This window comes from Rhamphochromis sp. 'chilingali' (genome assembly GCF_963969265.1).
Source record: "Rhamphochromis sp. 'chilingali' genome assembly, chromosome: 2".
NCBI lineage: Eukaryota > Metazoa > Chordata > Actinopteri > Cichliformes > Cichlidae > Rhamphochromis > Rhamphochromis sp. 'chilingali'.
The window spans coordinates 10709084-10780623 of NC_137930.1; the positions used below are offsets into that span (position 1 = coordinate 10709084).

The 71540-nt window shown below is 38.9% G+C and overlaps 4 protein-coding genes across 13 annotated transcripts in view; 3 read left to right on the forward strand and 1 right to left on the reverse strand.

Moving 5' to 3' along the window:
* Positions 1 to 1524: 1524 nt before the first annotated feature.
* Positions 1525 to 36039, forward strand: LOC308390836 (zinc finger MIZ domain-containing protein 2-like). Of its 10 annotated transcripts, XM_080873155.1 has the most exons (22): positions 1660 to 1976; positions 2193 to 2376; positions 8588 to 8663; positions 9585 to 9712; positions 10505 to 10622; positions 11600 to 11802; positions 14294 to 14462; positions 15942 to 16160; positions 16732 to 16944; positions 21793 to 21876; positions 23146 to 23323; positions 23833 to 23974; positions 24321 to 24399; positions 24887 to 25018; positions 25153 to 25258; positions 26396 to 26553; positions 26644 to 26711; positions 26803 to 26871; positions 28185 to 28426; positions 30779 to 30900; positions 32867 to 33076; positions 33379 to 36039. In XM_080873155.1, the coding sequence occupies exons 4-22, from the start codon at positions 9678 to 9680 to the stop codon at positions 33484 to 33486; spliced, it is 2655 nt and encodes an 884-aa protein (XP_080729281.1). In that variant the 5' UTR covers positions 1660 to 1976; positions 2193 to 2376; positions 8588 to 8663; positions 9585 to 9677; the 3' UTR covers positions 33487 to 36039. The 10 variants fall into 10 exon arrangements, with proteins under 10 accessions (XP_080729279.1, XP_080729281.1, XP_080729278.1 ...); XM_080873152.1 differs by lacking the exon at positions 9585 to 9712; XM_080873154.1 differs by lacking the exon at positions 2193 to 2376 and having other exon boundaries at positions 9568 to 9712.
* Positions 36040 to 37963: 1924 nt separating this feature from the next.
* On the forward strand, positions 37964 to 40453 carry LOC308393001 (peptidyl-prolyl cis-trans isomerase-like). The gene is made up of 5 exons (XM_080876431.1): positions 37964 to 38133; positions 38917 to 38947; positions 39579 to 39667; positions 39760 to 39932; positions 40027 to 40453. The coding sequence occupies exons 1-5, from the start codon at positions 38065 to 38067 to the stop codon at positions 40160 to 40162; spliced, it is 498 nt and encodes a 165-aa protein (XP_080732557.1). The 5' UTR covers positions 37964 to 38064; the 3' UTR covers positions 40163 to 40453.
* Positions 40454 to 45411: 4958 nt separating this feature from the next.
* On the reverse strand, positions 45412 to 61600 carry LOC308387790 (dual specificity protein phosphatase 26-like). The gene is made up of 5 exons (XM_080868065.1): positions 60249 to 61600; positions 58683 to 58744; positions 57539 to 57722; positions 56927 to 57138; positions 45412 to 53877 (listed from the first exon to the last, which is right to left on the reverse strand). Exons 1-5 carry the CDS (start codon positions 60341 to 60343, stop codon positions 53672 to 53674), a joined length of 759 nt encoding a protein of 252 aa, XP_080724191.1. The 5' UTR covers positions 60344 to 61600; the 3' UTR covers positions 45412 to 53671.
* The window catches only part of ddx56 (DEAD (Asp-Glu-Ala-Asp) box helicase 56), a 15323-nt gene continuing 3439 nt past the window's right edge, over positions 59657 to 71540 (forward strand). Inside the window, exons 1-12 of the mRNA XM_080868053.1 lie at positions 59657 to 59797; positions 61622 to 61783; positions 62048 to 62202; positions 62978 to 63148; positions 63705 to 63795; positions 64608 to 64849; positions 65904 to 66044; positions 66930 to 67043; positions 67125 to 67219; positions 67865 to 67938; positions 69152 to 69241; positions 69327 to 69432. Coding sequence (XP_080724179.1) covers positions 59741 to 59797; positions 61622 to 61783; positions 62048 to 62202; positions 62978 to 63148; positions 63705 to 63795; positions 64608 to 64849; positions 65904 to 66044; positions 66930 to 67043; positions 67125 to 67219; positions 67865 to 67938; positions 69152 to 69241; positions 69327 to 69432 — 1498 coding nt within the window. The 5' untranslated portion in view covers positions 59657 to 59740. The remainder of the gene's footprint in view (positions 59798 to 61621; positions 61784 to 62047; positions 62203 to 62977; positions 63149 to 63704; positions 63796 to 64607; positions 64850 to 65903; positions 66045 to 66929; positions 67044 to 67124; positions 67220 to 67864; positions 67939 to 69151; positions 69242 to 69326; positions 69433 to 71540) is intronic.

Below are 71540 nucleotides of genomic sequence, written 5' to 3' on the forward strand. Positions count from 1 at the left end.
CAAACTTCACTTGTATCTATAATTAATCAGATAGTGACGGCAAAGTCTAATGTATAGTAAACTTTTTGGGTCCACCTTTATCCATTTTATTGATTTAGAGGCAGAACGGATCATCTTGATGACACTGGGTGGAACTTAATCTCTTGTATGTATAGCAAAAAATTTAATTTTGTGTAGTAACTTTTTTGTTCTTGTAGCAATCATGTGTGTTTTGTTGCCAGCTGTATCTACACAGTATGCATGGATATGTTTTGCCCACGTGAGAAAAATCATGTGTCTGTTAGGAAATAGGAGTTTCTGCAAGCTCGGCCAGTAAAGGGGAGGAGGACCTCGCTGCTTCAGCCATTCTGCGCCTGTGTGTTATTCTGGGTCAACCATTTCCCTGGAATGTTCTGCCTGCTGCCAAAGACAAGTCACTACAAAGGAATGCACACACAACAGCACAGAAACACAAGGATGACTTAAAAAGGCCTGAATATGAGGACATAGAGCATTTCTCCTGTGACTGCAACCACTGGCAACACATCCAGAATGCTTCCTCTATTTGGCACTTAGAGGCATAAATGTTCCAAATGATACCTACAGTTATGAAATAGGTGTATACAGTATGGATAACCATTTGTGTTAACGCTACAGAATGCTCCCATGAGGATAATTAATTTGATAAGAGGACTGGTTTTAGAGAAGCAGAAGTACGTGTTTTTACCAAAGGCAGAGTATAGCACTGCTTTACTCTCTGTCTCCTCATCCTCCCCATCAACAAGCTTTTTTCATTCCTCCCCGAGCACAGATTGTTGCAGCAAGGATGGCTCTTCTGCCTCACATTCAAAATGGGCTTAATCCTTCAGCCGTATACATTGTCAGATTTGTTTGTGTAGGCAAAGGAATGTGTGTAGGAAAAGGAGGTGTTCTTTGACATTGTGAAGTGACTGCAGTACACTGGAATTGTATGTGATTGTACTATGCGGCAGGTTGTGGGGGGAGGAAGCAGCAAGGCAGCTGCAGCATGAAAGGTGGAGGTGGTGGTGGGGGGGTAATATGGATAGTGTAGAGAAAAATGAAGAAATGGGAAATCCGGGGAACCTGTTTCCAGGGCAACAGAGGTCTGGAAAAATACAGGCAAGCTGGACTTTTTATTCTCCACACTGCACTAGCCCTCTGGCAAGACACTGCAGACACCTCTAATGACTCCAAAACACTCACTGGCCCTGCTGCTAAAATACTGCCAGGCATCAAGTGATATACGCACCTTTTCTTAGTGTGTGTGTGTGTGTGTGTGTGTGTGTGTGTGTGCATGCTGCCTAGGAGCCAATACTGTCAAACATGTGCATTGCAGGTGCATGTATGATGGGAATGAGTGAAAAGCACACATGTTGCATGGTGCATGAATCAAACATAAATGATCATTAGCAGGTGACGTCATGGTCGATGATGCCCCCCCCCCAACTCCCAACTCCCTCCCTCTCGCTCGCCACAACACACACAGGCAACATCGCTCCTTTTCTTGTGTAATGACCTGCTGCTCTGGTCTGCAGTCACTCAGCCGCCAGACTTGTAGGAGGAGGGACGTGAAAATGCCTTTCTCTGTGGGAGACAATGACTCTGTGATCTCATGAATATATTAGAGGGTCACTGAGCAATGAGCAAGGTATACAGAGCAGCCATTCTCTGCCTGCCAAAGCACACTGCAAAAACCTATTGTAATTGACTCAGCTGGAGTCATCGTGTGTATTGACACACACGAGAATAGCTGTGTTAATATATAAACACATTAGTTTACCTTTGTGTGTGTGCAATGATAATTGCAAAAATGCATTATAAATCGCCCAACTAGCCTCTGCTCGATAATACGGCCATCAAGCAGCTTTGTCTTAATGACACGACTGCGACACTAGTAGCTAAGCTAACGTTGTTTAGCTAACGTAACTACCTACAATCAAGCGGCTTCGTTGTCTGGCAGCTGGAGCAGATACGGGGTGAGTTCTGCGGGCACTTATTATCAGGAATACCGGTTCCAGGAAATTAGTAAGGCGCTTTTATTATCGCGTGAATAATTACTTAGTTAGTTAAACTAATTACTTAATTAGTTTAGGGTAGGAAAATAGAGTGTTACACAAACTTATCAACGCGAGCTAAGCATCCTCCATTTAGCTAACGGTGCCAACCGGCGGCGTGTTCACATCCCTCCACAGCTCTGTTTCCACTTCTCTGCTGGCATTCACAAGACAGCGATACACGGACTTGCTGCTAGGGTCACAACAGCACGTTGCAGCTAACCAATACGGGACTATTGCATTGTTTCCCCCCACCGTTTCCTTGCTTTTAAATCGCCATTCGGAATCAAAACAACCCGAGTTTGATCATCAGTCCAGCCAGGTCGGTGAAACAAAACATCTGCTATTCTCATCTTGTTTTTTTTTAAAGTGACGCTTACACACTCGCGCAGAGGTTGAACTCCTCCACACAATCTATGCTGCTGATTTTTCCTCCCGTTCTGCTGCACGTACATTACAGCCGCATGTTTTGTTTGTACTGCGATACTCTTGAGTTGAGTGCTAGTGTTGATTTGCATGTTGTACACGGCTCTGATTATCACCTTATATTCACCTTATCATGTCTAAATGTATGTCACCATTAATTTGCAGTCCATTTCGTTAACTGGGTGTTTCGGGACATTTATAGGCATAGGTGGTCGTTGTTGTTGCGTTGCGATTTATATTTCTGAGCTGAGGTAGCCAGTGCCCTGTTTTTTGTTTTGTTTTTCCTTGGCCATGACTTCCTGGATTGTGTGAGGGGTACAATAACATGTTGTTCTGGCATGAAGACAGACTGTTATTTTGGGTCAGCGTTGACATGAAAAGACAGATTCTTACCTTTGTTAACCCCGTTATACGTTCAGAAAAGGCTCAAATGAATATTTATGGTGAAGACTTTTAGCTGCTTTTTCCTGATTTATTTAGTTTTTAAGATGAAGTTGGGCATACATTCTAGTTGGTGACTTAGTGAATGTAATTCAACACTTTTTTTTTTACTTGTGTCTAGGATTGTATTTATGCCTAAGGTATGTGTGCTAACGGAAAAGGGGCTAGTGGAATAACTAGTCTAGTACAGTATAATATAGGATAGAAAAAACCAAACAAACAGAAAACATGAGTGAAGTTTGTTTAGGATTGAGTTGCACTTTGTACTCTGGACTATGACTGCAACTTATTGTTTTCATTAGGGGTGCACTGATTGTGAAATTTTTCTCTAGTATTAATGTTTAAAAACAGCTTTTGTTTTCCTTATTGTTCAGTGGAAATAATTTTTTTTCTTTTAGATTTTTTTTTCAAATTACTATAGACCACTCACACTGGTAAATGCCATATTATTTTCTGTTATTCTGATACCAGTCAACAGGCTTAAGGTTTAAGAAAAAAAAGCTTTGAGCTTTTCTCTACACTTCTGTCCAAAATGTTTTCAGGTTGTTGTCACATGTGATGTAGGTGATATTTGGGAAGCTGACACCAAAGATTCGACCTTTTTTTCCCCTTGGAAGTGACAACTGTTTGTTTTCAAAGTTGCTTGTTAGTTAAATTTATCAATTGTTTCATCAGTTGGTATATATGAGGGGAATAATGAGCTTTTAGCTTGTTTTGGAACTGCATTTGTTTTAATACTAAAGACACAAACAGACAAGAGGCATTATTTCTTGTTAAAGTTGGCCCACAACTTCATCTAGGATTGCTGCAGACAGGCAGACACACACACACAGCCCGCTTTACTAGCAGTTAAAGTAGTTAACAATAAACAACAGTAGGAGGAATTTGGAAAGGTCAGTAAAGTTTCCTTCTAAACAATATTGTCACATTAAACATTTTCATAAAGGTTAACCTGGCCAGTGTACACACTGATGTTAGCTGCTTAACTATTAGTAGTTACTAGATCGCCACAAGCGTAGTTTCAGGGGCTCAAAAGCTAGTGTACTCCAAGTTCTGGGCCTACACTCTGATAATTCTGAGGGTTGCAGCTGAAGGTTAACTTAAGCTAGTGAGTAGTGGCTATGGCTAATAATAAAAAGCTAATTTTAATTTTGGAGCTACCCAGCAAACATCAGTCGTGTCCGTCTGTAACATTATAATTTATGGTGTTAATTTGACAGGATAACACAACTATTTGTGTCTGAAAGTTATTTCAAGAGGAAAGCTTAGCAACTAGAGCGAAAACTGGTATCTTATCTTACCAGCTTTATTTGATCAGCAATGAAAATGTGAAGCTGAAGTTACTAGAAGCGCGCTTACCTCATACAGTCTAAATATAATCACTTTTATTTTTTGTTAGCATTAGCATGCTGTCTTCACAGATGCTTGCAAAGAACCAAAGTTGTGTTAGCAGCATAATGCGGTTGTTTTTGTCCTGGATGCCGTTTTCCACTTTACCATTTATCTCGTCCTTTTGTGCAATAAAAATAAATATCCATATGTCTCTTTATTTTCCTCCACTGACACACAAAGTAAAATCAGCTGATTGTAGTGAGAGTGCAAGAACTGATAAGTGGGGTCAATAGGCAAGGAACTGTAAACTGGTTTTCCACAACCACCGGTTCTCGATTCCCATTCCTACTCTTCACCACAGTGAGGATTGCAGCATATTAGTTTAACATTGGTATTTGGTTGCTGCTCTGTATTGGCAGATACTGTGAGCAGTGAATGTGAGTGCGAATGGTTGCCTGTCTCTGTGTTAGCCCTGCGACAGACTGGCGACCTGTCCAGGGTCTAGCCCGCTTCTCGCCTTATGACAGCTGGGGTAGGCTCCAGTGCCCCCCGCGACCCTGAAACGGATAAGCGAAAGTGGATGGATGGTAATCTAAAAGTGCTGGCTGAGTCTGCACTTGCTCAACTTAGCTGTTTTGTTAGAACAAGACACAGTCAGAGCTTCCATCCCATCTCCCTCTTGTCAGAACCTTTCTTGCTGATGTGCTAAAGAACAACTTTTTCATTTTCCATCTTTGAATCACACATGTTATCCAAGGTAGAGGAAACTTATCTGTGACAATGCTAAATCACTGAAGCTATGTCCACCAAACATGGAGAGCATAAGTTTTCTAGCGAAACTGAAATAAGCACAGTTTTCATTGACAATATTGGACTGCGGCCACAGAATGGCTGTAATGTAAAGGATGGCTGCACATACTAATTGACAGACAAGAAGCTTTATGATACCGCTCACTGAGATTTAAAAAACAAAAACAGAACATATATTTTTTTCTTATCAGTGTATAGGGGTGGCGCTTTTTGCATTTTTAAAATTTTGGCTTTGAAAGGTATCATAAGTCTCCAGTTCTTGATCTGAAGGTCAAAGTCCCAGAGACCGTGACCTCAAAGTTAAGATCAGAGGTCAAGTTGTCTAAAAGATCTAGACAGTTGGATTTTCAGATACTGTGAATTAGGAGTCAAATGTGTGTCAAATTGTTAAGTGGCTTTTTTTGGAATTTGCATCAGAGGTTTACTTTCTTTTCAGTTGTGTGTGTGGGAGAGAGAGAAGTGAAGTGTTAAATAGGGCTGCAGTTTCTAATTTTTTGTGATGGATTAATAGTGTTTTGTTGAATAGTCCAACTTGCACATTTTCAGAAAAGCAGCAATTATTTGCATTTGACAAGCTTAAATTTATTAATTTTAGGCATTTATGCTTAAAAATTAAAAAAAAAAACTATCTGAAATTTTCTTAAAACGTTCTTAAAAGCAGGAGCTGGAAAGCAGGAATGCAGGTATAGGAGCAGAGGGTCAGTTGTGAGTTGATTGAGTGGCTTTGGTGTTTTGGCTGGCAGTGTGTTGACAGTAACAGAGAAGCAAAGAACATATGGTGAGAAATGAAATGCTGCTAGACATCATTTTGTCATTTCTGTACAGGTAGTCTGTGCTGGTTGTGTTCACATTAAACCTGTGATAAAGTTAGACATCATAGATGTTTCATATTTATTTTTGTGTGGTTTTTGCCATCCAGCTGTAATGAGACAACAATAAGTTGTAAAGTGCTGGAAGTGCTTTTTGATGAATGAGAATTCAAGTATGGTGGTTACATGATCCAAGATTCAACTCTCTCTTTCTTTCTTTTTATACAAAATATGAAGTGTCTGACCTAAATCTACAAAGTGCAAATAGAAAGCCAGAGAAAAGATACAGTGGGAGGGGATGTTCAAGGCTCTGATGTTGGAAAATTAGCATGTCAGTTGGTAACTGTCAGATAAAGAAAATCTTGAGTGGGAGAACCCAGGAGGAGAGCAGTGGCAGAGCAGTGAGGAAGAATGTGCTGGGAAAAAAGCATCTGTCATTAAAGGAGGAAAAGGCACAAATAAAAAAGCAGCGGTGTTAATATATTGACCAAGTCAAAGAACAAGTTTAATCTGTTCTTGCATGTTCTCATGTGGTGTAACCTTTTTTGAACACTGTAATTAAGACATGCTGTGTGTGTAGATTAAAATGGTCCAAGCGTCACATTTGTCTGCACAGTAGAGCTGCAGAAATGTGACATTTCAATTTATGGAGGTTTGATGCTTTTTTTGTCACATATGACAGGGTGTCTTTTACAGATGTACCAATATCAGGTAATTTTAACCTTTTTCTTGTATAATAATATATTGGCAAATATAAATTGCATTTATATTTGCATGGATGATAATTAGCTGTTATGTCAATTTTGCTTTAGCTACATAATAAAAGTAATTGAGTTGTTTTAGGCTTTTAGCTTTTCATCACACGAAGTCTTATTTCTTTATATTGTTCTTCTAAGGAGCCACACTTTCTTGCAGTTTTTCTGAAGCGGTCTTGAGACGGTAGTTCAAAGTTTTACTTTTACAGACAGACATGTCTATAGGAGATGAAAGTCATACATTCTTCACTCTATTGCTAAGGGAGAGGCAAGCCACCCTTGATAAAAACCTAATTTCTGTCACTTGGATACGCAGTCTTGCTCTTTGGGTCACTACCCATAGCTCATGACAAGAGGTGAGGGTTGGGCCATAGTTTGACCGGTAAATCAGTAGCTTTGCTTTTACGCTGAACTCTCTTTCTACCATAGCAGACCAGTACTGCATCACTATAGCCACAGTCCCAACCTGTCTGTCAGCAAGACCATGAGATGCTTAAACTCCTTCACTTGGGGCAGCACCTCGTCCTTGAACCAGTAGACCATGGCTTCAGACTTGGAAGGGCTAATTGTTATACCCATTGCTTCACACTCAGCTGTGAACTGCTCTTTTTAAATCTAAAAGACATGGATTGAAAATACACTATGCTTCAAAATGGATCGTTTTTTTTTTTTGTTTTTTTTTGTTTTTTATATATATAATACTTGTTTATTAAGGCCCTCTTAAAATAAATTTGCACAAGTAAAGACAGTGACAAAATCTTTTAGAGAACTGAAATATCAATTGACTGTATATTCAAAACACTAGCATTTTTCTACAATATTACAACTTTGAAATGGCACCGAATAGTAGGAAGGACACGGCAACCTGCTAGTGATCAAAGAAATCAGAACTCAGAACAGCGCTATATATGCCTTTTTAATCAACTTCACACTACCATAAACCTCCAGCAACCAACTGGGAGAGTAATATACATTGTTCCCTATTGTCCCCCAGTTACATGAGCTTAGAGTCCGGGTGGCTTAAATTGATGTCACTTAAACACAACACAGAGATGTTCTGGACATAAAGTTAAAGTGGTTGTTTCTTCACATTCTTTTAATGGCTTGAGTTCATTTTGTAAGGGTTTGGACTCCTTTGAACACAGGAAGCAAAAGAAGTACCTTTTGTATTGGTGCCCTTTTATAACTATGGGCCCTATTGGCTGATGGAGTTAATGGTTAACTCGTGTTTTTTTTCATTAAAATTTCTTTTAGATTAATCTTTAAAATGACTGTAAATTTATTTATGTATTTATTATTTGTAAAATTATGTTCACACATAAGGTGTGTTCAGATGTGTTACCATACTCAGATGTTTGGGTGACAGCAAATTATTTACCCAGGCGATAATAAATTTGATGTTTTGTTTTGTTTTGAATAATGCTTTTTATTTTTTAATAATGAAAAGCATCAAATTGTCTAATTGAAATATTTTAAACGGCAAATATTTCATCTTTTCATCCTTATGATTTTTTCTAAATGATCAGCTAGCTTCACTTGTGTTTTGGATTCAGAAATAATCAAATTGATAGTGATCTCTGTCTTCAAATAAAAATAAAACAGGAAAAAATTCTGCTTAAGCTTTAAACGTTTGTGTCGGTAAGTGACTATTGTACATTGGTGTTCTGAGAGAAGACGGTGCCTCTCTGTTCTCTTAAATTTCTTTTGATATCAGCAGGCTAAATATAGCTCGCAGCACCCCTCCCCCTCCTTGACGAGGTATCAGAGCCAAGAGAGCAGTCAGTGATAGGCTAACATTTTGATGTGCACAGTGACACACACACACACACATTAAAGTGAGTTGCTCAGAGTGGGACGGCACTGTCTTTGTGCACAGAGTACGGGCTACAGTGATGATAAATTGCTGCTGTTTGCGGCACCAAATGAGATTTGAGTATTCGTCTTTTTCTGTGCGTCTCAGGGCTGCCACTGGAGGATGGTGGGGGTACTCCGATGAACCTCCTCAAGTGCATGAAACCCTCCTTGCCTCCACAAAGGTATCCACACACTCACACAAGTGTGACCATAAGCTCAGTGTCCTCAGGTGAATCATGTGACCCTTCACCTGCTAAGCCAAGCAAGAATGAGTCTTGCATTACTAGGCAAGCCACTACAAGTTATAATGGAATGAAATTTTTCCCATTAGTTGTTCACTTATTTAATATGATTTAAATATACAAATTGGTTATTTCATTAAAATTTTCAAATTATTTTTATGTATGTTTGAAGTGTTCTTAAAACTACTCTTTCCACATCATATCTTCTAAAATTAAAATATGAATAACTTAAATAACTTTCATTTTCAAGCAAACGTCCCAAGCATTTCAAGGCTCAAATAGACTAAATCAGTTTTCTTTGGATTTTGGAGAGCAATCCTGCAGTAAGCTTTTTAAAGGTCTTACACCAGATTTGTCTATAACTGATTGGTTGTCTGTGATACCTACACTACGCCTGGTACAATAAAAGAAATAGTTATGTTTTTCAGAATTTTGAAAGTATGGTTTATTGTGAAATTCCCAATATAAAATCTTTCTTTTATGGCTTTATGCCTTAAAGGGACATTGTCATCTCCAGTTTCATCAGTGCCGTCTCACTTGATGGGGAAGATGTTTTTTTTGAGACACAGGTTCAGAGGGAGAGTGAAGTCAGCGCTGCACGACTTGTAGTGTCAAGCGATAGGAGTGTGCACTGCGTGTGTTAGCTATTCTGACCAGTATCAACCCTTCTTCATTCTGTCTCCTCCTGCACTCCATGGTCACATTTTGCTGTTTTTATGGAGACAAATTCATAACACATATGAAATTATGATAATTTTTATTATGAACTATTAATTTAACAAAGTTCCTAAACATTACATGTTAAGCAGTCATTCGTAAGCAGTCTGTTTTGTGCTGGCTATAGCTGATGTTCCCCTGCAGGCCTTTCCTCATGCAGTCATGGAAAATCAAAGGAAGAGAAGTCCAATTGCAGAACCATGCTGGCAAATATAAATCAATGCAGATGGATAGAGAATGGATGGAGAATCTTTTGACTATAGACATGCTCAGTAAGTGTATGTGCTGCACCTCCGACCAGGAAGAAAACTTGGATGCATGGATCTGTAAATAATAAAGGAAAAAAAAGAAGCAGATAACTGAATTCCCTCCAGTTTGAACTATTAAAGGGAATCCAGAGTGTTTTCTGTTAAGTCTTTTTGGATGCATCTGGATTCGCTTAAGCCGAAACAGTCTTAATTGAGTGCAGCCATACAGCTTGATGACTGCTGTTTCACTACAGAAAGAAGTGGAAGAAATGTGTAGGCAGCTCAACAACAAGCAGTAATGGTTAAAAAGGGGGAAAATGGGGAAAAAAGTTACAGAAACATATTGAATCTGATTATTAAGTGAACAAATGCCAGATTAAACTTCTATGTCTTTACCAAAATATGGAAGAGTAATTTAAAAATATTAAAACTAAAACATCCATAATGGTGTTGAAGGTTTCAGTGTCAGTAAGCCTTTAAATATTGTGCTCTGAGACTGGTGCTGTCCTTTCCAGTAAATGGTTTTCAAGGAGGAAGCAGAAACCTTAACTGTGAGATAAATAAACCATGTTATGGTTCATCATTAGCTCGCCAAAGTAAAAGGTGCAATGATTACCTTTTACTCACGTCCTTGTGCTACAGCAGTAAAATGAGCTGTAATAAGGTCTGTTTTCATCATCTATTTTCGTTAGGAAATAATAAAGTTATGTCTGATATTCTGACATTTAATGTTATTGATATCTAGATGAAAGCTCTCTCTGCCTCTGCTGAACCTCCACAACTATCCCAGTGACTCGTATTCATATCCTCCTGCAGCATTGGCGGCTCCTTCATAAATGAGCCAGTCTCCTGGCAACCAGGCACCAATCAGCACGCAGGATCTCTCTCTGTAGTAACCACTGTGTGGGGTGTGACCAATCACACACACAATCAGGTAACACATGACTTGGTATCCTGGGACATTGTTCTCCTCCTGTTGGCTGTAACTATACAAAAGACTAATTTCAGAAGTATATACAAAGCCTGGGTTTAATTCAGAGTATAAAATCAAGGGCTGCTATTCTGACTGAGAATCTAGAAGTGAAATATTTCCCTTTACTAAAAGGGCTAGATTTTGTAAGAGGTACTTGTGCATATTCAGTTTGTTAACTAAAATAGATGGTAGTCAGGCAATCCCCTGTTTGGAAGCTTATTGTAGTGGATGGGGTCAGCAGCGAAACGGATGTCGGCCCCTCCAAAAAGAGGAAAAATCTGGTGTAAGTGCACACTGTGTATGAGATTTTCAGCCCTGTTCAACAGGGGACTAAAATAATTGTATTACTCTCCTTAAAGCCACCAGAATCACTTGACGAAAACAGTAATTTTGCCTTGCACGATATGAGAGCTGCTCGAGCACCAGTGTTTCAGTGTGTTGCTCGGTATTTTTCATCATGATTGTTTTTTTGTTTTGTTTTTTCATAAATGTCCCGTAATCTACTATTAGAAAAGTAAAGATTAGAAAACAATAAAGTCATCAATGGGCTAGCTGCTTTTCTCTGAAAGACTTTTACTTTCAGGACACTGATATGGCTGAAGTTGAGCTGCTCTCAACGGTTACATCCACATTTCATTGTTAAATGTCCTATTCCTAACCTACAGTGCTGTTATAACTTTCACAAATACTGTTTCGTCCCAAAGACCAAAACATGTTTGAGTCTACTTAGAAGTACATGTGTAAAAAAAATTACTTAATTATTTTAAAATAAACTGTCTCTCTTTAACTTTCAGTTTGAGTGTTAAGAGTTAACCTAGGAAGCCCACACTTTGGTCTAATGAATGTCTCCCACCACCTTGTCTGCCTTCATATCTTCCCGTCACTTTATGGTTTATATGACTGTTTGGGGTGAAATTATTCCTCCTATTCCTATGTAGGTGTTTGGTGCACCCATGGGCCCTGGCGATAGCTCTGGCAGTCACATGATGCCCGGTGGTAGCCCTGGTATGGGTCCTGGGATGGGCTCCCAGTTCATAGGTCAGCAGTCATATGGAGATCCTGTCTCGAAAGGTTATGGCCAGCCAGTCATGTATGGACGTCCCAGCACTGCTTACAACCCAGCCTCCGCCTACAGTGGAAGGTATGCCATCCTATTGTTCTGATTATTGGCCAGTCTAGTTGGTGCTGTGAAACCACATTTTTTTATGCTCAGAGAAAAGGCAAAGAGAAACTACTAGTTGTAGTAAATTATGATCACCAGTTAATAGGTTAATATGCTTTTTCATGTCAAGTTAAAAGACATTGTAGATCCTTCAACACCAATTATTAAAAAGATGTAAGTGAATGTATGTATGCATACATTTTACCTTGAACGTCATTAAAAGATATATGCTGTACAGTCATTCCACCCTGGAAAATGAACATTCAAAGAAATCATGTGTATTTTAGTACTGACTATTTACACAGGCACAACTCCCCTAGCTTGCTGACTACATCCCATAGAGATGGTTTTATACTGTCCGACTACCAATATCACCGTAAGCAACTGAACTCATCTTTATCATTGCCAAAGTAACCTTACAGGGAGTGCAGAATTATTAGGCAAGTTGTAATTTTGAGGAATAATTTTATTATTGAACAACAACCATGTTCTCAATGAACCCAAAAAACTCATTAATATCAAAGCTGAATGTTTGTGGAAGTAGTTTTTAGTTTGTTTTTAGTTTTAGTTATTTTAGGGGGATATCTGTGTGTGCAGGTGACTATTACTGTGCATAATTATTAGGCAACTTAACAAAAAACAAATATATACCCATTTCAATTATTTATTTTTACCAGTGAAACCAATATAACACCTCCACATTCACAAATATACATTTCTGACATTCAAAAACAAAACAAAAACAAATCAGCGACCAATATAGCCACCTTTCTTTGCAAGGACACTCAAAAGCCTGCCATCCATGGATTCTGTCAGTGTTTTGATCTGTTCACCATCAACATTGCGTGCAGCAGCAACCACAGCCTCCCAGACACTGTTCAGAGAGGTGTACTGTTTTCCCTCCTTGTAAATCTCACATTTGATGATGGACCACAGGTTCTCAATGGGGTTCAGATCAGGTGAACAAGGTGGCCATGTCATTAGTTTTTCTTCTTTTATACCCTTTCTTGCCAGCCACGCTGTGGAGTACTTGGACGCGTGTGATGGAGCATTGTCCTGCATGAAAATCATGTTTTTCTTGAAGGATGCAGACTTCTTCCTGTACCACTGCTTGAAGAAGGTGTCTTCCAGAAACTGGCAGTAGGACTGGGAGTTGAGCTTGACTCCATCCTCAACCCGAAAAGGCCCCACAAGCTCATCTTTGATGATACCAGCCCAAACCAGTACTCCACCTCCACCTTGCTGGCGTCTGAGTCGGACTGGAGCTCTCTGCCCTTTACCAATCCAGCCACGGGCCCATCCATCTGGCCCATCAAGACTCACTCTCATTTCATCAGTCCATAAAACCTTAGAAAAACCAGTCTTGAGATATTTCTTGGCCCAGTCTTGACGTTTCAGCTTGTGTGTCTTGTTCAGTGGTGGTCGTCTTTCAGCCTTTCTTACCTTGGCCATGTCTCTGAGTATTGCACACCTTGTGCTTTTGGGCACTCCAGTGATGTTGCAGCTCTGAAATATGGCCAAACTGGTGGCAAGTGGCATCTTGGCAGCTGCACGCTTGACTTTTCTCAGTTCATGGGCAGTTATTTGGCGCCTTGGTTTTTCCACACGCTTCTTGCGACCCTGTTGACTATTTTGAATGAAACGCTTGATTGTTTGATGATCACGCTTCAGAAGCTTTGCAATTTTGAGACTGCTGCATCCCTCTGCAAGATATCTCACTATTTTTGACTTTTCTGAGCCTGTCAAGTCCTTCTTTTGACCCATTTTGCCAAAGAAAAGGACGTTGCCTAATAATTATGCACACCTGATATAGGGTGTTGATGTCATTAGACCACACCCCTTCTCATTACAGAGATGCACATCACCTAATATGCTTAATTGGTAGTAGGCTTTCGAGCCTATACAGCTTGGAGTAAGACAACATGCATGAAGAGGATGATGTGGACAAAATACTCATTTGCCTAATAATTCTGCACTCCCTGTAGAAACACTTGAAGAAGTAGGCTGGAAGCCAACATCAGTTAACACTGGAATGATGATAGTTGATCTAACTGTGGTACAGAAGGTCATCATGAGAGATAGGTCCTGCATTTAGTAACCTTTTACATAACCTCAGTAAATATTTCTTGCCCACAGTTGCTAAACAACTGCAAACAGCTATGCAGCCCACCACATTTCTTTCTTTCCATTTCTGTTTTGTTTTGATTCCCTGCTATAGTTTTTTCTGCCTCAGGCTCTTCATATATCGGATGGAAGAGGGTGATCTCCCAAATCAGAGCCATATCAAATATAAATATCTTGTTTTGACTCTAGTGGTTAGGACTGAAATGCTTTTTTTAATTACATGCATGTAATGTAATATGGTTGCTCTCACCCACGACTCTGACTCATGCTAGTGACAAAACGTCACATAGTTATGTGTAGTTTACTAATCCCACTCATCTCCCAGTTTTCCTTTCTCTCCCCACAGTTACTCTGGAAACAGTGGAGGTGCCGGTCTAGGCGTTCGTCCACCCTCAGATTTCACTCAGGCTGCTGCTGCTGCTGTTGCTGCCGCCGCTGCCACAGCAACTGCCACTGCTACAGCGACTGTTGCAGCAATACAGGAAAAACAGAACCAGGAGCTGAGCTATGGCCAGGTAAAGGTCTCTGAGAAAAATATGTGCATCTCTTTGTGTTAGGGGAGGCATGCAAGAAGAGAAAAGGGAGAAGCTGCACATAGCTTTCATGGTTCAGGTGCAATCATTTGATGTAATTAGCTGATTTTATTTTCCATAAATGATAGTGAGTTGAACATCTGAACTCTGCGTTGGATGTTACCAGATGTTTCTGGTAGTTGCAGCTCTAGTTTCAACTTGTTCGTGTTGATCCTGATTGCCAAATTTTTGACTCGGATAATTTTAGCATCCAAGGTTGGACCTGTTACATGTCCCACTCTCTGCCTATAATCTCCTCTGAAGTTATTAATGAAGACACAAAAGCACAAAGAGAGCAGCAGGCAGTGATCATGTGCATCCTCTTTTAGCTTAAACAGACATGTCAATCAAGTATTTGCAATAAATGGCAATAAGTCTTTAACATCACTGTGGAGGAATTTTGGCTCACTCTTCCTTACAGAATTGTTTTAATTCACCTACTGTGGTGTGTTTTTGAAACATTCAGATGTTGACTTGTGTATTTAAGATACGTCTGGTGCATGACTCAAGTGTGTTTGAGCTTCAGGATTTTCTGGTAGAGAGCAGAATTCATGATTACATCAGCTATGGCAAGTCGTGCAGATCCTGAAGCAGTAAAGCAGTCACAGAGAATCACACTACCACCATCATGTTTGACTGTTGGTATGATGTACTTTTTCTGAAATACTGTTTCATGCTGAATGTAATGGGTTGTAAGTCTTAAGAAAAGTTCTGCTTTTGTCTTGGCAATCCACAGAATATTTTCCCCAAATTTCAGGGAACAACGAAGGTACTTTTTTTTTTTTGGCAATGTGAGATGAACCTGACAGTTCTTTTTAGTCAGCAGTGATTTTTACATTGAAACTCTGAGCAAAAATTGCAATCTGTTAATATTTTGTCATTGTTGAATCATCATACCTAACTGAGGCCTGCAGTTTTTTAGATGTTGTTCTGGGTTCTTATGAGACTTGTGTGACTTCTTAATTACACTTGGAGTAATTTTGATAGGCTGAGCAATACTGAGCTTATTTTCCTTAAAAAATACACTTTAAATAAAAAAAAAAATGCTATTTTTATTTACTTGGGTTATCTTTGTCTAATATTAAACACTGTTTGATAATCTGAAAAATGTACTGTATCTGAAAGTGTGACAAATATGGGAAAAAAACCCAAAACAAAACATCAGGTAGGGGTCTTTTGATCCACAGCACTATATTGATATTGATTAGACTTAAGTTAAATGGGATTCCCATTTTAAGTTACAGGTTGTATTTATTTCAACTACCAAAACTGCGACTGGGCAAAAGTAACTTTCACAGCTCTGAGTTGCTTAATAAATGCAGACCCTGACTCGCTGTGACTGAACTCTGTGAACCGTCAATGCTGTGGAAAAGATCCAGTTAACTTTATAACATTTTTGTTTTTTTCTCCTTTCCTTTTCAGTTGGGCGGAACATCCTCTTACAGCACCCAATTCCTATCTCATGCGGGCCCCCGTGGCCCTCCAGGGATGAACCCTGGCGGGATGATCTCTTCAAGGTCTGGACTTCCACCTTCCACCGGAGGCTTGTATCCTTCTCACCCTGCGCATATTCAGAGGATTCCACATCAAGGAGGCTATCCAGGCGGACAACAAGGACTCAAACGGCCTTTCCATTCCGAGGTCTGTGATCCCACCAAATGTTTGCTCAAACTCAAACTATATTATAGTATATTGTCCTCCATCCATCTATTTTTTTCTGTATATGTTTATCAGGGACTTGGGGTGGGGTGGGGTAGCTACCATATTCTAGCTACCATAGGGCAAGGGTCAGGGTACACCCTGGATTGATCGCCAATCCATCACAGGGCTAACAAAGAGACAACCATTTGCACTCACATTAACACCTGTGGGCAATTTATAGTCACCAGTTTAAAAACATCATTTCACTTCCTATCCCCACTAATTGTCTTTGGACCGTGGGAGGAAGCCAAAGTACCCGGAGAGAACCCACGAAATCATTAGGAGAACATGCAAACTCCACAAAGAAAGGCCCTGGTCAGATGGTGGAGTCAAAATCAGGACCTTCTGTTAGGCAACAGTGCTAACTACCTCTCATCTGTCCTATTTTGGTTTATTCAAAAGGCAGAAAGAATTAGATACTTACTTGATAACTCATGCAATATCATACTTTCCCATTAAATTATGGATTAAACAGCTCTAATTCCACTTTACCGTCTCTGTCTTTTTCCAGGGTTTTTCTGGACCACAGTATGGCTCTGGTGGGATGTCGGGGTACACTAACCAGCCTCTGCAATACCCCTCTGGTTCGCAGCAGAGATGCGCCACCTCACCCTCTTACCTCTCCAGCCGGATGCCTCACGTGGGACACTACTCTGCTGGATCACACAATCCAGCACAGTTTTCCCCTGGAGCTGGACAGCCCAATCCTCCTCAGTATTATAAGGTGACCACAAAACAGAGCCAAGCAGCTTTGGGATGTTTGAGATTAACATAATTTTTAAGGATGTTTGACTATCTTATAAATTCCTAAATAAAACTTGTAATGTACAGAATAAAAGCAGATGCTGAAACTATTTCACCTGGCACAACTATATCTAGAATGTTGGTTATTGGCTGGTAGTTAGATGGTGCCAGTACCTTCTGGGGGGGGTCCTTGGGAATCAGAACTGTCTGGTTTTCAGTTAGCCTGGGTCTCTCTCATCAACTAGCAGGTGGTTCATTTGTACTGCCAGATGCTCATGGATCGCAGTCAGCTTCTTCAGCCAGTAGGCTGAATCATGTTGGGGCCTGGTGTTGTCCAGTGCTTCATACTGGAGACCCTTTCTTGGATGTCTGCCATTGTAATGGTTACTGAAACCTGCTCGGGGAGGTTGCTGTGGTCTGCTCTTAGATCCGCTAGCTAGCCGGTGATACATACTAGGGCTGCCACGATTAGTCGACTAGTCACGATTACGTCGACTATTAAAATCGCAGACGACTAATTTAATAGTCGAGGCGTCGTTTGAAGCTTTGTAAGATCCCGAAAGACGCAGGAATAAGTAGTAGGATTTAAGAGTGTAATAACGGACCGAAACAGAAGATGGCAGCACTGCATGTCCAGGGATGCCAGCTGCCGTTAAACCCCGAAGAAGAAGAAGCAGAAGCAGTTAGGGGTGGGTTTTGATTATCAGTTTATCAATTAAAATCGATTCTAGCTTGGATAACGTGATATCGATTCATTAAAATCCTGAATCGATTTTTTCAATATAAATTTATTTTGCCCAAAACGCCAGAATCTCAGGTTAAACCTCACAAAATTTCAACAACCACCAAACAGCTAAAACAATAAATGAGAGCAGGTACACGGATTCTGCACAAAGACGTAAACACAAAGCAAGGACCCGCTGACGCATCAGAATCAGCGAGATGTCGCCTTTCTCACCCGACGGCACGGACACAGTCGGGCTGAAAGCCGACAGCTCGCTGATTCTAATGTTTTGGCGGGTCCATGCTTTGTGTTTACGTCCTTTTTGCGCTAGATTCTGAAGCTGTAGGTTTTATCTCTCTCCAAACAATATTGATTGAACCAGCAGCAAAAAAAGATCCAAACTACCCTTCACATAAACATCGTCATGAATTTCCTCTTACTTTTGCTGTTTTGCTTCCACCGAGATAAAATCACACTTCATGCACAGCTTTCTCTCTCTCTCTCTCTCTCATAGTACACTTCAAGAACAATTTCCGTCTAAAAATCTTTTTTGTGCATTATTCGCTTGCTTATTACGCACAAGTCTCCTTTTACTTACTTCCGGAAAAAAAAGCCTCATTTCTGTTGTTCAATAGGCTTCTGAACAAATGTAAACTTTTTAAAATTATGCAAAATTGCAAAACGCTTAGCTGTGTCTTTAAAACCTCTATAACTTTGCCCTGCTTCACCTCAGCAGCATCGGGTAATGTTCAGATGTTGATTAATGGTTTTCTTTCGTTTTTGATCTACTGCTGAATGTTTTTATAAAATCGTTTTTCTGTGTTTTATCCTCAGCTACTTTGACACAAAGGCATCTGTGATGCTTACACCTTTGATAAAGTCTTGCAAGTGTCAGCTTTCTTTTTATAGATATAAAAGCATGGAAATGTACTGGTGCATGATCTGAATTATAATATTTCTGAGTGTCTGAGCAAGATTTCCCCGAATCGAATTGAATCGAATCGTGGATTGAATCGATTCGGGACGTTGTGAATCGGAATCGAATCGATTCTAGTAATCAGTGACGATACCCAGACCTAGAAGCAGTGTCCGGTTTCATAGCTGTCCAAATTTAGCGGCTGCATCCTCCTGTGCCCGCATTTGTAGGCCAATTATGTTACAGCGATGCGGTGAAGCCTGTCCAAATTCGAAGACTCCCCCAAATCCGGCCGAAAAATGCGTCCTTCATTTCCCCAGATTTGAAGGATGGGTCGGGTGTATCCTTCGTGGCCCAACCTATCTCAGAATTCATAGCGCAGCCCAGCCAATTCCAGTTTGCAACAATGGCGGCAGCTACTTAGTTTTAATATTGCTCTTATTACTCTTTCTGGGTCACAAAATAAACTTTTAACATATTTTCAGGCGAGAATGTAGCTGTGTAAACGTCAAATATCTGCTCGATTTATCAAGACATCACATATTTGCAAAAGTGCGCCGACGTTTTCGGAGACCCATCGATAGCTAGAGGGTTGAAGGCTCACTAGAGCCGGCGAGAAACGCGAACTCCCGGCACATCATGTTCAAACCCCCCGCCGTTTTACTCTACTCAGGTTGAACATGATATATAAGTCACTCAGATAATTTAAAAATGTTATTGTTTGGCGTGTTTTATTTGTTCCTGAGTAAATTGGTTTGGCTGAGATTAAAGATATAGTTTTTACACAGCTGAATAAATGTCAAACAGAAGTGTGAAATGGTAGAGAATTTACTCCAGTGTCCTGTTACTAGTCCACTATCAAAATAATTGTTTGTGACTGCCCTAGTACATACAATGCATGGTATGGTTTCTCTTGCTCCTCTTTCTTGGGTTTCTGCTCACTGAGCACGTGGTCGGTTATAGCCATCTTCCTGATGTACTCGTGGATGTCTGTTGTCTTATCCTGGACTGTGGTACTGACACTCACTATGCCCTGGTCTCCTTCCTTCCGCTTAGTGTACAGTCTCAGGGTGCTGGACTGGGGTGAAACCCTCCATGCATGGTCAGGAGCTTTCTCGTCTTCATGTCAGTGGCTTCTATCTCCTCTTTTGGCCAGCTTATTATCCCAACAGGGTAACTGATCACGGGCAGCAGGTAGATGTTGATAGCCCAGATCTTGTTCATACCGTTCAGCTATCTCCTCAGGATTTCTCTGACCATCTGTGTAGTTGGTGGTTGCAGCTTTCCTAGCAGCCTGTTTGGTGTCCATTTACCTGTGGGATTTCCAGATATTTGTAGCTGTCTTTAGTGTTTGCAATTTTGCCTTCTGGTAGTACGATCCCCTCAGTTCTGACTACCTTCCCTCTCTTTGTTACCATGTGACTACACTTCTCCAGTCCTAAAGACATTCCATTGTCCTTCAGTCCAGGTGTGGGGCATCAAGTCATAGGTCTTGTAGTCACAGGTTGGTCAGTCTGGTCTTGCAGTCTAGGGCGAGTGCTTTGTCTACTTGAACCAATTTATTTATTTTTTACAAAACAGAAATGAGAGGACAATTGAAACCACTTGGCTGTTTTTGTTAAAATAACTAACTGAAGTTTATTGAGTTATAAAGATGAACTATTTAGAGTCTAGTTTTGCCTCTATATAACACCAAAGTGGATTTTAAACAAAATTGAAGGTACAAGCATCCAAGCCTGACACCCTGGCGCATGTCCAGGAGGGTCCTGGTCAAGCCGAGCTACAGCTCCTGCGCGCTGTGAGTAAGCAGATTCACGCGATTATGCGTTTTTTCTGTTGCCACTTGTGTTGCCCTTTAATATCATCATAGTCTTTAACTGCACTAACTAAATATCATGTTGAGCAGATGAAATCCCTTGAAGGAGGGACTTGCCTCCATTTGCCTGAAATTGGTAACAAATATACAAAATTTGCAGCCAAAATTTCCCTTTAAATTAAAAAGGCTGGCTTCCTGTTGGGTTTGGGCTATAGTTCCAAGAGACTTTTTTCTACAGCTTGAGACATTACATCAGGGTAAATGGTAATGGTAAATGGACTGGTTCTTATATAGCGCTTTTCTACTCTGTCTGAGCACTCAAAGCACTTTGTACAACTAATTCATTCACCCAATCACACCCATTCACGCAAGCATGTCTAAGCTTAAGTGCTAAGTATCTAACATTCATACACATTCACACTCCGATGGATGCATCGGAGAGCAACATGGGGTTAGTATCTTGCCCAAGGATATTTGGCATGCAGACTGGAGCAGCCTGTGATTAAACCACCAACCTTCTGGTTAGTGGCTGATCTGCTCTGCTACCTGAGCTACAGCCACCCCAGGGTGTGCCATTAAATAAAAGTGTTCACACTGAAGTGTCATCAAGGTCTGATGTTTATCTGGATTTGACGTGAATCTGGTGAACCAGTATTTCAAAGTATATTACATGACTTTTCCTGTTCCCACTAGGTGGCACACCAACTTTTGCTGAGATTTGACATATCAATGTGTTCATTTCTGGACTCTCATGACCCCCGAGAAGCTTAGGAGAGACAGTGTTATGTTGGACAATGTGTCTTTGAGTTACAGCAGTTTCGTGCTTCATGGCAAAACATTTAAATTTGCCAAGTTGAAATGATAAAAGTGGTGCCAAAATTTATTATCTTCGATTCAAAATGGTAGACTTCCTGTTGGGTTTAGGGTATCACTCCTAGAGGATTTTATGTGTGTCTACAGATGCTACATGTCTGCCAAATTTCATACATGTACATGAAATACAGCATGTGGGCTCATTTCTTTGCAATTTTTTAGGGGTCACTACAGAGTTATTTTGCTCTGTCCATGTCCCAAAACCAGTAAAATACAGACATTTTCACCAGTTTTGATGCATGTGCAAAATTGAATTCGTTTTTGAGTATGTTTAGGGTTTTAAATATTCTATTCGCTTCACAGAGTAGATAGAGTAGGGCCTTCACAATTTTGTGCTTGGACCCTAATAATTAATACAATGTGAGTGAAGTGCAGACTCTCACCTTTCATCCAAAGGGTTTAACAACAGAATTGCATTAATTGCAGATGTGTTTTCTCCACATCTTTGTGTCGACATACCTGGGTACTCAATGTCATGTTTGGTTTCTGTGGTCTTCAGTCAGAGCCTTTCAATGGTCAGGGCAGCATGGCAACTGGAGGACCAGGAGGATACAATGCCTTCACACAGGCTGCAGTGAACGGGGTAAGTCCTCCATGCACTCACCCCATGCTGTCAACACTGAACACCTAAGCTCAGTTTCTCTTAGTTTTGTTATACTAAAATTCTATGGCTTCCTATATTTTATGAAGATTTTAATATCTAAAAGTTAGAAGTTTAAGTATTTTTTAATGTTTGAATTTAATTCATGCTGTTTTTGATTCATTCTACTTAGAAGTCGTGATGTTTGGTTGCAGTACTGTGTGAGGATTGTAAAGCAGAAGCTAGTTTTCTACTGCTTACAGTATCTAATGTTCATCATGGGGCATCATATAATTTGATAAGAATTTAGTAGTTTTAATTCCATTATCGATATCACTTTTAGATTTGATTCCTTGTCAGTTCGCATTAGGTTCTCACCAACTCTGATTTAAGAACAACATATGAAAGTCATTACAGTCGTGCAATTATTTGCATGCTGTCAAATTTTTGTGCGTGATGGAGATGTTGCCCCTGTTTGTTATGATCGATGTTGGGGTCGTTACTCCAAAAATTTATTACACATATTACAAAGAGAAATTTTTTTTAAGTTATGCAGTAGTTAGTTAATTACACACTGAAGAAAGTATTTTGTGTCACTACTCGTTACATTACTTTCATGGTTCTCTGTAAAATTATCTGAAAATCACTGTCTCATAATTAGCATTTAACAATATGAATCTATAGGCTACAGTCCCACACACTAACATAAATCCCTTTCCTAATGAGGACACATGATTTGTCTCTCAGTATTTACACAAGCTAACAGTATAAAGTAAAGAAGAAAACCAGTACAAAGACGCTTCAAAGCAATCACCGCAGTGATTCTACTGTAGAAACATGAACAGGGAGAAAGGTATTCAGGCTGCAACCTGAATGCTCATGCTTTTGTTGCCTGTTGAAATTCAGCGTCTGGCTGCTGAGGTTAGAATTCAGTCAGCTTTAATATTACTCAGGGTTCTTGACTAGCTTAGCATTAGCATGCTGTCTGTACAGGTATTTACAAAGAGCCGAAGTTCTGTTCTGAAGTGTAATGCAGTTATTTCTGTCCTAGATGCTTTTTGAACTTTTCTAATGCACTTAAGTTAAAGTACTTAAATTAAAGAACAACATGTGCTTAAATTAGATAGGGTTGTGCATGTAGAGAGGTGAAAAATCGATTTAATCCATTTAGTAATAAGGTTGTAACATGACAAAATGTGGAACAAGTGAAGTACCGAAAATACTTTTTAGTTAGGTTTGATGCTCTAAATATTCCTCATCCTCGTCTCTCAGCCAGTTCGGGGTGGGGTGCTTCCTGGGTATCCCACCTCACCAATGGGAGGGAATCCTACCCCTCCAATGACACCGGGGACCTCCATACCTCCCTACCTTTCTCCAGGCCAGGAAACCAAACCCCCCTACCTTACAACAGAAACCAAAGCCAACATCAACACCCAGCAGCCCGTTACAGGTGAGACTCAGCTGCCACAGAGTAAGTACACTGCTAAAGATGATATACAGATGAAGTTTGACTGGAAATAACAAATTACTTGAATTTAGGCTCTGTAGCATTTCCTTAATCTTGTGATGAATGGCACTGAAAACTTGCCTCTACCTCAGCTCTCACAGTGTTAATAACAGAGTAGAAGAATAATTAACAATTGAGAAAACAAACAAACATCAAAATGTTTAATTAAAAATTGATTGAGTCATAAACATTGTATCCACAAAAGAACAACTGATCACAAAAAAAATGTAAATGAGAACACGTGCAGGTCAGAGGTTTTTAGTATTCATCTAAAAAGGTACAGTTACTTTTGTTTCCTTTCAGACTCCTCTCAGGATAAAATTAGGCATAAACAAAAGTGTCTGTTTTATTTGAAAAAATGGGATCACAACCTCGTGCCTCAGTTGTCTGTCAAGGCACCAGATAGACCTTGAATTCACTGATGCATCAGAAACTGCAACTTTTCATTCAAGGTAACCCCAGTGACGACCTGCGTCTGACTTTCCCTGTACGAGATGGTGTAGTATTGGAGCCTTTCAGACTGGAGCACAACCTGGCTGTCAGCAACCACGCCTTCCATCTGCGAGACTCTGTCTACAAAACACTAATGATGAGGTATAAAGACTGACACTGCAGTCACATGACGAGAGCAGAACAAAGTGAGAAACAGTGTTTGGAACAGTTTGAAGCCTGAGCTTTGGCTTACATAGATTACTTGTGCATACACTGACCATGTTTAATATCATCCACCATTGGACCAGGATATGACAGAAAAGAAAAAAATGTTATAGGTTCTTTTTGAAAATATTTGAGGGACACTGTGCTTGACTGTGGTGTGATATGTAAATAAATTGCTCTCTTCCTGAGCAATTTAAAACAGCAGAAAGAAAACAAATGAAGAATGTCTGACAACCCCACCCAGTCTTTTCCCCTGACAGCTGTTTTGTGTCTCCCTCCACAGGCCAGATTTAGAGCTGCAGTTTAAGTGTTACCACCACGAAGACAGACAAATGAACACTAACTGGCCTGCCTCTGTGCAAGTAAGCATCCATATCTGTTATATATTTGTGGACGTCAATATACACACGTATGTACGTTTGGCTTTTTGTATGGACATTTATTATCAGTGCATTCATATGTCTGTTATTCATAGGTTTAACGATTAGACTAAGCACTAAACTCTGACCCTAAATCGAATTGTTACTTTAAACCTGAAGCCAAGTCTGAACCCTTAAAGAGGCATTTGAATGGATATGAAAGGGGAAACTTTGTGTCATCACACTGATGGTCTAAAACTCAGTGGTCTATAATAGAGATAGCTGAGATAGCTGGATATGTTTTGTATTTATTGGTTTGGTTTCCTGTGACTAATTATAAACAGTTCTTGAGATAACATTTTGAAGAGGTAACTGTCCCCACATTTCAACTTTAATTACCACCTTTAGAAGGGATCTTCTAAAGGTGGTAATTAATTTGCCAGGATTTTGTTGACGTTTTCTCTTCTTCTCTCTTCTTCATTTTCATCAGGTCAGTGTTAATGCAACTCCTCTGTCCATTGAAAGAGGTGACAACAAAACCTCCCACAAGCCCTTGTATCTAAAGCAAGTGTGTCAGCCAGGGCGCAACACTGTACAGATCACAGTGACAGCATGCTGCTGTGTAAGTTCCTCGATGTGACTGTTTCCTGACTCAGTCACAGAAATGCAGAAAATTTAGTACAGTATGTTACATTGAACTAATGAATTAACCTCATTTTGTACTCCTGTTTGCCCCTCATGTCTCTTTGTCCCCAGTCCCACCTGTTTGTTCTACAGTTGGTGCACCGGCCATCTGTCAGGTCTGTTCTGCAGGGTCTGATGAAGAAGAGACTGCTGCCGGCCGAGCACTGCATTACAAAGAGTGAGTTATCAACCTCATCAGTTATAGCAGGGCCCACTGGTTTCCACTTAACACTGTGCATTCATTCAGTGAAGCCCTGTACAACTTGGTATAGTGTGTATGTGTATTTGTATTTTATGCAACACTAGCTGTGAGGTCGCATATTGATTACCAAGGTTCTGTGACTAAGCCTCGAGTTGAACAGTTTTGGTAAATGGACTGGTTCTTATATAGCGCTTTTCTATCCTATCTGAGCACTCAAAGCACTTTATACAAGTAATTCATTCACCCAATCACACAAGCACTTTTTCTAAGCTGTTAGTGCCTATCTAATATTCATACACATTCACACTACGATGGATGCATTAGAGAGCAACATGGGGTTAGTAAGGATAATCGAACCACCAACCTTCCAATCAGTAGATGACCTGCTCTACCGCCTGAGCTACAGCCACCCCAGTTTTACCATAGCCACCTTGGTTTTTTAAAAGTATGCAGGATATGTGAAGAAATAGATTTGAAAAGCAGAGAGACAATTAACACTTATAGTCTAGAGATATGATAATGCTAATCATTGGACACGATAGTTTATGAACCGAATTCCTTATTGTATTCAGTATTGGTGAAAAGTAGCAACTGGCAAATGGACTGGTACTTGCATAGCACTACTGAGTACTCAAAGCACTTTGTACAACATGTCTCATTCAACATTCATACAAGCACTTTTTTCTGTCTAAGTGCTTTCTATCTAACATTCATACTCTGGTGGATGCATCAAATAGCAGCTCTGGGATTAGCAGCTTCCCCAAGGATATCTGGCATGCAAACTATCATAGTCAGGGATCAAACCACAAAGCGTTTGATTAGTAAATGACCCATTCTACCTTCTAAGTTACAGAGAATACAAAATGAAGAATGAAGGAGCTAACTTTGTAGACTTCCAGTTGTGAAAAATAAAATTCACCATTGAAAGAAAACTGATTTGGGGATTTATTGAAAGAAACTTTGCAAGGGGATCAGTACAGGACAAACAGTTTTCACACCAGCATTGATACAGAAAAATCTTTGTCTATTTCGGCTGTAGAGTTTTCTCCTCAAAGGAGTACTAGGAGCACTCGGGTAGTCATCTTTTTCTTTTTTATGGTCATTTTGTTTCAGTAAAAAGAAACTTCAGCAGTGGCACCATTCCTGGAACCCCTGGTCTGAATGGGGAGGATGGAGTGGAGCAGACGGCTATTAAAGTTTCTCTCAAATGCCCCATCACATTCAAACGAATCCAGCTGCCAGCCAGAGGCCATGACTGCAGGCACATACAGGTAAGGTCATGTGTGCACTTATTACTTACACCTCCAGATAAATTCGGTGGAGTTCTTTCAACGTGGAAATCTTTGATCTTTTTTTTATAGTGTTTCGATCTGGAGTCCTATTTGCAGCTAAACTGTGAAAGAGGGACCTGGCGATGCCCTGTTTGCAAGTAAGTGCATTAACAATGACTTGTTGCCCTTTTTTCATAATCAGTAATCAGCATAAAGTTTTCACCAGCTGTTTGCTCCTCTTGTTCACAGTAAAACAGCTTTGCTAGAAGGACTGGAGGTTGACCAATATATGCTTGGGATTCTTGTCTATATCCAAAAGTAAGTGTTGTTACTGTAAATAGTTACTTAACCAGTGGTATTTCCATACCACTGGGTCATGATACTCACCCCCCAAGCAGTCATGGCAGATGCTTGCTACTCCCCCAGCCTGGTTCTGCCAGAGCTTTCTTCCTGTTAAAAGGGAGTTTTTCCTTCCCACTGTCACCAAGTGCTTGCTCCAAGGTGGTAGTTTGATTGTTGGTGCTTTCTCTTTATGTCTCTACAGTCTTTACAATATAAAGTACCTGAGACGACTACCGTTGATATATACAAGTAAAATGACATTGAATTTAATTGATATACGCACTTCTGTACTGCTGTCATTTTTAACAAAAAACAAAGTAATTCTTTATTTGCCATAATCCTGAAAAATGATAAACTGCTATCTAAAGAGCTTGCCAATTTTCAGTTCACTACATTTTTGTGGTTAAAAAGAACAAGGTTCACAATAATGCTATATACACACACACACACACACACACACACACACACACACACACACACACACACACACACACAACAAAAATGTTGAGTCACCTTTTATTTCTTTATATTTTGCTTCCAATTATTCTTTTAAAATCTTTTAAAGTTTTGCTTTTTCACATACTTTTTGCCCAGTCTTTACTTGACCATTTTCAGAGGACTATTTTTTGTTCGGTGAACAACTTAGCTCTGACCTTTTGAATCATTCAAGTGTAAAAAAGGCACCCAACTCATGAAATGAACTAGTCTTGTCGCTACACATAACAGAAAACTTAAGCCAAGAACCAGTTTTAAATAGTATTTTTAGGTACTTTAATAGCAGACCATTGCAAACACACTTAATTAGGTCACATTTTAGTTGAATTTATGAGAAATGACAAAGATAACATAGTTTGAAAGACATAAAATAGTTTTTTTTTCACCAACAATAGGATTCCAAAAGCGCTATTAGCAGAAATAGCTATTATTGGCATTTCTTAACATGCTGTGTGGTGTGTCCTTAAAAAACATGAGGAAACAGAACAAGTGGAGGACAACAAGTGATGGATCTAAACAGGAGCATTAGTTTCCATTCATCACTCCAGTGTTGTTAATTGGGAATCATCAGATGGTTTGGGTTCTCTCTTTAATATTGGAAGCTCATCATAGTATAAAATGCCTTAAAATGACTGTTGCTGGGAACTGGTGCTATATAAGTAAAACTGCATTTAATGAATTATGGACACATGATATTAGAAATGGACAGAATTTGATAAAAGCTCCACATTTTATTTATTTTTGTTATTTAATGTCCTCAATTTTCATGTCTCACCCTTCCCTCCCTTCCTCAGTTCAGACTATGAGGAGATCACTATTGACCCAGTATGTGGTTGGAGGCCGGTGCCTGTTAAACCTGACCTTCACATAAAAGAGGAGCCTGATGGACCAGTCCTCAAACGCTGTCGCACAGTCAGTCCAAGTCACATGGTCTTACCAAATGTGATGGAAATGATTGCTGCTCTGGGCCCAGCATCATCCCCCTACCAAAGTCTGAATGCAGGAGGCAGGAACACCCCAGAGTACAGTCGGCCAGGTATGAAAGAGGACTTTTTTTTGTTGTTGTTATAATTTGAAGAGAGGCGGTTATAATTAACATACATAAAATATAATGAGATTTTTTTGTTACAGTTTAAGTCTGATTCCATTTTATTCACATTCCCTAACCCACCTAACCTCCAAGATCAAAATGTAAAAAATAATTACGGAATACTTCTTGGAGAAGTAATCCGTAATTAGTATCTAATTACGATTTTCAAGTAGCTTGACCAACACTGGTTGCCAGTATTTCCACTGCTGCACAGCAAACAGCAACTGTTGTTAAGAGCAAACTTTATTTTCGAAATTATAAACAGATACATTTTAAAACAACACTTAAGTTGCTGCCATGGTGTAACTCTGTTTAATGCAATAACCTCCATTAAAGTGACCATTCACTTTAGGACCCCTCTTCCTTTGGGCTCCGCATCCAGACAGTGAAAAGTCTGATTTGAGCGAGCAGCTTTTAGCGCAAAAGCTACCCACAAGAGTGTGAAGCTGCACCCATACACACAAAGCAGACTCACGTGTGCAAAGGCTTCTTTGTGCGTGTAGCTGCTAAGTTCTATTCACACAGGATGTTGAATTTGCACACAAGGAATTTAATTGCGCGAGTGGCAATGAATACCTGCACCATGAAATGAAATTACCTTCTCAGATTACTAGGAGGCTGAGTAGCACTGGCGGCTGCCTGCATGTTTGATTTTAGTGTCACGGTTTCCTCATTAGATTTGTGTTATGCTTTTTTACATTTTTCCAGCCTTAATAATTGGCTCGTTTTCTGCCTACCTATGATATAGCATTCTTGGTCCTCACTCATTAGTCTGTATCATTTACAAATTGTGACAGTTATCTATTATCACGATACCAAGGAGGAAAGATATCAGCCAGCAATGATTTTAAGGTAGCAATTGTTGCTATCTGTCTGTCCGTCCGTCCGTCTGTCTCTCTCTCTCTTTCTTTCTCAGAAGGGTTAAAAGGCCTTTTCCAGACAATTTGAAGCTTTTCCCCAGTAGAAAACAGACAGTTTGCCATCTTTCCAGGAGTGATCGTTCCAACAAATTTCCCCCAAAAAGCCAAGGTCATACAATGCTCAGAGAAATGGCACCATGCCCAAGAGCTACATCTGAGATACTACAGAGCAGAGTTAGCATGTTAACGTTTATGACAATCAGATTAGAAAAACACTGCACAAGTACAGAAAGCCTCATCTCACTAAAAAGAGCATGGCAACACTACTTCACTTTCCAAATTTGCATTTGAACAAACCATGAGACTTCTGGAACAATGTCCTGTGGACAACAAGACCAAAGTTGAGACCTTAAAAAAACTGTGCATAAAGACATGCCCACAAACTTCAATTAACCGATGCAACACTGTTAGAAAGTGTGGATTGATCCCTGGATACTCCCACCTACATGTCAACCTATACTTGAATAAGATACTGAACCCATGTTGCCCAGATACATGTTTAAAAAAGTGCTTTGAGTGCTCAGTACAAAAGCCCTACATGACTGTAACTGTATTAAAAATAAAAATTATAAAATGATAAATAACAATAACTAATATGCTCCCTCAATCAAATAAGGTCTGTTTAGTACTCTGTTAAGTCAAATGAGTTAAGGTAGCAGCTTATGTGTCTTCATTTATTTTTACTGATGTAAAAACACAAAATTACTTGATGTGAAACACTTTCCCAAATTCACTTTACCACACCGGTCCATTATCATACCAGTAATCCATACCCTGTGGTTTAAGGGATTATTATAGGGATTACACTGCTAAAGAGCTGTATACCAAAAAAGCTGTCTTAAATAGCCATTTCATGTCAAGATTTTTTTTTGGTTGAGATTTTAAATGGGTCTTAAGAAAAACGTAATTTTGATTTATAAAATGGTTTAAGAGCCCTGATCTGATGTGGAACCACTGATTCTAATCAGATGGATTTAAAAGCCTGACAAATGTATTGCTGGATCTACTTTTTTCGGTGCAACTTTCTTTGACAGCTTTTTTTTTCTTTAATTGATACCATTTTAAAGAGGACTGTTTGCTTGGTCAGAAATGCCCAGAAAATGAAGTTTCCATGGTTTCCATGCTATCCCCACTTGTAACTCATGATATATATTGTGCATCATTGCAGAAACTATAGACAAGCATAGAAGATAGATGTGAGGTGACCTAAGTAATATTACAAGCACTGCAATAAAGATATGCTCTTTGACTCTTCAGCAGGAAGTTTTCTCTCTCCACTGTTGCCTTGAGTACTATTATGCAACAGGGAAAAAAAGTATCTACTGGCCCATTTTTATTTGCTCAATGGAAATAATGTTTGCTATTATTTTTGTTGTAGGGAATCAGGGATTCTCCAACCAGCCAGGATTTACAGATTTCCCCAACACTCCTGGGACCCCAATACTAGGAGAGTATGCACCTTCTGGACCACCACCTCCACTCCCTTATCAGTCTGAGCAGGTTGGATATCTTTAATACCCAATTAATATATATGTAAATAAACGGGCAGGAAAAAAGAGGGACCTTATGGCCACAGCAATGAGAATTAGGGTCAGTTTCCTCAGGTATTTTCCTTTGATGCTAAGTAGACTTCAGCGATAAACAAGAATAAATGCACCACAGTCAAAGGCTTCTTATATACTGTACTGTTGTTTATGTAACCCTAATTGATGCAGTCCATTACTTGAAGAAGCACACATAGTAGTTTATCTTAGGGCTAGCTACTAGAAGCTACTGGAAGTCTGACTTCTTGTTTCAAATTATTTTGTCTGTTATGTTTTCTCAACTGAAAACCTCTATCTCAGAGATTCCTGCTCTTAAATCCAAACTTTTTAAAAAACATTTAAATCTTCAACGTAATGTTAAGTCTTATGTGTGATTTGGCGCATCTCAAATAAATAAATAAATGAATAATCCAAAAAGTAGCTATATTAATGCTGAAACAAGGTTAAAATATTCCCTCCAAACAAAACGTATAAATTCTAAATGTGCAAATCAGTCCGTGCATGATTACATTGCTCTGCCTGTTAAAAAGTCACTTGCACAAATCTATCGCCTGTCGTCATTTACTGGATTGACGATTGGAAAAATTTTACGTCGCCCAACCTTAATGTCCATGGGGGAGAGCTTTATCAACAGGAAAAGCTATATAAGATATAAAAATACAGTTAAAAGTCCAAGCTTGATACCCTCCTTTAGATTTTCTAAAGCTGTTCAGTGGGGGAGATTTGAGTCTTTGTCAGGCCAGTTCTGACCCTGGGCCTTATGTTTGACGCTCCTGATTTAGATTATGAACGGAGTAAACGGCTAACCTAACCAATGAGTGCTGTAATAGGATGTTACTGAGTGGATATTGTGCACTGTTTTTTCTCACCCACACCGTTTGGCAGTGACCCCACTTCTCCAAAAGTTGATTCTGTTCATCTGGACGTAGCGTTTTGTGGGAGAAACGTTTCATCACACATCCAAGTGACTTCTTCAGTCTCAGCTGACTGCAGGTTTCCCCAATCTTATAAACAGTACATTTGCATAATGACTGAAACCAGCCAACTGAAGGAACAATGGGCTGGGAGGTCAGTTCCTTTATCATAATTATGCAAATTCTCATGACCATTTATCAACAACCACTGATCAATGGCCACGAGTACCATTCACAGAGAGTCGGGGAATGGCTGCAATCACAGCATTGTAAAATGGCGAAAGATGTACCCTTAGGCCCCATCCTCAATTCAGAGATGGTCTTGTTTTGCAAAGGGCAGCCCATCAGAAATAATGTGGGCTTATGTGGGAGCATGGCCTTAATGGGCTAAAATGGCTTTTTTTCACATAGAGGATGAACTGAGGTCTGCACCAAGCCCCAATATAAGATAGATGAGGATTATTATTAACTGTTAAGTAAGCAGAACTGTTATGGTAAATTTAAGTATATAAAGTCTTTTATGGTCTCTTAGAGCTCCTGGGTAACACACTGTTCTCTCACTGCCTCATTAAAAGTGAGAAAAAAAAGAGTGTTTTGTAAAAGTTTAATGTTCTTTATTTTTGGAGAGCAGTTTTCTGATTTTAGACTTCAAAATAATGCACACCTTTCATGGTCATGAAAGTGCTTGGCAAAATAGACAAAATGTAAAGTTTCCCCCTAATATTTTAAAAGTTATCAATTAGCTTTAAGAGTGTTTGCCTTTTGATTGGTTAGTTATTTGTTTTGGTTTGAATCATTTGGCATCCAGCTTATAATCATGCTTCTCTGCGCTTGGCTGTCATCAACAACATGTTTGCTCACACTTACAGTCATCGGCCACTAAAACAAATCCTGTCACATGCAGCTGCTTCGTTATTGTATTATTTGTGGTGAATAATGTTGTCCATGTGATACTGTAAAATAAGCATTCCCTTCTTGTTTCCTTTTTTATTTTATTTTTCCTGTCAGACGGCTCATTCTGGACAAATTGACCACTCTCATAACATCCTCCAGCAGCATGGCTCAGGTGTGCACAGTAACCCGAGTCTGTGTGACACTAGCAGCCCTCTGCCACAGCGGAGCACCAATACCCAGAATACCCTCGGACAGAGCGAAGGCACCTTTGGTCTGAGCGGCCCGGGACTGCCTGTAGGAGAGGGGACAGATCATACGCTAGATGTGAGTAGAGGCCTGTTGATGTCGTACTAAATTTTCAGTTTAAAAAAAAAAAAAAAAAGAATAGTAAAGAAATCATAAAAACGTATAAACATAGTGTAGCAAAACATTTCCCATAAAGGAACAGAAATATGAACATGATCCACAGAAAGAGTGGGGTAAACAAGAAGTTTAGTTCTTGTTTGTGTATATAAAGATTTGAATACAGTTTTAATAAGATTGCTGTATCTCAAACTTTCAGTGTTTATTTAATTTTAAAAACATTTTAAGTGTCTATTTTTTTTCCTTAATTATCTGTCATCAAGCTTCTTCCTGAGCTGACCAACCCAGATGAGCTGCTGTCCTATCTGGGCCCTCCGGACCTTCCCAACAACAGCAGTGATGATCTGCTTTCTCTGTTCGAGAACAACTGAGTCAAACTTCCATTCCAACCTCTTTCTCTCTTTGCTGTAGCTCGGCTCAGTTTTCACCAACTTCTTTGTGTGTGTTATGTTGTTTTTTGTGTATCAGTTGCTCTGAAGTGTCCTGCTGCTGAAATTCTTTGAGTACAGTGTTAAGGTGTACGTAGGAACACTCTCGAAATGTGAACACTATTATGAGTTTGAAGAATGCAACAGTACACAGGCATTGACTCTACAGACCAGCATTTGAAACTATAGCACAAATCACTGGCTGGAGTATTTTGTATTTAATGATTAAATTGTTTTTTGTTTGGTTTTTTTTTATTGGTGTACATTCATAAAGGAGTTCCCAAAATCTGACTGGGGATTTTCATACATTAACATACACTTCTGCACATCGTGAGTGCTGCAAATTGTCTGCAGATCGTTGTATTGTAACTTGTCCACATGTTAAGTATGATAATGGAAACAAAAAGTTTCATGCAAGAATATTTTTGTATTCTTGCCTTAAAATTAGGGTTTTCTGTAAGGTTATTATTGGCTTATTTTTAATGCCAACTCAGCTTAAAAAACATATATATTTATTTATATATACAATTAATTTGAATTTCCTTCCATTACATAGCACCTTTAGTTTAAAGCACCCCTATTATGCTTTTGGGATTTTTCTCATTCTGTAGCTTTCTTTGTGTGTGTTAAGTTTACACAGTTCTAAAAGTAAAGGTTCAAGCTAAACAGGGTCACTCCCCCATAGGATACACTGCTCCTAAATGGTATAATGATTATTTATAAACTTGTTTGGCTCTAGCCAATAATATCCCACTAATTACCAACAGACTCCAACATAAACTTCACGACTCAAATACTGATATGGCTTCAGATAGCATATTGCCAGTGACGAGCAATTTGTCTGCATCTGCATTGTCTGGTAATATTAGCCAAAAGAAAGACAATTTTATGCTACAGAATATGTGACCAACGGCCAGGGTTGTATCATGGCTGTGCAGGTTCATTGTTGCATTTAATTTTTGAGGGGAAAGTCAAATCCAACTATGAGCTCACTTTCTGAGTTGAAAAAGTTGAAAGCAATTGTTTTTCTAAGATTTTTGTTAGTAATACAATGGAAAGCAATAGAAAACATTTAGCACTGGTTATTTACATAAACACATTGCCCAAGAATGACCAGTTAAATCAAACTGGGGCTTGGGATAAGTGTGTTTTCGATAGACGGTATACAAGTTGGAGCCCCGTTTGAAGGTTTGAATTTACTGTTTTCAGCTTTTGGTTAACAAACATTTGAATGTGACAAGGAGGGGCGGGTCTGACTGCGAAACTAGTTGTGTATTGGCTAATGACATGTCGATCACAAGTCATGTAAACTTTCATTTTGAAGCATAGTGTGAATAAGATTTACAAAACAGTATTTTGTAAACTAAACTCAGAAATAAGTTACTGAGGTCAAATCACATATAGGGTGTAAAGAGGTGCTGGAGCAGTTTCCCTTTTATTCGTATGAAAATATCCAAACAAGCATTGTGTGATCTATTTATAAGAACAGCCAGATCTTCTGAGATTATAATGGGGGAAGCCATGAGTGGTGTCAATGGTGAGGTGAGGTTGATCTAACCTTATAACGCTGTGGTCAATTTATGAGAAAATTCAAATTTACAAGATTGCAAAGGAATGTGGTATGATCCAAACCCAGTAAACTTGGGGTCATTTAAAAGTATTTATAGTTATTTTCAAGCAGCAGTGGTTTGATGAGTTTGAGCCAACCTTGGGAAACTGAAGATGATTACATTGGACATTTTTGGTAATTGATAATATTATTAATTAAATAACTAAATATTAATCTTACATAATTTAGTTTGTTTACATTTATTCAGGTAAAGATTGATGATTTTGTGCAATTTTATTTAAATTAAATACTATAAGTAACTATATTTATTCATACAAGTATTTCTTGCTTGAGACCCACTAATTGGTAGCATGATGCATTTCTTAGTTGTGGTCATCTTCTGGGAATTGATGATAATGCAAGATAAAGAAAACTGAGAAAACATTTTCTTAAATACACACATGATTACAATGTAAAATGAGAGTGGTTAAGGTGTAGAGCTAAAAGACACATGTCGTCATAGAGTAAATGAGAAAAAGCCCAAAGTATGAAGGCATTGCCAGTAGGCCTTTTCCACAACATAAAGCTGGGAGAGCACTGACATTCATTGTCTCTCTGACATCCTTCAGCACTGTGAAATGTACAAAGCCTCATTTTCCCTCTGTTGGTTTACCCTCTTTTGAGGGCTTTCAAAAATACTTTATATGAGCTGTGTGTCATGGCATTTTTCTGCCATTTGAAAGTTAGTATGTTTTTATATTGTTTTACATTTATAACCCATCATGGCACGGGTTTACGTATTGTATAATCAACTGTTTTCATTAGAGAACGTGTGTGTGTATCAGACAAATTGTTAAACATGATCATTTTAATGTTATTAGTTGGATAAAGGATCATTGTTGGCACTGTATACTGTATGTTTAAAAGTGTTAAACCAATTGTAAAAATCAAGGTCATACATAAAAGATGCATGTGTGACAAAAAAATGGACAGTCAGCAGTCATCAAGATAAAGTTGAAATTATTCTTAATGTGGTTTTTTTAAAGTTGACATTTTTTTGTATGAACTGTTTACTCGTTGTGGTCCAACATTGTGTTGACAAAGCAACAGAAATTCTTTTCCACGTTGAGCTACGCAAAATTATATTTGAAAAGTATGAACAAACAAATTTACTACAAAAAAACTAAACAAAAAACAAAAAAGATTTTTAAAAATGTTCTGCCTATTTTGTAACACATTGTAATTGCCATTATTTTCTATTTATTTTTTAATTATAATTATCATTGTATTCACAGTTGCTTTGTCCCCTTCCTGAAACTGAATCAGAATTAAACATTGCTATTTGACCAATGGCGTTTTTCTATTTAACTTTAACATTTATTTTAGTTTTAGCTTTTTGAATGTATTTATAGTATGTAAAGCTTTTTCCATCAGAATGCCAACTGCTGTTTGGGTTAGTCATCTTTATTAATTTTGTTTTCACTAATAGTTAACTATTAGTCTGCTTTTAGCTGGATATTTAAACTCTGTGTTATAAATGGATAAAACTAATAGCATAAATAATTTTTTGAAATAGTTTGTATGTTACAGCATTTTTGGGCTCAGAGCATAGCCTTTAGAATTAATCCTACTTCTATTAGCAGGCACATCATCAATAAACAGTAGTGGTCTGGTTCTACTGGCAACCATGCCTATGCCATAACATTGCCTCCACCATTTCTCTCTTTCTCCATACTTTTCCCTTACTAGCATGCTGTCCCAAGTTAATCTTTGATTTATCTGTTTTTTCAGTGTAATGATGGCCACCTTGACATTTCTGTGGACCTCATATTGAGAGTTCCATTGAGCAGCTACCAAATGGAAATCCAACATTTGGAATCAGCTTCAAATCTTTGATCTACTTAATTTGTCATAGACCTCTCCTGACCATGAAACTGCTTGTTAGTCAACTGTACAATTAATGCTGAACCTGAAAATGGGGGACTATGTATAAAAATTCCTAAATTTTCTGTTCAGACAGTTCATCGTGCCATCCACAAATGTTGGCTGAAGCATATGCAAAAAAGAAGCCATATGTTAAAATGATCCAGTAGTGTCACCATTGTATGTGCACCAAAGCTCATTCAAAAATGGACCAAGGCAAAGTGGAAAGCTGTTTTGGGCTCAGATGAATCATCATCTGACCCCAAATGTAACTGATGTAATGGTCTCGATGGACTTTGGTCTTGTCTTGGTCTCGCTTTCTCGGTGTTGCTGTCTCAGATCGACATAGTGGTTGGGGGAGATTTGGAGTCAACAGTATCCATGACACACAACGTAAGTTCTCTAAGAGCTTCACTTAATTTCCTTTCGCTGCTCAGCTCTCACACAGTGGCTCAGCTATGCTTCAATCCCTCCATATTGTGGCCAATCACATGCGAGCATATAGGATAATATCATTATGTGAAAAACAGAGAGGGTGAGAGACGCGACAGTCAAGTGGAGCGTGCGTCTGTCCTCTCTGTAAGTGAGTGAGACAGTAGACAGCGGGGAAGAGGGCTGTGCGAGTGCATCGCAAAAACACATAAATTTGCCTGACACCCGTAAACGAAGCAGCATCTGGCTGCAGTTTAAAGACTTTTTTTGTCTCGGTCTTGTCTTGGTCTCGATACCCTCTGGTCTTGGTATTGTCTTGGTCTTGGTTTAGGTGGTCTTGACTACAAGTCTATCAAAAGGGAATAATTTAGGTCAGGCACCTAACTGTTTTGCTTCCTGCCCAGCCCTTGAGGGTTGCCGTGGAAATGTCACACGTAACCTCGATTATCTTAAATCCAATTGGTCAGCATTGGAGTCTTTGAAAGGGAACGGCTGTGATTGGCTGTAGGCCATTTACATCGCTGCCGCAAGACCCATCCAAAAATAGACCCGAGTGTCGCTGTCAGGTTCAGTACGTTATTCTCTATCACGAACGAATCGCGAGCACATTTGTGAACATGGGAAACCCCAGAGTTTTCTTTGACATAACAATTGATGGCGCTAACGCCGGCAGAATTGTAATGGAGGTAAGAGATTTCCTATTATCATTTATTTTGTCACTCTGCGTTCCAGAGCTACAGCCTTCGTCATCTTCTAAGGAGTAGTCTCAATTTCATTCCCAATAGTCTGATGAGATTTAAAACCTCGCTGCTTTATTTATTTATTTATTTATTTATTTTTTAACTTTAGCTAAAGCAATTGCATGTAGGTGTCAGTGTTATCGTCAGGTGACAATATAAACCGAGGGCAACCTAGTGCTACTGTGGTTAGCACTGTGGTTTCCAATCTAGCCTTTCTGTGTGCGGCCTATGGCTTCTTCCAGTGTCTCCGTGGGTTCTCTCCGGGTACTCCAGTGTTCCAGGTTAACGGTTTTTTTTACATGAACTACTTATATTTGTATGTTCCAGATGTTGCATTCGCAGAATCGTCAATTCCTACGAGTAGTGCTTGGGGAAGGGTGGGGTTGCTGTCTCTAGTATAGGGTTGAGTGTCGATAAATATGCTGCTTAAAAATATATTAAAATTTAAGCAAATAAATAAAAGCAAGTATCCTTTAGCAGGTCTCAAACTTGCGTGTTTTTATGGTAAATGGCCTGTATTTATATAGCGCCTTACTAGTCCCTAAGGACCCCAAAGCGCTTTACATATCCAGTCATCCACCCATTCACACACACATTCACACACTGGTGATGGCAAGCTACATCAATCAATCAATAATCAATCATCAATTTATGACATCAATAAATTCTCAACCTTAAAACAGAATCCCCTGTTTCCTTTCCACTAATTGAAATCTCTGTGTTCTGTAGCTCCGGGCTGATGTGGTCCCAAAGACTGCAGGTAGGTGAGGTAGAAAAACATTTTCCGTGTCACTGTGCGTCCTCAGCTTCCTCACACCCAACAATCAATTTATGTTTCACTGCTGAAAAGTTTTCGTTCCCATTCAACCACAGCGGGATTTATTCTAAATATCTGTCAGGGCTATGGGTGATAGAGATTGTGAAAATAATACATGAATCAACTGACACGTGGAGATACTAACACCTATAGCTTAATACTAGAAAGAGAAGGATCTGTGTAATGCTTTACAAATTTACTAGATCACCAGCCACTAAGGTTTATGCCACAGCTGCCTAAAAGTTATATTATTATGACATTATTTATTATGTTTCTGAGATGAATAATTCACCATAACTTACTTAATCAAAATGGTATTTCTAAAAATGTTAAAATATAATTATCATTGTTATCCATGAAGTTTCAAATTTACTGTAAAGATGATAGAACTTTATTAATCCCTCAGGTAGGTTCCTCCAGGAAATTGAGTATTCAGGGTTTGTTTGTTTGTTTGTGGTTGTTGTTTGTTTGTTTGTTTTTTTACCAAAAGCAGAAAAATAGTTTGCTTATTATTTTTATTGACTTTAGTTGCTTTATATATTTTTAAGTAAGCAACAATATGCTAATTTTACAGAAAACTTCCGTGCTTTGTGCACTGGAGAGAGAGGTTTTGGCTACAAAGGCTCCACATTTCACCGTGTGATCCCTAAATTCATGTGCCAGGTACAGTCGAGGCTTGGAATATGTAGTGTCCTCACTTTCACCTGTATGTATTTATGTATGTTTACCACATGTGCTTCATTTTTTCTCTTCAGGGTGGAGACTTTACCAACCACAATGGAACAGGGGGCAAGTCCATCTATGGAGAGAAATTTCCTGATGAGAACTTTCAGTTGAAGCACACAGGCATGGGGACACTGTCCATGGCCAATGCAGGGCCCAACACAAATGGTTCCCAGTTCTTCATCTGCACAGCCTCAACTGACTGGTAAGCTCTACTTAGTAATGCTGCTGCATTCAGGTTCTATTCAGCTTATTTCAGGTGTCTTTCTCGCATACTAATACTTTCCTCTGCTCTCCAGGCTGAATGGGAAGCATGTGGTGTTTGGCAACATTGTGGAGGGTATCGATGTTGTCAAGGCAATGGAGAAGCAAGGCACAAAGAGTGGCACAACTAAAGCCAAGATTGTCATTGCTGACTGTGGCGAACTAAAATAGTGTAACTCATTCCCTTATCAGATATAGCCTTTATTATCCACGCCAGTCAGTTTTTATGGTTCAGCATATCAACAGTCAGAATGGGGAAAAACACCAAGTTGACCAACTTTCTCCTTCTAAAATGTTTCTCTGCTGTGTTGTCATTTGTCGTGTTACTTTTTGTTTGTTTGTTTAAATAATTTATTTTGTTTTATTTCTTTTTACCTATAACATTATCCTTTTCATGATCACATTTGTTAACAAAATCTAGATAAAATGGTGGTGGTGTTATAAATAAACTAATTGAAAGCATGTTTTTTTGTGTATGCCCTCTTTTATTTATACATAATCAGAATCGTGTTTATGTGCCAAGTATATGTGCAGACACATACAAGGAATTTGGTTCCGGTAGATGGTGGCTCTCAAGCACAGCAATGTAAATCACACACACACACACACACACACACACACACACACACACACACACACGTGTCTATATATACATTACATATGCATACGCATACATACACAAAGCTGTGTAAACCAACTATAAATAACTAATCTAAACTTATATACATAAAATACAGAAATGAAATGAGGTGGAATGAATACTACAGAATGTACATAAGGTGCAGTTGCAGTCTGGCAGTGGGAGCAGTGTGACAGGTCAACTGTTTAGAAGGGAGATGGCGAGGGGAAAGAAACTGTTCCTGTGTCGGGTGGTCCTGGTCTGCAGGCTTCTGTGCCGTCTGCCAGAGGACAGCAGATCAAAAAGTCTGTGTCCAGGGTGTGAGGGGTCTGTGATGATTTTCCCTGCCTGTTTCCTGGTTCTTGGCGGGTACAGATCCTGGATGGAGGGCAGGGGGGTGCCGATGATCCTTTCTCCTGCCCACAAACAGGACCCTGGCATAAGTTCCCGGGCGGTCGAGGTGTTGCAGGATGTAATGCAGCCCCATGTTCACTGCATCATCCACCGACCTGTTTGCCCGGTAGGCAAACTGCAGAGGGTCCAGCTGGTGGCCTGTAATGTCTTTCAGATGGGCTAGCACCAGTCGTTCGAAGGATTTCATGACCACAGACGTCAAGGCGACAGGTCTGTAGTCATTCAGTCCTGTGATGGTGGGTTTCTTGGGAACAGGGATGATGGTGGAGCGTTAGAAGCAGGAGGGAACTTCACACAGCTCCAGGGATCTGTTGAAGATGCGAGTAAAGATGGGAGCCAGCTGTTCAGCACAGGTTTTGAGGCAGGAGGGTGAGACGCCGTCTGGTCCGGGGGCTGTCCTGGGCTTCTGTTTCTGGAATAGTCGGCTCACATCCTCAGTGTGTATTCTGAGTTTCAGGGAGGAGGAAAGGGGGGTGAGAGGTGTGGTGGAGGTCGTTGAGTCTGGATTGGGGAGGGTGGGGGTGGTCGTTGAGTCTTGATTGGGGAGGGTGGTGGTGGTCGTTGACTGGATTGGGGAGGGGGAGGATGAAGGGGGGAGAGGTGGAAGGTGTGTTGGGGGTCAATGTCTGAAGCAATGTCTCTGGGGAGGGGAGGGTGGGGCGTGGAAGTCTGTCCGTCTCAAACCTGCAGTAGAATGTGTTTAACTCCTTGGCCAGGTCTTTGTTTGCTTCAACAGTGGGTGGGGGGCGTCTGTAGCTGGTGATTTCCTGCAGGCCCTTCCACACTGACGCTGGGTTGTTGGCTGAGAGCCGTTCTTCCAGCTTCTGGGAGTAGATCCTTTTAGCTGCTTTCATCTCCTTGGTCAGTGTGTTCCTAGCTTGCTTGTACAGGGCCCTGTCACCACTTCTGTAGGCGTCCTCCTTGGCCTTACGAAGATGTTGGAGTTTAGGAGTGAACCATGGGTTATTGTTGTTGTATGTGCAAAAGGTCTTTGTTGGCACACACACGTCTTCACAAAAACTGATGTATGATGTCACAGTGTCCGTGAGCTCATCTAGGTTCTCAGATGCAGCTTCAAAAACAGTCCAATCAGTGGAGTCAAAACAGTCCTGCAGTTCCTGCTTTGCTGCGTTAGTCCACTTCTTCACAGTTTTGACTACAGGCTTGGCACGTTTGAGTTTTTACCTATAAACTGGAATAAGATGGACCACGCAGTGATCAGAATGTCCCAAAGCTGCCCGGGGCACAGAGGCATCTTTTAGAGTGGTGTAACATACACACATGCACTAGGGAGCATGCAAACCCTTGAGATTAACTTAAATTCTAAAGTCATCTAGCCAGCTCTGCCACTTTTGCTGAAATCACATAATACTTTGGTTTCAGAATTCTGTTTCCAGTGGTTTGGATTATCTTGTTGCTTGAAATTTCCACAGCAACGTGAAGAAGCCTGCTTGTTTGCAAGTCATTGTCCTTCAGGTGTATTTACAGCATGTGTTCTTTGTTGCACATACTCACTGGGATTGACAAGAACACAGAGCAGACAAGCGGGGCACATTTCTTGGAGCATTACATCCCATCTGTTAAAACAAGAGATTGCCAAAAGAAATAAATGTAAACTTTACTGATCAGTATTAGGGCTGCCACGATTTGTCGACTAGTCACGATTACGTCGACTATCAAAATCGTCGACGACTGATTTAATAGTCGACGTGTCGTTTGAAGCTTTGTAAGATCGCAAAAGACGCAGGAATAATAGCAGGATTTAAGAGTGTAATAACGGACTGAAACAGAAGATGGCAGCACTGCATGTACAAGGATTCCAGCTGCCGTTAAACCCCGAAGAAGAAGAAGTAGCTGTGTCCCAGAATTCATAGCGCGGCCCAGCTTAGTTTCCAACAATGGCGGTAGCTAGTTAGTTTTAATATTACTCTTATTATTCTTTCTGGGTCACAAAATAAACGTTTAACATATTTTCAGGCGAGAATGTAGCTGTGTAAACCTCAAATATCGGCTCAGTTTATCAGGACACCACATATTTTCAAAAGCGCTCCGACGTTTTCGGAGACGTCTGTTACCCACTAGCTCGATAGCTAGCCGGGGGCTAGGTCACTAGCGCCGTGAGAACACCGGACTCCCGGCAAATTGTTTTCAAACCCACCGCCGTCTTTCGCGACTCAGGTTAAATATATATGAGTCACTTAGATAAATTAAAAATGTTGTTGTTTGGCTTTTTTTTTTTTTTTTTTAGTATTTTATTTGTTCCTGAGTAAATCGGTTTGGCTGAGATTAAAGTTATAGTTTTTACACAGCTGAATAAACGTCAAGCAGACAGCTGATTATCAGAAGTGTGAGATGCTGGAGAATATACCCCGGTGTCCTGTTATATTTTAGATAGCAAGGAGTTTATTAAACTTTACCGAAACAATCTGCAAATTTCATTAAAATTGAATAAACTATCATCTTGTCTTTATTTTTAGTTAGCACCTTAAAAGCTTAAAGCTGTAAGCTAATGATAGTTATATAAGCTGTAGTTTTACGTCCAGTGGATGATGATCTGATTAGTCGACTAATCGCAAAAATAATCGGTGACTAGTCGACTATCAAAATAATCGTTTGTGGCAGCCCTAATCAGTATGTGAAATTACTATCCAAGCCCCCTAATTCTGAAGCTAAACCTTCCCTCTATCCACTTTCACTTCCATTTTTTTTTATGGCTCCAAATCACACTTATATTGTATTATACTTTATATTGTAAGGTAAAGGTGCTACAATAATAGGAAACCCCAAAAATCAGATGACCACCTATGAGCAAGTACTTGACAAACAGTGGAAAGGAAAAAAAACTCTTTTAACAGGTCATAGCGCAGGGGTGGGCTACTCCAGGCCTCGAGGGCTGGTGTCTTGCAGGTTTTAGATATCACCCTGGGTCAACACACCTGAATCACATGATTAGTTCGTTACCAAGCCTCTGGAGTTCTCCAGAGGCTTGTTGAGGAGGTAATTTAGCCATTTGAGTCAGCTGTGTTGGCTCAAGGACACATCTAAAACCTGCAGGACACTGGCCCTCAAGGCCTGGAGTTGCCCACTCCTGTCATAACAGAACCAGGTACAGGAAGGGGCCTCCATCTGTTGTGATTGGGGGTGATGGTTGACATCCATCCATTTTGTTTTGCTTATCCAATTGATGGTCATAGCAGAGATGGAGCTTGTCAGTCAGTTGCAGGGATAATGCATAGTGACAGACAACAGTGCAAACTCATATTCACACCTACAGCCAATTTCGAATACCAATTAACCAAAACAATAACAACTCCAATATGGTAGAACCCAACTGAGTTATCGATGGGCTGATATATCCGCCGATATATCTGCAATCTTCTGCCCTGAGCCGCTGTTTCTGTGCTGCCCAGCTGTGGTGACAGTGGCACAACATGTCGCCCACTGATTTTTACCATCTCTGCAGAAACTCTGACATTGGCAAATTATGTATTCGGAGCAGGCGGTGGTGTGTCAACAACAGGTGGACACACTGCAAGACCAGGCAGTGCTGAGCCATTACAGGGGGGGCACGTGATGAAAAGGTTTAGAGACAGAGAGAGCATGTTCTAGGTTCCTTTTTTTAAAAAGGGATTTTCAGAACTGTTGATATATGAAGCAATCCTCATTTAAACATGGGTCAACCCTGTTTTTGGCAATTATGACAGTTTTAATAAAACCTGCAAGTTCCTGCATTTATGCTGAAAAGCAAGGAAAAGTTAAATGATGCTTGTACTCAGTGTTCGGGAGTAACGGAATACATGTACCAGCGTTACGTATTTAAAATACAAAATATGAGTAACTGTATTCTGTTACAGTTACTGTTTAAAAAGATGGTATTCAGAATACAGTTACTTTGTTGAAATAAAGGGATTACACGGCGGTCTTTTCCTGTTTCATATGTTAAGCTGTCCCCTCTCTATTTTTGGTAACTGCATGCTGGTGGAAAACCCAAACAAAACACGCATTAAGAGGCTCTAATGCCTTGGTCTCAATCTCACGGCCCATGTCACCTCTACTTGCGGCCCGCATGAGTCATTTTACCCACACTGGCTTTTCTCTGGGATCTTTGCTCCAGTACGACAGTCTCACGTTTCTGTGGAGAGTAAGTCTGACTTTGATTCTGATTTTCAGGGGGATATGGGGATCATAAATCACAGGTTTGACACAAGATGTATATTATCACCTTATGGTATTATCATCAGCTGTTTTTATGTCTCTGAAGCGAGTCTGTGTGTTCTTCAAGTTGAATGTCCTCTTTCCTTGCATGAACATTAAAATTAAAAATATAAAATATTTGATCTGACACAACACAGTTCGTAAAAAATGAAAACAGTAAAATATCTCAGTTAGAATATTTTTATTACATTTAGTAGAGAATTTATCAAAACAAAATTAGCAATGTTCAGTGTTATTTACAATAAAAACAGACACACAAGATTAAAAACCAACTTGAAGTACACAGATTAAGGCATTAACATCTCATTTGCTAGTGTCTCCTTTAATGAACCGCACAGAAAGTGATACAAAAATAAATTTAAAACAATTCAAGTTTTTCTATAGAAAGGGCTCTATAACAAAACAATAGAGATAGAAACAGGAATTGAGAACAACATCAATCACAGCACAAAAAATTCACGGATACAAAACATGCAAATGCAATACAGCATAGGTAATACAATGGTAATACAGGTCCCATCTAGAAATTATCATATATATATCTATATATATCTATATATATCTATAAATATCTATATATATATATATCTATATATATATATATCTATATATATATGCCTCTCCTGTGCTTTAACTCAGTAAAACTAAGGATGCTTTGCCAAATTTTGCAAACCATGCTCCTTTTTTTCCAAATACTAATTGACGCATTAAAGCAACATCATCATATCAATCATATCAATCAGAATCCCATATTCTTACAATAATGTTCATACAGTATATTCAGGGTAATAATGATCTGATCCTCTGTTGAATTTGGTTTGCTCACTTACAAAGAAATGAACAGTCTCTAATTTTTATTGTAGTTGCATTTTAATGGAGAAACAGAATATCAATCAAAAATCCAGACAACTCCATTACTTAAAAGTTATAAATTGAATAGCATATCATTTAGTGGAATAGGTAAATGATCCCCTATAACCTACAGCCAGAATTCTGGCCTCCACAGATTGGTTATGTGCCCATGTAGCACAAAGACTATATTCAGTCTATCAAACATTACAATTTCTGATCTCAAAGCCTTCAGGAAAAGCTTTGTGAGAAAGCTGCTGGTGTGATGGAATAAAAATATAAAACGACTATCAGTCATTCTCGGTCTCCATGTAAGATCTTGCCTTAATAGGTAAGGATGATCATGACCCAAGACTACGATCTGAAGGCAGTTGGGACCACAGTCGCCAAGAACACCATTGATAACACTCTAAACTGTAATGGATTAAAATATTGCTGAGCCCACACGACCCCCCTGGTCAAGAAAGCACATGTGCAGTTTGCACACTTCTAAATGATTCTGGGAACAGTCAGGTGAAAGTGGGGTGGCTGTAGCTCAGGAGGTAGAGCAGGTCAGCTACTAATTGGAAGGCTGGTGGTTTCATCCCTTGCTGCCCCAGTCTGCATGCTAAGTATCCTAACCCTAACCCCAAGCTCATATTAATGTGTGTGAATGCTTAGATAGAAAGCACTTAAAGCATAGAAGACAGTGCTTGTGTGAATGTGGCTTGTTGTATTATGCACTTTGAGTGCTCTAGGAAAGTAGAAAAGTGCTATATAAGAATCAGTCCAAGTCCAGTGGTCATATAGAACTAAAATTGAGCGTTTCAGGGAAGAAAGATGTTGACCCAAAGAATACCATCCCCACAGTCAAGCACGCAGCTGGAAACATTATGCTTTAAGGCTGTTTTTTTTTTGCTAAGGTTACAGCATGACTTCACTGCATTAAGGAACCAATTGGCAGGCCATGTACTGTAAAATGTTGAACAAGAACATCCTTTCCCAAGCCAGAACACTGAAGGATCGTGGATGGGTCTTCCAGCATGACAAATACCCCAAACATATAGCCAAGACAACAAAGAAGTGGCTAAAAAAAGAAGCATATTAAGGTCAGGAAGTGGCCTAGCCAGTTTTCAGATGTCAGTCCTATAGAAAATCAGTGAAGGCAGCTAAAGCTTCAAGTTTCCAAAAACCTAAAGGATTTAGAAAATTTCTGGGCCATAATCACTCCTGAGATGTTTGTGTGGCGGGGTGTTGTCTTTGGCTCTGCCGTAGAGGAGGGATGGTGCAGCGGGGTAAGGGTGTAGAGTCAGGGGAGGCTGGCAGACACAGCAAGGACCTATCATCATAATCATGCATCCACTTTTTCTGCAGTAGCTGAGGAGAGCAGTAGCAAGAAGAGCGAGGGCAAGAAGCACTGCCAAGTGACCAGAAGCTGGAAAGCTGCTCACGCAAGCACAAGATTACAATGCACATTGTAAATGAAGACTCTGTAATTACACTGCCAAGCGTGGGTCACACTTGCTACAATGCACAAACCTGGTGACAACTACAAAAAACATCTCACAACTACATCTACCAATAAGGGCTTCTTTACCAAGTACTAAGTCATGTTTTGCCTGAGGATCAAATACTTATTTCACTCAAACCATAATTTTCATGTTTTTTGGATTTTGGTTGATATTTTTCTCTGTCCATTAAAATGAAATTACTACTACTACAGTTCATTTGTTTTTTAAGTTAGTAAACTTACACATTTAGCAGGGGCTCAAACAATGACTTCCTCCACTATATGTATGTATATATGCACCCTATCTCCTCCTTAAAGGATGGGCCAATCTGAATGAAAAATGTCACAAAGAGCAATTATTTTAGCATTTATTTATTCTAAATGTAAATTATTTTGATATTTCTAAACAGGACGTTCATTTCATTATCCCCCTTCGAATGCAATGTTACATCTTCCGTTTGCATTTCTTTCACTTATCACTTTTTATGTATATTGCCCTTAAGTTAATGGTCACTAAAAATTGTACCTGCGATGGAATTGGAATGACGGAACTGAAAAAGCACCACAGTCCTTGCAAAAAACACACATAAAGTGGGTTTTTGCCAGTAGAAGTAATTTTTAATACTGCAAGGCATAGACATTAAGATGGACAACATCACAGCTCCCTATTCTTGTTAGCATAGAGGATATGAGCCTGACTAAAACATATTTTATCAATTGTAGCAAATATGTAGTCAAATTGACTTTTACGCATCACTGTGATATTTTGTCACTGTTTAGTTGCTTGATTCTAAAAAAAGGTATCTGATGACTGAAAGTGACAGGTAGCTCCTTTGAACAAATAAGTAATGTAGACATGTTTTAGCATCTGTTTAGATATTGTACATAAAAACATTGGAGGACTTTTTAACATTTTTTAATAGTTTCTCTTATGGCTGACACAGCATTTTAGATATACAACAATAAACTACTGTTATCAAGTGAGCTACCATTTGGGTCAGGCACAAGTTGTGGCTACAATACTATGGTAATGTCATGCTAGTTACACTCAAAGACATGGGCTAAAAAGGCAGGAAGTGATAATGGGTATTCCATCCATCTTTATATGCTTTCTATAACAGAAAGTTATAGTCTGATGTGGCCATTTGATTATCTATTGAGCCCTAAGCACCCAGTTAAGATGCAATTAATTCCCTATAAAATGCACACAAATTGTCACTGAAAAGTCATGACAGTTGAGTTCAGATTGCTTGTTGTTCTTTTTTGCGTTCCAATACTATGGTTCAAAATACAGGTATGTATTTTGTGAAATACACCCTTTCTTGCCAAGAGCAGTGTTGCAGAGTAATGGAATACATGTACCGGCGTTATGTATTTAAAATACAAAATATGAGTAACTGTATTCCATTACAGTTACTGTTTAAAAAAGTGATAATAAGAATACAGTTACTGTGTTGAAATAAATGGATTACACTGCAGTCATTTCCTGTTTCACAGGCTGTCCCGTCTCTAATTTTGGCAATTCCCCGCAAACCCAAACCTGGAAACCCAAACAAAACGCAAAATACAAGTCTCTAATGTAAGCGTCCTGTTAATGTTGGTGGCGTCAGTTACACAATGGACCTGGAACAAGCACAACAGAGTCAGCAGTGCGTGGGAAGGAATGTATTTCTTACTTGGAGATTCTGACAACACTTCATATTTGCCAGCAACCAAGCTGCTGAGAGCAATAGTAATAGCACAGTCTGCTCATTTCCAGATTCTCATTTTTATTCTTCAATCATAATAGATTATACTATTTCTTTTATGCTGGGTGTAGGTGCAGGCACTAAGTTTATCCTCTGTCTGAAGAACAGCCAACTTTCTTTAGATTTGCTGCTCCTTGCAAACAGGTTTGAACACCATATGGGTTGGGAGACTAGAGCTGTGTGCCTGAGATGACCTTATTGGAGATATCTGTACTCACTGAGATAATAAAGAGCTAAGAGTAGAAAAAAGCTGTGTGAAACTGTACAATGTGAAGCCAGAGGTTTTACTTGTAAATAAAAATTACTTGTAAATACACTGGCATCAGTGTATTTACTTTAAACACTTTAAACATGTTTAATATGAAAATCCAATATTTTAACACTAATGCGTCTACATATGCATATATATATAATGAGCATAGTACACCCTCTTTAATATCCACAGACTGTACAGATCCTCATTTTGGGGGGTTATTTTTATCTCCATTTGCTGAGAGTAACAATGCTCAATTTATTCCCCCTTGTACCTCAACATGGTGATGTTACACAGCACAAATTCTACAAGCCACAAAATATGTGTTTCAAACATCATTCTTGAGGTAATCGTTAGTAACACAGGAAAGTATTTGAAATGCTGGTTAAAAGCACAGAATTGGCTCTTCTAAAGTTTTTTTTTTACAAGCCTCACTTTTAACATCAAGACAAAACAGCAGACTTTACCCGACTTGTGCACGCAGCATGATTACTGTGTATGTTATCCAGGCAGTTGGTAGCTTTTGCAACGGCACATCTGTGGTATTGTCTCTCACTGCATGTCTACTCAAAATGCTTCTTGAGCTAGCATACTACATCTTCACTTCGAGTAGTACTCTGGACAGCTAACAGTCACTGTAAAGTTAAGGTGATACACTGGACTGGGAGATACTTAGAGAGCACGAATTTATTTTGATAAATTACCCCATAAAAAGGTTTACTTACACAACACCAAATTGTAAGCAACTAATTAATTAAAGATGCAACAATGGCTTGGCCAGGGACCATCTACTTGGAACAGCCTTACGCTATTCAGAGCTCAGAGCCAACCAGAAGCTGCTCTGAAAAAAAAAAACAGTTACAAGAAAAATTATGAAAATTAAAAAAAATGTTAAAGAAAGAGAGGTCAACATAATTTTATCTGGTAAATTTATAAACATACTGGAAATAATGCAACTACCTGATATTTGTTTTGTTATATAAATCCACCTGCTTACTTTTGGTAAGTTAAGATATGTCAGATAACAGTGGGTATATACCAACTCATTTCTGTTAATTATTTGTACCTCTTTTCACTGTTTAAAAAAGAGAAGATCCTGTTATTTAATGCAATTTGGGGGATTTAGGAAGTTTAATTATTTCTTTTAGTATGAAAATAATATTTTACTTTGAGAAAAGTTGAAAAGTTTGTTTGTATATGCTGTAAGTTATAGTTTTTAGAAAAAAAAATCTGAATCAGCAAAAAAAAGGAACTTGGAAGCAAACAACCAAATTGCAATTGGTGCATTTGCTTTTGTGTTCACAAACAAATAATTACATTATATATGCTGTAATTACGCTGGAATTCTATAAGCTACATAACTTTGCTGGATTAGACCCGGGTTATAGGGCACTTCACAAATGTAAAAGTGACTGGAACCACGGGGGAAAAAATCACAAAGAACATTTTTGGGGGTTGATATAACTTATTTACGCTCTATATTAACTAGAAAATACAACAAGGAACGTGTCTGCTTAGGGTCAGTTGTGATCAGTTTTTAATTACTGACACTCCTGAATCATAACAGTGACCCGTGTATTTTATCCATAAGATTCGGGCTAAAGTTGTGGAACATTTAAAGAAATTACTTTCAACATGATGAGGGAATACATTAAATTGATATGGAGTATCACACAGGGCCTAATGTTGCTGTCACACAAACATTTAAATTTCCTAGCACAAACAATTTTCTTCTGCCAATTTTCATCATGTTTTTTTAACAGGCTGAGGTTTATTTTAATATACGATTCTATTCTACTTTTACATATTATAATTTTTGATCATAGTAAAATACCTTTCCTTTCTGCAAAGGACCTCATAACTTCATTAACCACTTTAAAACATCTGCCAGTTTAATTTCAGGCATGAAGTGGATTCACAAATCTTTAAGACTTGCAAATCTATACAACTATTTTAAACAACAATGCCTGTTTGAATTTTAGGCTTAATGATTTGATTTTTGTAATATCACTCGCACCTTTCATTTTTCTTATCTATTTAAAAATATATTTTGTAATGCAGTTACAGCCACATAATGTTAATTCCAAATAGACAGAAAAGAACATGGAGTCTGTTTTAAAATTCTTATCTTCACATAACTTTAAAGCCAAGTACCTTTGTGTTACCTTTGTGTAAATTCCCTCTCATTTTAACAACTGAGAGGGAATTTACACAAAACGTTATAAACCTAACGTTTCTGGACTACCAGGACCAATAAACAGCATTATAAACCTTGTGATCTGAGTAGTTCAGTGTATAGTTCAGTGTGTGGTTGGTTAGCTCAAACTAAGCAGCTGAAGTTTTTTGATATTGTTACTTCTCTCTGGGTTGAGGCAGTTTTGTTTATTTCATTTTGTTGTAATCATTAAAATACTGATATAAAACCATTCTTGAACACATACTTTCTCTTGCTAGAAAGTCAGACAACACTCAGAAAGTATGTCAAGACAACAGTAAACTCACATCTGCAACCTTGGCACAACTCATATGTGGAACTATTTCTCTACAAAGACTAGATAACAAAAAAGATTAACATCCTATTCAATATCACAGTGTCTGCTGGGGTTATTTTGTGACTCTTTGCTGGGTTCAGACCCCAGATATGTTAATCAGGTTGGTGATAACCTGCCTCAGGTTGACTATTTTCTTCTGAAATTTAAAAAAGTCAGACAGGAATCTCTGTTAGACGTGTTCTCTACAAGCTTGACTAAAAAGAAAAACAATGGATATGAGTTCGAAACTGCAGAAGCGTCCAAAAACATGTGTAGATGAATCCTGTAAAAGCTTTTGGCATAAATTTTGTGGACATCTGTGGCTGTCAAGATAACTGCAAACATGGTACCATGAATAAACATGTTAGCACTTGTCAACCATAAGAATGATTGTTTCTAGTCCTTTATACTTTTAACGTAGGTGTTTTCCCCTTGTCAGCCATAATTGTGCAAAAATTGTTTACCGAGCATCGAAACTAGATCTCAGATCAATAAATAGAAGCTAAGTTAAGGCTACGTCCACACTAATGTGTTTTCTTTTGAAAACGCATAGTTTTCTCTCCGTTTTGGCCTCCCGTCCACACTGAGATGGCATTTTCCCCAAGGAAAAACGCAGCGTTTTGAAAACGCTCTCGAAAATGCATATATTTCAAAACGGAGCTGTCCCGTCGCAGTGTGCACACTCGAAAACGCAGACTTTCTAAAACGATGATGCATTTTTGTCCTGTGATGCATTCATGTGACCAATTAAACAAAGATAGTGGAGGGCATTATACAGCAGTTGTTTTGATTGCTCTCAATTTTGACAGCCCTAAAAAAGATTAATATCAGTTTGTACATGCTCCAGATAGCTTTTCGTCAAATTCTTTAATTCTCACCCACTTTTGCGCATGCGCAGGACTGGAACGTAAGCGTTTTTGGCCGTTTCAATGTGGACGCACAGCGTGGACGCGGAGCGTTTTCAGACGAAAACGCCGTTTTCAAATCTATCCGGGCTAGTGTGGACATAGCCTAAATTAACATAATTCAGAGGTTACACACCAAACTCCTGTTTCACATCTGACTCAAACCCCGTGCAGCAGTTTCCTCAATTTTGGACTCGCAGTCAACTTTTGAATCCTATACGTCAAAGGTAAGGTTTTACTACTTAACTTACATAGGTCAACTGATGTTGCTGTAAAATTTCTACCATTATGTGCGTGAATGAATCTGAAAGGCAGAGGTCAGTTACAAATTGAAAAAAACACTTTGAAGGAAATAGTGGAATTATTAATAAAAGTTTCTAATTTTTTAGAATCTTAATGTACCAGTAAACTTTGATCTTAAGGAATATAAAATTATTTGGTGCTGCTGTTTCAGAGTCTACAGAACTACAAAGATTAAACAAACTGAGCAAATTGACTATGAAAATAATGGCATCACTTGATCTGTGGTATCACTGGCTACCATTCAGAGATGCAAAGTCAGAAATTCACAGGTTGCTCCTAGTTTGGTCCCAGAATATCTCCCAGTGTAATGGGCTGCTACCTCAGGTGGAGTGTGTCTTGACAGTATTTTCAGCTCTATGGTGATGTCTTTCGGCTCTCTCTCAGGATGCTGTCCAGGCCATTCAGCTGGCGGAGGAAACCTCGGTTAGGGATGACACCTCTGTGGTCTTTTACTGTCTTGATGGCCTCCACAAGCGTCAGATTTTGTCTGATCATCAAGTAGGCTAGCACCAGAGTAGCTGAGCGGCTCACTCCCACAGTACAGTGGACCAGAACCTTACCTGCACATACCAAAAAACATAATCACAAGTCCACGCAAATTAAACAACCTGCATAGAACTCAGTAGCCATGCACACAAAGAACCCAGCACATACACAAAACTGTTTGCTTTGTATCCACTGTGGCAGAAACATCAGCGTTGTTTTAAAATGCATTTTTTTACTATTTGAAAAATGAAGTTTGTCAACAGTTATTGTTTGCTGTGTAGCAGTGGAAATATCAACAACTGCCACTGGATTACATGAATCTTTAAAACTGGAGGATTCTAAGGCGAGCTCTGAAGCCTCAGCACTCCTGTTCCATTAGTCTTGTACAATATCAATATCTTGTACAAACAAACAAACAAACATAACGAGGCTCAGGAAAGTAAGTGTGCATTGTGATCCAGCAATTATAACTTTGGCCAAAATACAGACATTTCATTCGCCAATAAAAAGTTGCTCAGCCTTCAGCAACACATGTAACTGCACGTATCATGACTGGATGAGTTTCAGGTTTTGCATTTTTTTCTGTATTAGAGTGAAGCCAGTGATAAATCAATACATCCACCCATGTACAGTGGAAATTACAGCTATAGTTAAAATGGCAAACTTAACTTTCAAAAAGTCAACAAATCCTGAAGACAACAAATTATTGATGTGCAGCACACATATCAAATCTTTCATAGTGATTTTGTAATTTATTCAAACTATAAACAGGCAAAATAAATAATAAGTTATGGTGTGTTTTAGCTACAGTGAATTTGTTCCAGCTCGGGTGGAGACTTTAATGAGTAAATACTTTTATAGAGATTCAAGTAGATTTTATTGCAGCACATTTATACTTTTATTTCAGTAAAATGTTATTTTTACTGAATATACATACACTATTGTATTACTTTTATATAAGTAGCAGATTTAGGACACTTCTTCCAAAGCTGTAAAATGCTGATAATCAGCATTTGATCAGAGCATTTGTTCACTGTTTATCAAAACAGTGAAGAATACTTTACTAGTAAACACAGATCTAAGTACCACCAGATTTACATAAGATGATTTACGTAAAATGATAGAAACAACCTGAACTGTTCAGATCAGACAAATGAGCTACTTATTGTTGTCATATATTGTAAAAAGACAGTCTGTCACATACTCCTCTCTGTCCACTGCTCAGCGGACGTGTAACTTTATCTAGATGACCTATAATACTGGAACCTGAACCCGCAGTGAGTGGAACTCTGCAGCCAGAGGTGTACAGCTGTGTTTCACTGAGTGACCATTTGGCAGCAACATAAGCACTGGAGAGGCTTCCAAATTTAGTTTCCAAATTGTACACAAATACGGTTCAAAACAACGCTGATCATGGCGCCACCTTGCTTTAATGCAGTAACCTGAAATGTCCATTAAAAGTGACCAATCACATTAGAACCCCTCTTCCTTTGGGCTCTGCTCCAAACAGTCAAAATTCAGTTCATTTGCAGGAGCAAGAGTGAGAGTGTGAATCAAAGTTCTGCATGCACAGGTTGTTGAATTTATGCAGAGGAATTTAATTCTAGATTACGTTTTTTCCTGCGTGGAATTTTTGACATAAATAATTCCATAAGATTACAAAATGTTAGGTCAAAATGTTTTGCTTAAAATGGTCAGTTTGTTCTGCAATTGGAATTCCCACCATCTCTGGCTCCAAAAACAACATGCCAGTGGCCACAAAACTAACATTACGCCAGATTCCAGAAATCAATGGATGATGTCACAAACTTCCATTATTTTTATACAGTCTGCAAAAGAGACATACAGAACCAGAGTGTGAGCTTGTGGATGTTTGTTTATATTACAATCTTCAGCGTGGTTTTAGGATAGCTGTGCCCCTGATCACTGCTATTAAACACAAATGGTTGCTCCCCTCATCCCAGTGCAAATTACTAGGATAAATTGATGATTTACAAAAGACTATTAGCTACCCTAAAAATATTTATACATATTTTATATAAATGAAAATAGTTTCATGTAATCAGTGTAAAGCAATATACTAAATATTTGTTCATACTTTAAAGAAAAAGCTAAATGACCAGTTAAGACAAGGGCTGTGCCCCAAATTCCTCTTTTCTTCTTCTTCTTCACTACATTAGACATTTGCATCATTATTTAGACCTGTTGAGCCACACAAGTCTAACTATATAACACAACATTTAAGTGTTTTTGAAGAAGCAACAGCATGTAGTGGGAAAATTTATAAACTAAAAACAGGGCCATTCAAATACAAATGGATGAATCTGCTAAAGCAAGGTTACATTAAGCGTTCCCAGTAGTTATATAAGACCTTTCCTAGATCAAAAAGAGATTCATTTAAAATGTAGAAGATACTACAGTCTGAAAATTTTTTAGGTCTTAGGTCTTTGGGCAAGACACTTCACCCGTTGCCTACTGGTTGTGGTCAGAAGGCCCGGTGGCGCCAGTGTCCGGCAGCCTCCCCTCTGTCAGTGCGCCCCAGGGTGGCTGTGGCTACAATGTAGCTTGCCATCACCAGTGTGTGAATGGGTGGATGACAGATTGTGTAAAGCGCTTTGGGGTCCTTAGGGACTAGAAAAGGCTATACAAATACAGGCCATTTACCATGTACCATTTAGGTCAAAGAACAGTCTTAGGTCTTAAGTCTTAGGTCAAACAACAAATGTATTTGTTTACTCTAGTAATATAATAACTCATTTTTACTTAAAATTACTTTAGTCAATATCTATCCATCAGGCCATCAGGGTTATATGGGGTTCAGTCTTGCCCCGGGATCTTTTTTTGATATGCAGAACACAGAGCTTCTAACTGCTAGATGACCTGCTATTTGAAATGATAATTTTCCCTCATGTTATCAATTAATAATACATTTTTCATAGGCATCTTTCAAAAGAATCAAAGATACCTTGTAAGCAATTAAATAACAAAAAACACAGCATGCAAAAAATAACAATTGGAAGAGTGCATAGATTTAAAAGTTAATAGATCATAAAATTAAAATCAAACACAGTAGAACAGAGAATCTACCCACACAGACCCCCACACACCCAGACTCAGACAAACCTCCACTGGTGAGGGCTTTGTGAATGAACTCAGAAGCAGGATAGAAGTTAACACTCATGTCAAAAGTTGGTGAGTCATGAGCCTCAATGCCAAGATAGGTGATGTTCATCCCAGCATAATATTCGGCTCCCCCGCGCCACTTCGTCTGTGCGCAGTTGAGGATATGTGTAATGCCAAGTTTGGCCAATTCTCGTCGATCTGATGCAATGTCCCTGCAGAGGAGAGAAGGTATTTCCAGCTCTAGCAGTTAAACTGTTTTCACTTGACTACATAACTTGTATGATTTATGCTGACATGTAACTCTTATGTGACTCCTAAGCTTATGAATGAGACAAACAGATACTGCTGGGTGATGGAGCTAGATATAGATGTTAGATAAATACGCTTGCTTTAGACTAAACAACTTTCAGCTTATAAGGTGGAATGCCAGAATATTTACTTCATTAAAATTAGTTCTCATTGGGTGCTCATTACTGACTCGTAGTAATGGGTATTTTTATCTCTAAGTAATACGTTACTAAGAAATTAATACTTTAAGTATTTATTCACTGTTATTAAGACACTCTGAGTATTTACTTCTTCTGCCACCGTTTAGAGGTTAGAAACACTCACTGGTCTCCGATATAGAGTCGTGGCCACACTTCGTCTGCATGGTTGCAGGCCGTTTTGCCCGTGTAAAGGAGCCTTTCTAGCTCGGAGACGGTCAGGATCGGGGAGGAACGTTCAGAGTCTTTTCGGCTCGGAGACCTGGAGCTGCTCCGGGACCGAGAGAATCGAGACATGAACGCCATTAAATCTGTGAAAACAGAGATGAAAAGAACGGGTCTTTTATTATTATTATTATCATTATTATTATTATTAAAGAAATTCACACGCGCGTGCGTTCAGAATAAAACGAATAAAATTAAAATATAAACTGGTTGTGTGTTGTAATCCTTACGTTTATTATTTGAATATGACATTTTAATAACAAATGTACCTATAGCTTTATGTAAATAATTCGTAGCATGTTAGTTTACAGTTGCGGATACAAACAAAAGCATGCAGATCATGAATTTTACGTGTTTTTTTAAAAACGCGAATACCATATTTGTATTTACCTGTGTTGTTTTATTCCGTGTCTCAGTTATGTGGGGCTAGGTGCTCTGCGGCCATGTTGACTAATTTATTTGTTATGGGAGGATAACTGTGTAGACGAGACAGCTGCTATTGCATTCAGTGGGCATCTTCACCGTCTTCTCAACAAGTCTTCATTGAGGTGCGTGACTCCGAGGACATAGCTCCCGTTTTAAAACGAAATTTAACGAAATTTAAAATAATGTGAGCTTACACAGTACAAAGAGCTTCTCCAGTTCTTCTCTGTGGCAATTTATAGTCGGTTGTGTTGAAATAAGCGACTTTCAGCTGCTCCTTTAGTCACATTGGTCACAAGGGGTCGCCACAGCGAGTAAGTCTGCATATTTGATTTGGAAGATTTTTACACCGAGTTCTTGACACCATTGTGACTAAAGGAAGCAATTGAAGGTCGTTTATTTCCCGACGCAACCCCAAAAGGATTTGTGAGCACTCCTGGGATCGAAGAGGGATCTTTCAGTTTTTATGCGAATGTTGCTATTGCTAACTGAAATGATGGCTTTATTGGTATTATTTAACATTAATGGATTTTAGTCATTGTGGTGTTTGCTACCATCTGCTGGTCAAATTGGGGTAAAGCATTAAAAATGTCAAGGTAGGAAAAAATGAATAGCAGTCTTACCACAAGGTCCATCTGCTCTGGAACTTTCCATCACACCGCTGGAGTAGTGCGGTGTTGTTCTCCTTGTATAAAGAGTGATGGAAAATTCTGTCATAAAACTGATTACGTTTTAGTTTTTCTTTAGGAAGACCCATGTGCAGAAAATAATATATGTTATGAATTACAAATTACAATTAATAAAATTAGTTTTAAATCTGATTTAATAATAACTGGTTTAATAAATCATTTAAAAATATAATGAAGAAACGTTAGACCCACTTAAAAAAATCTAACCATAAAAAAATCTAAATTTGGGCTTTCTACGGAAAAAAAAATATAGGGAAAATGAAAATTTATTTGGAATGATTGTGTGAAATAGTACGATTTCTTTCCAGCATCAGACAATAACAACATAAATAACATTATCAGAGGCCTGTATTATGAAGCAATATTATGGTCTTGGTGAGGTTAGTTTTCATTATTGAGGTGGTTGCTTGCCAGGGTACATCACAATGGTAACTTGCGGTAGAGTATATAGAAAAGTATATAAACCTGAAAATAGTATTACTGGTCATAAACAATATTGAGTTGAAATTTAACGTAAAAATGAATATATCCAGATCATATGCCTATCTCATCCAATCTGAAGCACCGTCTTCTGCAACACTAACATACTAAAGGTCCTTCATGACATCCATGATGGTTTTCCTCTTTTCCTCCTGCCTGACAGCTCCATCCACAGCATCTTTTGTCCAGTAAGCTGTCTTTACGGCACTTGCTCATACCATCTAAGTCTTGTTATGTGTGTGTGTGTATATTTAAATATATATATATATATATATATATATATATATATATATATATATATATATATATATCTCCTTGGTTATGTATTTTAAATATGCTTCAGTTTCTTTTTTAAGAGCAAGAAAACTCTGTTTAATATTTAAAAAGTACACTTTTTAGTTATAAAGTAGAGATTGACTACAAAATATTCTTTCTTTTATTTCGGAGGTGCTTAAAAGCGACATGACGTCATAAACTTGCGACGCACGTGTGAGCTTGGTGAGAGACGAGCGATGGCTCATGAGAGGCTACAATTCCATGAAATGGGCTTAGACGACCGCCTGCTAAAGGTAACAAACTTCGAGGCTGTCGGGGGAACTGTGAATTTTCAGGTGGAGAATAAAATCCTCCGAGAAGTTTGAAAATCCGACAGTTACTTCGGGAGTCGGAACTGCTCGCTCGGTGGCAGAGTTAAGTTTTTATGCAAACATGAAGTTGTGCGTAGGTGAAATTACTAGACATGGAAAAATGCTGGATTACAGAAGTAATAGAAATCATGTCCGCTGTTTTCTAGTATAGACGCCGTTTCGCACTTTTATCAAAAGCTAATAACAGTTTGATTACCCTACATTGTTTTTGACTTTCTCCTGGTTGTAACTGCCTTCCTAGTATCCCGTTTATCATGTATGACAAAATCCGGTTATAACGATATTTACTTAAATGGGCATTCAGTTAACCCATAAATGATGATTTCGACATAAACATGCATACACAGACGCCACATTGAGGGAGGGGGCTCACCCGTTGCTGCGACCCGTCAGCGCGTCCGCCATATTGAATTTGTCCTTCTTTTTTAGCAGCAAAACTACTACAAAAATTATAGATCCGTGTTTCATTGTATGCAACAAAATTTTACGGTTAGAATGTAAAACAAAAAAGGGCTAGTTCCAATTTTTGTTTTGCAAATGTAAGGTGCACTACAAATTAAATGTGTTTATTATTATTCTTGTTGTTGTTGTTAATAGACAGCTGTTCTCCCTCAGCTACAGAGAACAGCTGTCTGTTCTCTCCCTGTTCTCCTCTCCAGCTCTTGGCTGCTTCTGGCTTCTCTTCCTTCTAATCTTCCACACACAATTTGTCTTGGCCTATCGTCAAGGGTGGAAAGTGTCTATCCTGTCACCTCTCACTTTGCAGTGTGGGTTTCTTAGTCTCTCTTGACTTTGGACACTTCAACCATGGCATTTAACAGATATTTTATAAAATGTTGCTATTTTTGTTAACTTGCAAAATGAAAACACAATTTTGACTTAGAATCCCATGGACATATTTTATATATTTTAATCAAAAGGAAAAACTAAGAAAGGTGAAATGGGACATAAAATCCTACAGAAATAATAATAATAACTTTTATTTAAAAGCACCTTTCAAGACACTCAAGGACACTAAACAATAGAGTAAAACACATACCGGTAGTAGAACAATGACAAAATGAAGAACAAAAAAAACAAACGCATACACACAAGATAAAATAAATAAGGTTGGGCAGATGTACAAATTTTATGTGTAACAAGTTTATTCCTGGACCACTTCACTTCGACTGTCCGTCATTTTTGTTCAAAAGATTTCTTCACCAATATGCAAAGCATCTTGGGATAGGGTGGGCCTCGAAGGGGGCTGCATTTGGGGGAGCCAGCTCAGAGTCTTTGCTGTATGTGTGTGTGTGTGTGTAAACAAATTCCAGCTCCATGTTACACTGCTGCTGCTGTGTTGCTAGTCCTTTTGTTGAAATTTTTTTGCAAAGTTTGTTTGTTTTTGTGGACATGCTTGCTGCTTTTTCATTCATTTTCAGTCCAGCCCTGTACCTCCCTGTTTTCAGTGGGTTTTTTGTTTTGTTTTGGGGTTTGTTTTTTTTTTGTGTGTGTGTGTGTGTGTGTGTTTTAAGCACTTAAGTGTAGAAAAAGTGGTTGTGTGATTGAGTAAATGAGACATGTTGTATAAAGCACTCTGAGTGCTCAAGTAGATGAGAAAACTGCTCCATTTACATTTAGCACAGCAGTCAACATGGGTGAATGCTCTGCACCAAATATTAAACTGAGATTTGTCTGACATTTGTCTGTGTCACTATAATAATTTGTTTCACCTCTGGGTTTTTTTGTTTTTTATTCTTGACTCAGGCAGTCGCAGATCTGGGATGGTCAAAGCCCACTCTGATCCAAGAAAAGGTAATCCCTTTGGCTTTAGATGGAAAGGACCTTCTGGCTCGAGCCCGGACTGGGTCTGGGAAGACTGCCTCATATGGTATACCTGTCATACAGCGCATCCTGGCTTCCAAACAGGTGAGAAACAGCAATAATGTTTTTGGAAGCAGATTCAAATGCTGAGTTTACACACTGTAGGTTGATATTACTTTCATCTTAGATGATCTCTGCACCTTAGAGAATGTGACTATCCAGATTTGGTTTTTTGTTTTTTATTGTTTAGTGTATAAAATTGAAAAAACAAAATGGTGTTCCCATTGCTTAGGATGATGTTTTCTGTTCTCCAGACAATTTGTTTTACTCCAGAGTTGTTTATTCACTGTTTGTTGTTTCTCCTGTTAGACTGTGCGTGAGCAAGATGTGAGGGCTCTGATTGTGGTGCCAACCAAAGAACTGGGTCACCAAGTTCAGATTATGATGAGACAGTTAACAGCGTACTGCTCCAGGGACGTCCGAGTGGCCGACATCTCTAGCAAGGTTGATCTGTCAACACAGAGGTCAGCACATTTCTTTCAGTCAGAAAGCTGAAGCGGTCTGTTCAAATAAAGTCTGTGTGGGAGACACTGGTCCACGTGGTCTGAATAGTTTTTATTTATCGTTTAACTTCACGGAAAGAGTACTCCACAGAAAAAAAACACAGTGACCTCAATATTGCTGTCATCAGGTTACTTTTGTTCTCACTTTGGTTCTGATTAGTGCCAACATGTATGGAACACGTCAGAAGATGGGTGCAGCTGTGTGTGGCTACAGTAATCTCTAAAACATTGTGGAGGCCTCGCCATGCTTTAGAGCTGCATTTCAGCCAGTGGTGTTTGGGATCATGTCAATACTGATGGAATTATGAATACAGTAAAGTAGAATTTGATCTATCATGGTACAATGCTACTGTAACGTCTGTATTTGATTTCATGGTACGGTCATTTTTTTAGTATTTTATTTATTAATTAATTTCTTTTTTTTTTTTTGTAAATCTGCAATCATTTTGCTAGTGAACAGTCCTCCTTGTTCTTTTGATTTTAATTGCTCTTACCCCTTCCTGTTTTATGCTTTGCTTGGGTTTATTGTTCTGTTGTGCATTTAGCAAGCTCAAAAGTCCCTGATTGTGTGATAAGAATCTAAAGACTTCAAGTGCCTGCATTTTTCCACAGTATTGCAGTTATATAATATTTTTAAATCCGCAAAGTGTAATTGTGGACTTCATAGATTAATAAAAAAGTCCGTGTTGTCAAATGAGGAGATGTATTTTAAATGATCACTTTTATGTGTGGACAGGCCCATTTTAATGGAGAAGCCGGATGTAGTTGTGGGGACGCCATCCCGTGTGCTTGCCCATCTCAACGCACAGAACCTGGTCCTGCGTTCTTCTCTTGAGATGCTGGTGGTAGACGAAGCCGACCTAATCTTCTCTTTTGGCTTTGAGTCTGACCTGAAGAACTTGTTGTGGTGAGAGTGTACAGATTTTCACCAGAGGGAACTCGCTTCATGCAAGCGTCTCCTGCTGCTGTTTGTTTTAAAATTTGCATTAGAAAGGTGGTGTTTTTGTTTGTTTTTAACGTCCGGGATTTAAATGAGAGATTCCCAGCCTGTTTTAGGTGAAAGTTGCATGAAACTTACATGTGTAATAGTGTTATAGGTTATAGCCTTCTTATGAATATGACACGAGCTAATAATGTTTTCAACTCATCCATTTTCCAAACTAATTTAAATGTAAGAGGCAAAGAAGAAAGAAGTCTCTTTTTTCACATCATAGTTTTCTTCTGTTCTTGTTCTTAAAATCTCAAACTTGGTAAAAAAAGAAATGAAGCAAAAATCTGTTTTAGATTGGAGCATCAGTCTTTTTCAAAGACCACCAAACATACTTTTCTTCCCTGCAGCCACAAGTTGCCTGTGTTTACATTTAGTTTGGCTTCAGTTGGGTTTAGGTTAGTTATTGTAGCCTTAATGTCAAATTTAACTGTTTTTTTTTTTATCTTTCTTTCTTTTCTTTTTTTTAAAACAGCCATTTACCAAATATCTACCAGTCTTTCCTGATGTCTGCTACATTTAATGAGGATGTCCAGAGCCTCAAGGAGCTGTTGCTGCACAATCCTGTAATGTCCCCTTAACACTCACTTGATCAAAGGTTTATTGTTTTCTATACAATTGAATGTTTAGATACATTATTAATAACATTTGAGTTACTTCCTGTCAAGTCAAATCAGCCCTGCCTTTCTCCTTCAGCCTCAGGTATCAACACAGATTTCTCCCAGAGACTCCCACTTACTGAATATATTTATTCAGTATTTATTATTAGATTTACTATTATTATATTTTTTCTTCCCTTAACCCCCAACCAGTAACAGCAAATGGCTATATAAATTTAACAGAACACAGTAATTGCACTTGGGTTGAGAACAAAAGAAAACAATCATACCGTTCATACCATAAATTTGTTTCTAACAAATTTATGGTATGAACGTGATTCAACCCAAATACTAGTAAGTTTGAGATACACACCTTCCCACCTGAGATGTGGCGGGGCATCATAGAAGCGAAGGTCAGTACAAGTTAGCAACTAGCCACCTGATTCGGACCAGAGTAAAAGAACTATAGTTGTGAAAACACTCTTAGCCTGCTATGTTTCTAATTAATACTGTACAGACTGAGACCAAGAGTTAATTTCACACAGTGTGAATTGATCATTGTTGTATTATCATTATCAGTGTTCTCTTCTGCATTGTGCAGTTAAAGACTTGCGCAAAGTAAATGAGTACAAAAAAACATAACTTTATTCTCTTGCGAAAACCTTAGTGAAGAATAAGAGTGAAGTTTAAGCTGCAGTCAGAGGTGATATGCAGGATGTGTTGATGTTTCTGGTTTTGTCTTGACCCACACATCCATTTTGAATATGGTGTTTTGTTAGGTGATACTGAAGCTTCAAGGATCCCAGCTCCCAGACAGCAGCCAGCTGCAGCAGTACAGCATCAAATGTGAGGAGGAGGACAAGTTTCTACTTGTGTACACACTGCTCAAGCTGTGCCTGGTTAAGGGGAAGACGTTATTGTTTGTGGGAACTGTGGACAGATGCTATAGACTCAAACTGTTTCTCGAACAGTTTGGCATTCCTGCCTGCGTCCTCAATTCTGAACTGCCGGTCCAGTCCAGGTGAGAGGAGAATTCACAGGACAGTGTTATATACATTTTCAGGTTTTTTTTTTCAACTTGGTTCTGTGTGGAAATATGAAGGTGTACAGTCACCTTATTCAGAGCACAACATTGGGCTATATACAGTGTAATTATTGAGTTTTCTCCTGATGTTGGACTGATGAACATGAACATAAGTGTTAAAAAGGCCAGAGTTCCTTTGTAACCATCTAGACTGTTGCAGTAAACTTTATTGGTCAATGACTCCCGTGAAGAGGGACAGTCAATTTCATTGATTTTATACGCAATGTGACAGTGCAGATGATTCTGTAATATTTCCTTAAATGATTAACATCAGAACCTGCATGAAACATGCGCTTTGAAGATCAGACTTTAGATCCCAAGATTGTGTAAAAAAAAAATTAAAAGAATTGGGCTCAATAAGCATGCGAGTATCTGTGAGCACAGTAAAAGGAGTCCTTCAAATATTGCACTTTGCAGCCAATAGCTGCTCCAGCTCCACTAGCTTAGACTGCAGCTGATGGTCTTTGTTCTGCACCGTAGCCATGGGGAACTGTGTAGCAGCACAAATCCAGTTTTGAACTCGCCACATTGTAAAATGCCCTGCATGTTTTGAAGAAAAGTTAGTACTGCAGTCTAAGTTGGTGAAATTAAGGTAAATTTACCTGTGGGTTAGGGTTGGAACCTCTGTTGATAAATAGCTGGATAACTTAAAGAACAAAAACTACCGTAATCAATAATCAGTCTAGACAGCAAAGTAACAACAAAGGATCACGTTTCAAGGCACTATTGGAGAGGCTTGTGTAGTGTTACACAGAATAGTCTGTCCACAAATATAAGTATCATAGTTTTGAACTATTAATGCATCTGTTTTAAGATTTTTGTGTATTTGCTTGTTTTCTTTTTAAGTGTCTTGTTAATTTGGACCCGACACGGCACATGACACCCACAATAGTAAAAGTATACTGTAGCAGGCAGTCATCCAGTATGTATGGTGCATTATTGATTCCTTTCTCTTCTCTCTGTGTTTGTGTTTTGTATCACTCTGTTGCAGGTGTCACATCATTGCCCAGTTTAATCAGGGGTTTTATGACTACATCATCGCCTCAGATGAGCAGAGTCTGACTGATACAGCCGCTGCACCACAGACGACTGCAGGGAAAGAGAAGAAAAAGGCCCAAAAGAAGGGAGGAAAGTAAGTCAGACTATTGATTAACACTCAAATAAAAAATATTAGAGAGATAATATTCTGAAGCAGCACAAGATGGGGAAAAATGCCATAAGGGGGAAAACTAATGTTAGTAGAATACATTTTATGTGATGTTTCAGTAACCAGTTGGACTTTCTCAACAGTGTAAAACTACAGTTTATATTCTTAAGTATAGACAACAGTGAAGTCTTTTGGTGCTGGTTACCAGAAATGGTGCCCAGGGTTCGTACGGGTGCTTGAAATGCTAGAAATTGCTTAAATTTTAACATTGCCCTTTCGTGGTTTGAAAAGTGCTTGAATTTTGGATGTGGTGCTTAAAACTGCTTGAAACTATAACTGTCTTTCATTCACCACAAATACCTATCTGATTGGATAGTTCTTTTTTTCTCCTTCACATATAGAAATTAAATGAGTCACAAAGTCTAAAAGCAAAATTTCTCCGCCTGGGCTGCCTTGCCACTGTTCTCCATGCCTGTCTTACTGTACATGATGTTGTGAGTGCAAACACTTTAAAGGGGATAATTTAGGACTTTAACAATATTACAGACAGTAATATAGTCAAACAAAAGGCTCCAGTCTCTCCACGACCCTTATCAGGGTTAGCAGGAGAGGATGGATGGATAAATGGAAGCTTTCAGGTTGTTGGTCTTTATCAGTGGAAAAAGAGTTTGATGGTCAGTTGGATTGCTGAAGTTGAGATTTTACCATTTCAATAAATACATTTAAACCTTCTAAACAAGCTGTGTTTGCAGCCACATTGAAAAACCCACATTATGTGGCGTAACCCATGTCGTCAGATATTGGATGATAGAACCAGCCTATTAAAAATTGCATTTGGACACTGTATTGACTGTTTTGTTGTCTCTTTAGAGCTAAAGATAAAGAGTATGGAGTGTCAAGAGGTGTGGACTTCCAAAATGTTGCCAATGTAATTAACTTTGATTTCCCAAAAACTGCGGAATCGTATATTCATCGAGTTGGAAGGTATGTACAGTTTCTTTTAAAAAAATGACATGATAATCTTTACTAAAAATCAAACTCTGATGGCCACTTTTATTCTTGCAGAACGGCAAGAGCAGACAACCCGGGCACCGCTCTGTCATTTGTATCTCATACCGAGCTTGGTTTGCTGTCAGAGGTGGAGGAAGCTCTCACTGGGGGTAATGAAGATGTGTTTTGATCTAATTTTAGGCCTACACCTTTTACTGACTTTTTAATGTGAAAATTAAGTAAAAATGGAGTTGCAGAGAGATCCACTTGCATTAATATCATCATTATCATTATGACTGTTTCTGTGTTGATGACTGTAGCATGTTGTTTTTCATTTTACTTTAAACACAGTTAGGCTATGTTCACTTCACATGCGAAAAAGGCCCACATCTAGTTTTTCGCTGAATAAGTGAAATGGTAGACCGTTTCTCTAGTTAGTCAGCTTCACCTTCTACAGCTGCATCAGAGTTTGATGTGTCTCAGTGCTAAAATATTGAACCTCAGGGAGTAGTATACAGTGCTGTGAACAAGTACTTGCACCCTATATCTTTTTGCATATTTGTCACATTTGCATGTTTCACATTATCGAAGAAATTGATAACCAGACTAAACACAAACTGCAGTTTTTAATGTTTTGTTTTGCTGGAAACCTGGTGGAAGTATGGATTCTGCTGTCTACCAACAAGTGAAGGGAAGACAAATGTACAAAATAACTATGAAATCAGGATGGGTGCAAATACTTTTAGAGTGTAGCATGATATTTAAATGGAGTGAGATAATTTTTTGTAAGTTGTTTTTATTCTGTTTGTGTTTAGATGAGACCAATTCTCCCCTCAAACCTTATGAATTTAAAATGGAGCAGATTGAAGGCTTCAGGTACAGATGCCGGGTGAGTATCCTCCTCCTCCTTTTGGAAGCTCAATTTAATTCCAAAAATGGCAAATTCCTCAACATTTGCTGATTGTTGGCATTAGTTAAGTCTATGGCTGAACAACAAATGGAAAAAACAAACAAACTTATAATCAGTTTTTCATATCAGCACAAGCCAGTATACTCTGTGCCAGTCCCTTCGCCCTTGTAAATGGGGAGCGTTCCTTCAGGAAGGGCATTTGGTGTAAAATCTTGGACAAATCAAACATACTGATCAAAAAAGATTTCCCTACCGATTGGTCAAGTTTTGACTCAACAATGACCACCTCTCTGGGCCAACAGGGTGTTAGTGTTGGCTGAAAAAAGAAATGGGAAAGGGGGAAGACATGTTAGGAGGCAACAAGAGAGAAGGAAAGGCAGGAGAAGGAGGCAGAGGATGAAGAGCGGAAAGATTTTTGGCTCAGTTGAAGGAGGGAGATGTGTGGGAGAGACAGCGGTGGACCTTCTGACAAAACTGTTTTAAAACAGTCTTGGAGAGTGAGACAGTGAGGCTAAAGAATGGAGAAAAAGTGTACTGGTAGGGATGAGACATATCACGAAGGTATGGGAACCCGTTGTTGAAGTTAGGCTAAGAAGGGAGGTGACAGTTAGTGAGCAGCAGTATTGCTTCATGCTGAGAAAGAGCACTACAGATACAATGTGTTGATGGAGTAGGTCAGAGAAGCCAGAAGCAGTTGCACTGTGTATTTGTGAATCTCGGTTAACAGATGAGGTTGGCAGGAATCCCTATGTTTGCAGATGACATTGTGATGTTAAGTGAGTGAAGTATACAGAGAAGAAGAACAAAAGTCAGTAGAAGCATGACAGAAGGCAGGTGCGTGAATGGGAGGCAGCCGGGTAGAAAAATGCTAGAAATAAAGATGGTGATGAGTTCCTTGGTTGTTCATCGTTTGACCTTTGGACTGTGTCTGTTCAGTTGTCTTGTGTAGTAATGCCATCAGCTGAGTTTTCGAGCACATGATTGATTTGGTCCAGTGCTATTCTCATTGTGCCTTTTGTGATGTCTGTCAAATTTCAAGTTCTACTTTATGTTGACCATTTCTCATATTTCTTTTGATGGAAAGACGAGGAAAGATAACCATTTTTATCGTTTTATCGCCAAGTCCTAGCCCCTTTTTTTTCTTTTTTAAGTGTAATGTAAGGGGAATTGATTATTTTTAGTTTTTCTTTAGGACGCAATGCGCTCAGTGACAAAGCAGGCAGTGAAGGAGGCCAGACTAAAAGAGATCAAACAGGAGCTGCTCAATTCAGAAAAACTTAAGGTGAGAGATGATTTTTTTTTCTAAAGACAGAGGAAGGCAGAAGTGTTTGAACACGTTTTGATTGCATGCTTGTGCTCTCACTCAGACATACTTTGAGGACAACCCCAGAGATCTGCAGCTACTCCGGCATGACAAAGACCTCCATCCTGCTGTTGTCAAACCTCACCTTAAGAATGTACCTGAGTATCTCAGTAAGTGTCTGATTATATATGAATATCACCCTAACCAAAATTTTCCATTAAGATATTTTTCCTGTTTATAATGTATATTGTTTATGCTAAAAAATATTGATCTTCTACTTCCATGATGCCATGTAGGTCTTGGCTAGTAAGGAGTGATTTGTGTGAAATAATTCATTTTTTTTGTTGAAAGTTTGACTCTAAATGCAATACTGAAAGAAACTATTACCCATGAGCACATCACATTAACAATTAGGTTTACATAGTGTTAGCTCAAATTTGGATAATTTCTTCTAAAATTCTGTTAGTTAATTTTTTATTGAAGGAAATTAACATTAACAGAACGTCATTTTTTTTTATTGTGAAAAATGTAATTGGGCGAGATAACTGAAAGTTGGAGTTAAGTTACAGTAGCATATTTTCAGAACTTACAGAGCTTAAGTTACACTGTGTAAAATTTCACCACTAGATTGCAAATTTCAGTCAAGTTGAGTTTTGTTTTCTTACGCCTCCCAATTCAGTTCAATAATCCTAGCCATAATGGTTGCTGTAGGACAAAAAAATGTTAATCAGCTGTCAATATGTGGTCAAATCTATTTACGCCGAAAGAATTCGATACAAATCCACGAGTCAGTCTGATGACAGTGATACTGAGTTACTGAAGAGATCTAAACTTTTCTGTCAGTAAGTGCTTCTGTTTGTCCTGTTGTTAGTCATTGTTTGTAAAACTGTCATATAATGTGACTGAGCAAACTATTCATCAGAGCAGAAAGTACATTTTTTAGGAAACTCGAACCTAACATTAGCTGGTATATTGCTAGCATATAATCAGCTATTGTTAACTGGCTTGTTGTTAGCTGTCCGGAGGTGGGATGGTCACATGTCTAATTTGGTTGACCATAAGCATTTGCAACAATATCAGGAATAAATAAGAATGTTTACATATGTTTTTGTATGTTAGAGGCCTGACTAAAGACTTCAGATGAGGAATGAGGTGAAAAGATGGCGTCTTATAATGATGCCTGTTGTGTTGTCTCTTCCCTTTGCATTTTTGCTTCTTTTGTGGAGACAGTTTCTCAAATGAAAAAAATATAAGAATGATCCTTCATATGTTGAGTGTGAAAGTCGACAGACAAATTAAAATTTGTCTCAGTGGCACGCAAATGCCTACGTGTTTCTTCTCTTCTGCCTTTGGTGTACTGCACATGTGGATCCTTCTCTGTCCACATACATAAAACGCAGTTAACGCAAAATGGCAAATCAGCCACTGTGTTCAAGATGGCAGGGCAAGTAGGGCTGCTCAATTAATCGAATTTTAATCACGATTACGATCTGGGCTTTCAACGATCATTCAATGACTGAGCCGATTATTAGCCCCTCCCTCATTTATCCGCGACACCTTAAAGGCCGGTGTTCCAGATCTACTGGCGTTTAGATCAACTGGCGTTGGTCGAACAGATGTGTGGCAGACTTGCGTTTCAGGAGCTGCTACCGACAAACCAGCAAAAAAACGCCAAATGTGTCATCTGTGACACTTGTGAGGTTGTCTCAAACACACTCCGTCAGTCGTGATGCTGTTGAACAACAAAATGTATAAAAATGTGGCGAGTTTACCTGGTGATATCCTCATGCGTGACGCGATCGCGAAAACAGCAAACAAGTAACACCATGGCGATGTTGTTCACAGGACAGCAAGAGTAAACGATCGGGAGACTCTTGTCGTCGTTATCGTTCCCCTCGCACGGTTTATTTCTCCGAATTCAGCGTTTTTGCTTCACAACTACAGCGAGCAGTTTACTTTGTGCACTAACATGGACTCGGGTCAACCAGCGCCACCTCTGGCCAAGTGCCACAGCCTACAGCCAGATCAACTTGTGACACACATCTGCACCACATTTGAATTCGTTTCATGCACAACACATTTGTACCTTTCAATTGCACCTTCTGCACAGGGGAAGTCCACACACACTGTGTGGTACCACTTTCCACAGAAGGTGCATTCAGTCTGCAAGATTGAATGAGATTGTCAGAGTCATTGTCTGACTGTTTATTACTAATCACTGTGTAACTGCTGTACATTCAGCGTAACTGCCATCTCCTTACACATGTTTATTAGATTA

Coding starts and splice junctions, on each gene's coding strand:
- LOC308390836 (XM_080873153.1), top strand. CDS start 8,620: ATGAACCTCCTCAAGTGCATGAAACCCTCCTTGCCTCCACAAAG. Junction 28,427..30,778: donor CCCAGAGTACAGTCGGCCAG/GTATGAAAGAGG, acceptor TTTTTGTTGTAG/GGAATCAGGGATTCTCCAAC. Junction 30,901..32,866: donor TCCCTTATCAGTCTGAGCAG/GTTGGATATCTT, acceptor TTTTCCTGTCAG/ACGGCTCATTCTGGACAAAT.
- LOC308387790 (XM_080868065.1), bottom strand. CDS start 60,343: ATGAAACACGGATCTATAATTTTTGTAGTAGTTTTGCTGCTAAAAAAG. Junction 58,745..60,248: donor CTGACGGGTCGCAGCAACGG/GTGAGCCCCCTC, acceptor TCTTTATACAAG/GAGAACAACACCGCACTACT. Junction 57,723..58,682: donor CAGAGCAGATGGACCTTGTG/GTAAGACTGCTA, acceptor CTGTTTTCACAG/ATTTAATGGCGTTCATGTCT.
- LOC308393001 (XM_080876431.1), top strand. CDS start 38,065: ATGGGAAACCCCAGAGTTTTCTTTGACATAACAATTGATGGCGCTAAC. Junction 39,668..39,759: donor TCCCTAAATTCATGTGCCAG/GTACAGTCGAGG, acceptor TTTTCTCTTCAG/GGTGGAGACTTTACCAACCA. Junction 39,933..40,026: donor TGCACAGCCTCAACTGACTG/GTAAGCTCTACT, acceptor TCTGCTCTCCAG/GCTGAATGGGAAGCATGTGG.